This window comes from Arvicola amphibius, chromosome 12, assembly GCF_903992535.2.
Source record: "Arvicola amphibius chromosome 12, mArvAmp1.2, whole genome shotgun sequence".
Classification (NCBI taxonomy): Eukaryota; Metazoa; Chordata; class Mammalia; order Rodentia; family Cricetidae; genus Arvicola; species Arvicola amphibius.
In genome coordinates, this window is record NC_052058.2 from 20,290,586 (window position 1) to 20,362,674 (window position 72,089).

The 72,089-nt window shown below is 38.0% G+C and overlaps 4 protein-coding genes across 4 annotated transcripts; 1 reads left to right on the forward strand and 3 right to left on the reverse strand.

Moving 5' to 3' along the window:
- Window positions 1-8,081: 8,081 nt before the first annotated feature.
- LOC119799577 (olfactory receptor 6N2) lies at window positions 8,082-9,035 on the reverse strand. The gene has a single exon (XM_038309541.1). It carries the CDS (start codon window positions 9,033-9,035, stop codon window positions 8,082-8,084), a length of 954 nt encoding a protein of 317 aa, XP_038165469.1.
- Window positions 9,036-16,539: 7,504 nt separating this feature from the next.
- Window positions 16,540-17,478, reverse strand: LOC119799579 (olfactory receptor 6N1-like). The gene has a single exon (XM_038309543.1). It carries the CDS (start codon window positions 17,476-17,478, stop codon window positions 16,540-16,542), a length of 939 nt encoding a protein of 312 aa, XP_038165471.1.
- Window positions 17,479-24,708: 7,230 nt separating this feature from the next.
- LOC119827051 (olfactory receptor 6N1-like) lies at window positions 24,709-25,653 on the reverse strand. Its single transcript, XM_038348509.1, has one exon. It carries the CDS (start codon window positions 25,651-25,653, stop codon window positions 24,709-24,711), a length of 945 nt encoding a protein of 314 aa, XP_038204437.1.
- A 14,324-nt stretch (window positions 25,654-39,977) lies between these two features.
- LOC119827052 (interferon-activable protein 205-B-like) lies at window positions 39,978-53,374 on the forward strand. The gene is made up of 7 exons (XM_038348510.1): window positions 39,978-40,105; window positions 42,667-42,951; window positions 43,828-43,940; window positions 44,465-44,623; window positions 49,239-49,670; window positions 50,813-51,001; window positions 53,250-53,374. The coding sequence occupies exons 2-7, from the start codon at window positions 42,687-42,689 to the stop codon at window positions 53,262-53,264; spliced, it is 1,173 nt and encodes a 390-aa protein (XP_038204438.1). The 5' UTR covers window positions 39,978-40,105; window positions 42,667-42,686; the 3' UTR covers window positions 53,265-53,374.
- Window positions 53,375-72,089: the final 18,715 nt, after the last annotated feature.

Below are 72,089 nucleotides of genomic sequence, written 5' to 3' on the forward strand. Positions count from 1 at the left end.
TATATATATGTGTGTGTGTGTGTGTGTGTGTGGTGTGTGTGTAGTATGTGTGTTTGTATGTCTCCTGCATATAGGCATATGCACATGAGTGCAGTTTGTCCACGGAGGCAGAGGTATCAGATCCTAAGAAACAGGAGTAAGAGAGAGTAGTAGTAGTGAGCCACCTAATGTGGGTGTTGCAAACCTAACTCAGGTCCTCTGGAAGAACAGGGAGGTTTCTTAATTGCTAAGCCATCTCCTCAGCCCAACTGTAAGCCTTTTGAAATTAAAAAATAAATTCCATACTTTAGTTACTACATAGAATTCCTTGCACAATGTCTGATGTATCACAGAGGCAATAGCTGATGAAATATATGATGTCGATCTTAATGTTTGTCCGGGGTCTTTCATGAGGGTCCTCTCCTTTGGTGTAAGAACTGGAGTAAGGCTGTTAGAAAACATAGCATATTTACAAATTTGTACTTTTCTTAGTTAGGCCATATCTCACTTCTCATATTCCAAGAGCTTTCAGAATTAGTGTCTTATATTTATTCTCTACTCATTTCCTGACCTGTATCTACTGAGACATAAGTCCAAATGGTTTGCAACTTAAGAGATCAACCCCTTCAATTTCTCCATTTTACAAAGAAGGACATGGATATCAAGGAAGGGAAGATGCCTTGTATGAGCATAAATAACGACTTTTCAACAATATTAGTTTTGTGTTCTACACAATATGAACATTCCATGAACCCTAATTATTGGCGCACTTTGTATTTCTGAATGTTCTTGGTCTTTCCCTAATAACCAGCCTAGAAAGAACATGATAAAGTGTCTGCCTGACACCATTCTTTACTTAACGTTGGATAATGAGGATCCTTTAGGGCTTGGCTCTGGGGCCACAGGTGAGTCTACAGTTTGAAGAGAATTCCCCCACTCACGTCCTATTTCATTTCTTTGCAGACAACATGTGTACCCACTCATAAGTGATGTCGGTGAGTGAGTGAGCTTCTTCCTCACTTTGAGAAAAACCTGGCAGAAGCTAAATCAAAACCTTAAAATATTCCCATTTCATGATCTATATTGTTGAGTGGGCAGAGGTCTCTGGGCCTTCACAGCAGACCTCTTGAGGTCGCTAAGGTGTTCCTTTGGGAAGGGAACTGGCATCCATGAAGTTCATTACCCAGGAGTCCTTCGCCTCCTGCCAGCTTCGCTTATTGCAACAATTACCATCAGTTCAAGAAGCAAGACGTGAATCTTACTGCAGAGTTGTTTGTTAGTGTTTACCACCATAAGACTCCAAAACAAACTGGGTCCCTGCATTGCAAGACTTTAGAGAAAGAAATTACACTTCCTCATACATATAATAGAACCTTCATAAAATGTGACTGGGTGTCTTGGTCCCTGAGATGATGAAGAGACACAATCTGAGAACATAGAAACTATCAGTGCTGGCCCTAATCCTGACTATTAGTAAAACCAGAGCAGTTTTTACATCCTCTCTTCCACCAGTACATGACAGTGTTAGCTTGCCCTGAAAATATTGCTCCCCAGGATTCTGGATTTCAATCTAGCTGCAACTTCAACTATTCATGTGACACTAGCTAGCTATTTGAATGAATCATTTAATTTCAAATTTTCCCAAAGAATGTAGTTTACATATTTTATTCCTTAAAAATTAAGTATGAGAGGTATTGAGAATCCATTATATACATATATATTTAAAAAATCACATTTCCATGTAAACATATTCAATTGTTATTTATCAGCTGATATATATCTGTAAGAAGAGATGTCATTTTCCTCATGCTAAAGAAATATCTAAGTGTGATAATGAGTGTAAAAAAATTATGGACTCCGAGCTGTGTGAGATAACTTATGTAGGCTTTCAGTCTTTAATCACAACCACGTTTTCAAAGTTCTTAATATAAACTTCCCTTTTTCTATCTCCTAACATCTTACTTGAAGAATACATTCTCACATTTACTTACAAAGGTAATTTGTCTTTTGATTGTCCTAGGGATATGTTAAACTGCTGTTGTGATTTGTTGTTATGTAGTTTGATTTAAGTTTTTTGAAATTATTATATAATTAGAAAATTTCTCCTTTCCCTTTCTTGCTTCCAAACCGTTCTTCACATTCTCCACTCTCCTTCTAATCCATTGCTCTCTTTTGTTGTTATTACATGCACATATATGTATGTATATATGTATATACACATATATTCCTAAGTTATAAACTGCTTCAGATCATATTATATTACTTATATGAGTATGCTTCAGGTCTGACACTGTTTAGCACTGAACATCCAGTTGGTGAAGTTTCCCGGGGAAGACCAAATTTCTCACACCATTTTCTTCATTGACTACAGTTCTTTGTGTTGAGTTGAGGCCTCGTCAGTTTTTCTCAGTGTGCTTTGGCATGTTCACTGGTGTCATTCTTGTTTTCAGCCAATGTTTTGAGCAAATTTACATGATCATACTAATGGTTATAGCTATGCTGTTATGAGGAAACACAATCTCACAGCAAAGTACCCGATCTTTTGGCTCTACAACACCCCTACCCACTCTCTGTAATGTTCCTTGTGCCTTAGGTGTATGGTGTTTTGGGAGGTGTATCCATTGGGGACTGGCCACCACATCTCTGATTTTTATTGATTGTGGTTTTCTGTTGTGGGTGTCTTCTGTTTCAAAGAGAATTATCTTTGATGAGGAATGAAGACTATATTTATCTGTGGGTATATATACAAATGTTTATAGATTTTTGTTAGTGATTATACTGATTTAGTAAAGTAAGGGTTGTAGATTTTTCTCCAATAATCATGACTTTACCAACACTAAATAGTTAGCTATATTTCCAGTACTCCTACCCTCGCCTCAGCTTGCTCTGTGGATGCTGGGCTCAAAACTGTGGCTCTCCTAGATGTACAGCTAGCATTCTTAACTACTGAGCAGGCTCGTCTTCACTTCTCCCACCTTTGATTAAGATTTCTCATTAGAATCATCATTTTCTACGGCTAGAATACCCTTAACTGACCTCGATCGTTATCACTCATCTAAGTGGCACTCTATTTGCACTTCTCTTGATAATTTTTTCAAAACTATAATTTTCTTTTGTGTTTCGAACAAGCCAGGCTCAAGGGATCATTTTTACTTTTCAAAATCACTACGTCATCATCTTTATTATAATTGTTATTATGTGTGCTATGTGTGTTCACACGCTACAGGACATACATGAACTTTAGAGGAATAACTCATGAAATTTATTCTTCACTTTTATCTTCACATGGGTTCTGAGAATCAAACTCATGTTACTAGAGATGCATAGTAATTACTTTCTGAGACATCCTGCTGGCCCCAATCCATCTAGAGAAAGACTTGATTTCATTCTCAAGTTTTTGGCTTTTATAAAAAAACTGACTTATTTCTGGGTATAAGTGGCACATGCCTTAATCTAAGCACTCACGAGACAATGGTCGGTGTATTTCTTTGTTCAAGGCCACCCTAGGCTACACAGTGACTTCCATAACAGTCAAGGCTACATAGAGAATTATATAGCCTTGTCTAAAACATGGAAAATAAACACTCATTTATTGACTATTGTTCCATGTGGCCCTGAAATTTCTTAAAAGATTTAAGTTAATCTTAATGTATTTTGTCATACATCATAATTAAATTCTAGAATGTCTCTAGATTCTTTTCAAGTGCCTAAGAAAGTTACAGACTGTCAAAATCATATGTTGTTTCATGTCAACATCTGTAGGTCCTCATCATCTTTCCTTACCCACCCACTAGGCTTACAGCTGTAAGTAGTTCCTTGGTCCTTCTTGGGTATGCATATGTGCTCTCTATACTTAATTTTTCCTCTAAGAGGACCTGAAAGTTATTGGCTTGAAGTGTCTTAGTCTTTGTGGAGAAGACAGTGTCTAAATTTAGATACTTGACATCTAGCTAACACAGCTGGGATAACTGCATTTTATATTGGCTAATTATTTACTGATTTTTTTTACTTCCCTTATTTATATGCAATAACAATATGAATGTGCATTTTTGAGCAGTCAAAAGTAGATGCAATAGAAAATCCTAGTGAAAGTAACAACTCAATTCTACACTCAATAAAATACATAAAAACATTTTTAAAATGATGTGCTTCTCCTTTTTAGTTAATTTTGTTATTTAGCTCTGAATTGTTAATTCATTGTCCATTCTACTAAATTATTCATTTTTCTTTTTCTTATTTTAAATTTATTTTTTATGTGTGTAGAAGTTTTACCTGTATATATATCTGTGCACCCCTAGATTAGATGAGAAAACAAGATTCAACTATCTCTTATCACCAAAAAATACAGATAATGACATTGAAAATGAGAGTCACGGGATAAAGATTAACTTACAAAATAAATGGAAACTATAAAAAAAAGTTGGTATAGCAATTCCATTATCAGATAAAGTAAACTCTTCCCTAAACTTCCTCAGAAGAGATAAAGAAGGGAGGAAAGTCACCAAATAATTTAATAACTGTAAGTATGTATATATTCAATGCTGGGGCTCCCAATTTTATATAAAATATACTAAAGGGCACCAAGTGTCAGATATGTTTAGATGCATTAATAGTAGATAAGTGTAATATCCATCTCTCATCGTTAGCCCCACCCACAAAAAATCAAGCAAGAAACTTCATAGTGAAATTTTATGGACAGATTGATTGGATTTAAGGGATATCTATAGAATATTTAGCACAGTGGGTAGGAAGACACATTCTTTTAAGTGGTACTTGGATACTACTTAAGACCAATCACATTATAATTCACAAAGTAAGTCATAAGAAATTCAAAAAAAGAGAGGAAGAATTTCTTGCATCATCATATCATAAAGAAATAAACTAGAAATCTATAGAGACAGAAATTGTATGAACTATTGGAGACGGAGCAAAGAACTTTTGAAGGAATATTGATCAATTGAAGATATCAGTGAGGAAATAGTGTTATAAATACAGTAGATGGTAAAATATAGTGAATATTAGGACAGAAATTGATGAAATAATGGACACAAAAAACAGTACATAAAAAAGAAACAGGCTGGGCATACCACTAGAAAAACTATAAAAGGGAGAGAAAATGCAAAGTAACAAAATTACAATGGAAAAGCAACTGTTTCACAAACCAAAGAAAATTGGGACAATGCTTAGAATATATCCCCAACCCTGTTAAAACCTATAAAGAACTGATAAATGCAATAAAACATATATGTCTTACTAAAACTAAATCAAGACATCATAACAACTCATATATACCCATAGTGAGTAGCATGGTTGAAGAAGTAAGTAAAAGGCCCTCTACAAGAAAGACCAGGGCTAAATACACTGTTCAATTTCTCCAGTTAAATGTGATACCAACACTTCACAATGACCCCACATTTGTGAAAGGGAAGGGACTCTACCAAACTCATTCTACAAAGTCCAATATCAGAACTAGATAAGGACAAATAAAACTATAATTAAAAGAGAAACCTACTGTACAAAAATTATCAATGAAACACTTCCAAAACAAATTTGAAACACATTAATAAAATCAAGAACCACCACCGCCTTGCAGGTTTCATCCCAAAGATGCACGATTGGTTCAACATATGGAAATCCATAAAAGCAATACACTATAGAAATATATTTAAGAACATAAATCTTAGTCTTAGGAATGTTGATTAACTTCCCTAATTGCATATAAGCAAATATACCTACCACATAGAAATGTTTCACATATTTTTGAAGGAAAAATAATTAATGAAAATCAGTCACACACATGAACTCACAGCAGTTGTGATAGCATATACAAAAGCCATGTAAACTTAGGCCAGCAGGGATGGGGAGGTGGGCATTGATTCCAACAGTAGTAAAGGCTATTAGCAATTGATAAGCTACTGAGAGAGGGAAAGCCAGTTTCTGTAACAATTTAGCTCCTGTTCAACCATACTCCAGTGAAGACTACTCATTTAAGAATATATGGTCAGTAGAAACTGGACTTGATAAGTATATAAAAAAACCAAATAAAACACGAAGCTGGGTGGTAGGGAAGGGGGGTTGGATCTGAGAGGAGTTGGAGGAAGGACGAGAATATGATCAATACATACACTATAAAAATTTCCAAGAACTAATAAAAAATATCAAAGGGAAGATCAGGCTGAGTATTCCCAAAGGCTTTCCCAAGACATTATCATATTGATGAAATGACATTGAATGTACTGATTGATTTGGTGGAGGGGTAGGTGTGTATGCAGCCATAGAGTACCTGTGGAGGTCAGAGGACAACTTTATGGAGTCAGTACTCTCTTTGCACCATGGTTCTATGGCTCGAACCCAGTTCATCAGTTTGCATCACAAGTGCTTATTCTCAATGGAATAATCTCACCAGCCCTGAAAGTGTTATTTGAACCAACACAATTAGGAGGAATGAGTCACACAAGTGTTGGGGGAAGTGTTTAAGGTTCTGAAACAAACAACAAACAAAACCCACATCATATTATATAAGAAGTGATAATACCCCTAAAGAAAGACCCCTGGATTCACTAAGGAAAAGATGAAGGGTGAGGGATCTGTATTATATTAGGGGAAAAAGCACAGAAGAATTTTGTCTAGTTTTAAAAGCTGTGGTAAGGCTTTAGATTTCACTCTATCAGTAACTAATTTTCCTAGGTTTTGGAACTACTTATATAGTTTAGGTTTAAAATATTGGATCTTTGTAATGATATATTTTACTCTGTGTGGTGTGTGTGCATGGTGTGTGTGTGTGTGTGTGTGTTATGTGTTGCTTATATGGATATTTGTGGACCATATGCATTCCTGGTGCCACCAGAGGTTTAGAGGAGGGGATTGAGACTGAAGTACAGAAAGTTGTGAGTCATCCGGATTCTAGAAATAAAACACACAACCTTTATAAAAAATAATCAATGCTTTTAATTGCTGAGCCATCTCTGAAGCCCTTAAAATATTATGATTTCATATGGAAGCATATGCAGCTCATATGTGAGAGGTGCTAATTCATACCAGGATAGCACACTAAAAATAATCAGAAAACAGGTTCAAAATGTATTTTGAGGAAATACTAGCATGAATTAATTATGAACTGAAAATAGAGTGGAGGAAAATGAAGCAAATATAATAATGCAAATTTACAGAGATGTAAAGGCATCTAATTCCCAAGGTCAAGAGAGTGAAAATTTCACTTTGGATATCAAAAAGTAAATTCCTGAAATATAGTCCACATAGGATTGTGAGCTATGTCGTACAGAATCTAGAACTCAAAGGAGATTATTCCAGTCATAGATGCAGAAAACTTATACTATCATAATATTGCTAAGAATCATATTTAAAGCAATGGGAATAACTAAGAATCTAGATACACAGTACTATAAAATAAAGATACCAAAAGAGACTTACTTGAGAAATGAGAAATCTAGAATCTATTGATATCATGGAAGTCAAGACAAACATTTTTTAAGGGAAAAACTGGTCATGTATGTTAGGATGTAAGAATGAGGAATAAGATAGGCCCCACTAGATTCAGCTTCATTAATATCTTTGGCAAAATTTTCCTTTAGAATCTGGAACTAAGCCACAGGGGAAGATGGGGTTGAAACTAAATGAAAGGTGAAAACGAGATAAGTGTGTGGATTACTTAGTCGGAAAGGGGGAGAAAAAAATTGACCTCCTACAATGGTCAGAAATGTGTGGCAAGAGAAGGTACTTGTTTAAAACCATGAATTGGATACTGAATGTTCTTAATGCCGAAACACTGATCAAGTTAAAATAGGAAGGGTACAGATACAGAAAATGAAAGAAGGGAAGGAAGAAGGAAGAAAGAAAATAAAGAAGAAAGAAAAGAAAGAATAGTAAAGAAAGAAGAAAAGAAAGAAGGGAGGGAGGTAGGGAGGGAGGGTGGAGGGAGAGGATGGAGGAAGTGGAAGGAAGCAAGCATTGTAAAAAAATAAAAGGAAGATGGATTCCTGAGCCTTTGTAACAAGGAAGCAATATTGATTAAGATCAGCTCAAAATGTACATAATACTTCTAGAGGTGAACATTGAAGTAAGGAGTGGACCTTGGTAGAAAGTCAATGATGAGTTGGAATAGCTTTCTCTCCCTTCTTGAAGATGGTCCTCTTGACAGCCTGAATGAGTTCCTTGTTTCGAAGACTATAGATAATAGGATTGGCCAGAGGTGTTAACACAGAATAGACGACAGCCAGAGTCCGATCAAGAGTTAGTGAATAGCTCTTCTTTAGCCGAACATACATGAAGATGATGCTCCCAAAGAATATGAGGACCACAATGAGATGTGAGGCACAAGTGGAAAAGGCTTTCCTTCTTCCTGCTGCTGTTTTTATCTTCAGCACAGCACCAATGATTCTCCCATAAGAAGTCACGATAAAAAGGAAGGTGATGAGGATGATGAAGGCATTGACAGCAAAATCCACCAGAACATTGGTGGATGTGTCCTTGCAGGCCAGGCTCAGAAGAGGTGGAAAATCGCAGAAGATGTGTGGGACTTCATTGTAGTTACAGAAGGGGAGTTGAGAGACCAGGATGACCTCAGAAATAGGACACAGGAAACCACAAGTCCAGCAGCCAGCAGCCATCTTGACACAGAGTGCTGTGGTCATTATTGAAGGGTAGTGGAGGGGCCGGCAGATGGCCAAGTATCGGTCATAGGCCATGGCTGTGAGAAGGTAGCATTCAGAGGCCCCAAGGGAGTGGAAGAAATAGGTCTGAAGGAGGCATCCTGCAAAAGAAATGGTCTTCCTCTCACTGAGAAGATTAGCTAGCATCTTGGGGATGGTGGTGGCTGTATACCACAACTCTAAGAAAGAGAGAACACTGACAAAGTGGTACATGGGTTTGTGAAGGGCTGCATCCAGTCGGATGACTAGGAAGATGAGCATATTACCACCAATGGTGAACAGGTATGCCAACAATAGCAAGACAAAAAGCCAGCCCCTGATGTGTCCCACATTGGGGAAGCCAAGGAGCACAAACTCAGACAGGCTAGAGAAGTTGTGTTGATCCATGGGAAGCTGAAGAGGACAAGGAATGGTTGAAAAGCTGAGTTAGAAGATTTGCCAGTCTATCCTGACGACTTATTTATTTTTTGCCCTCATAAATTTAAAGGAAGCATTTTACTTACTGTCATTAATAATACTATTAAAACTAAATAAAATAACTAGCTCTGGTTTTGAATATACTCAGTGAGAAAGGTACTATTGTCATAACTATTTTACACAAGGGAAACGTGAGGAAGAATAGGTTGTGACACCATGCTATTACATTTGACACCATTTCATAGAAAGAAAATTTCAATTTCTGTACTCAATATTGCTCATCTCTAAGCCATGCAGTTTTCCCAAAGCATTCTATACTTTCTCCCAGGTCATAATTAGACTTTCCCTCAGCCCCGACCAAAATGATGAGGTAGTATATGATATTGGTGTAGCAAATTTTTTTCTTGTCCTCCAACTGAAATCTATAAATATTCCTCAAACAAGAATGTCTCCGGACCAAGGAATACAAAACGCAACAAGGTGCAATCTCTGACCTCAGAGCTCGCAGTCACATCGCCACAGGGAGGTATGCCCATCAGTCTTCTCAACACAACCTGTGGCATATAAAACACTATGGAGTGGCAGGAAGGGTGCTCATTTGACAGACAAGGATTACGGAAAGAAAATTCTCAGAAAAAAAGGCATTGAAGCCAACTTCTCAAAGCAGAGTAAGAATCAATGGCAGAGGGAAAGAAGCACTATAGATAAATACTTTCTTCTGGGCTGCAAGAAACCCAGGAAAAGCGCTGTAAAACTCACTCAGCCACCTAGGACTCTACCTCAAAAGATCCAAGATGCCACAAAAGAATAATTAGAAAGAGTGGTACAGTCACGTGTAGACAGACTGCCAGCACAGCTGAAGTGTTGTTCTTACAACAAGAACCTCAGCGGTGCATGAGCGGAGGTGTCTGTGGATGCCCCTGACATGAAAACAAGAGAGATGAGCAGCACATTTAGTGACGGAATGCAGGTGTAAAATTAGGAAGGATAAGTAGCAATGAATAAAACCCTGGTATTTTCAGAAAGCTAACCAAAATATGTAGGAATAGATGGATAACTTAAGTGAAATGCACGGGACATTTTCATTGTTCTCAAGCATAATATGAACAATATTAAAAAAAGAAAGGAAAGGAAAAACAGCAAAGAAAAGAAGGAAAATAGAAAGGGGAAGATGGGAAGAGAGGAGCAATCAATATGTTACTTTATTTGTCTAAAAATGGCAGCAGCCTCAGTCACTGTGTCCACCAGAGCTCATAGTCATTTCAAATGGCTATCTAATTCCAACCATCATATTACAAATTACCAACTTTTTTGTCTTTTTCAGCTTAACCTTTAAAATAACGGTTGTTACATTAAGGGTATTAAATAAAAATTATTTAGAGAAGCTAATTACTATTAGCACCAGATACCTTCCCTTTGATTTGTACCACTCACTCTAACCCAATTGCCCCCCAGCCCTAATGCCCTCCTATAGAGATAAACTTACAGAGTTGCTGTTTGAAAATACAAAATTCATGCAAAGCAATTTCTGCTTAAAAGATTCCTCTTAAATCTGTCATAAACTATGCATTCACCTCCCCAATTACAAGAGATGAATGTCAAAAGAGTATTTTATGCTTTATTGCTTTATGGGTAACGTTGCCCCTCTTGACCACTAGTTTCTGGTTTAATTCTCATTCTTTTTCCCCTTTTGTGACCTATCTCTTGTATCATTCATAATCAGGTCAAATGTTAGCTCATTAATGGAGTCTTTTTTTTTACTTTCCTAGAAAATGTTCTTTATTCCTTCTATACATCATATTATTCAGAGTAGTTAATTAACATAGAGTTGCTACCTTATAATAAGTTTATCTTTTCTACAAATTGGGGATATCTTTGAGAGAAAGTACACACTCTGCTAATTAAGGAATATACCCCCTATGAAAGATGGAAATGACAAGCACAGAGTTCAGGTTTCTTATATGCTACTTCCCCCTATACCCACGTTGAAGTTACACCTTTCCACCTGCACACAGAATTCCTATCCTGTCTGCATCTTAAGATCAATATATTCCAATTAATTTCCCCTGATCTGTCTACACTCCTGCCTTTTTATACCTCCAGCCCAAATAAATAAAAGAAATATGTCTAATTATCTGCTGTCTAAAGAACTGTTTGCTAGATAGTGTTCCTTCTTTCTACAAATGACCTTGTCTAAAGCTAGCTGTATGTTAATGTCAAAGAAGGTCTGGTAAGCATGAGGTGCTTTTCAGAATCACCCTGAAGACTTCTGATCCTTAAATTCTTCCCCTAAAGATGCTTAATACCTTCACTAAAAACACTGGGTAAGGCTCTCTTTAGGTACTTTCCAAGAACACCTGAGAAAAGTAAGACTTCTTTAGATGTTAGCTCAGAACTTCCAGAAACCTGTTCTTTATGCCATCTGCGCTGTAGCTTGCCTGCATCATCATCATCCACTCCATAGAGTACACAGTCGTGAATCTCTCACTGGACTGGGAAGGATAGAAGCCAAGCTGACCTTTAATGCCCTTTGTAGATCTGATTCTGTAAGGTTTGCAGAGCTGGATTTTTTAAGACAGTTGTATAGGTTATCTCTCCATTGGATCCTACTCCCTGGATCTTAAAACAGTATCTGCTCTTAAATCCATTATTCCCACCTGTTCAATCCCTGATCCTTACTGCTAGTTAAGCCCCAGTTAACTAACCACCACTGTACCTCGCCTGTTTCTGCCTTGTCTGGCTCTGTATGTGCAATAAATGAAGGCTGTATTGAGCAACACTTTCTCCTCCTTCATGAGTCTTTGCCCTACAACCACAGTCCCTCGAGTCAAAGAAACAAGTTTTAGGTCACTTGGGGCCCAAGGAAGCCTGAAGCCGCTTGTTCCAGAGGCAAGTGAGAATAAGACTCATTTGGGCTTCTTGGGGGACTTGTGGAAACAGTGTTCACTCCTGAGAGGGAGTTTCAGTTAATTCATCTGTCTCATTCGCTCCCTCGCTACCCTTTTTCTACTGACTCCTTGACAAAGAGAAAGTCTACTATTTCCTGGTATTTCTTTTTCTTTGAGAAGCCTCACTGATAACAGCTACCACTTTTGCAATAAAAAATGGATATGGATTTTTAATGTTTTTCCAATTAAAAATCTACTTTCTGAACTTTAGCTGGTTATTAGATAGTTCCCTAAGCCCAGGGCATGCATAAGCTAATACAATCTTCACAGTCACTCTGTAAATAATAATAATAATACTTATTAGTCCAATTTATTTTTAAGGAAACTAAAACAGAGTATCCAAAACTGTGCCTTGAGTTACACACATACCTGCCTCAGCATTGTAAAGAAAGCACAAAGGGCTTGTGATAAACGTGTCTGGAAAATTGCCTTCTGAAGTTTGGCGGCAGTCAATAGAATGTAATCAAAGTCACAAAACCACAGAATGATACCTGTCTTTAGCCCCATGCTTAAGAATCCATTACCTAGCTGTCCTTAGATAGTTGTTTATTTATTTTGATTATATATTTTATTTAGTATAAATGTGTTGTAAGAATTATATGATATAGAATAACAAAAGTAACTAAACTTACCTGAAGATAGTAGCCTAATTTTGTTTTGTTTTTCTCATTTTGTATTAGTTCTTTGAAATTTTTTTACAATGCTTTGATCACATTCCCATTCTCCACTCTTCCCAGATACATTCTCTGCTATCTACACACCCAATTACCCAACTTTTTATCATTTAAAAAGTATCAAATGCAGTAAGTACTACATGTACTCCTGGATTTGTGGCCTTCCACCGGAGTGTGGTCAACCCACCAAGGGACTGCGTTCTTTAAGCAAACTGACTCTCCCAGTTCCAGGAGTAATCAACTGCCAATAGTTCCTTATCCAGGGGTGGGAGTGCATGATCCCTCTCCATGCTGGGGTAGAATTTGAGCTGGCTTGAGCATGCTGACACAGGTGCTCTGATTTGATATTTACAACTGCCTTGCTGTGTCCGGAAACACTAGATATAGCCATTGTGTACATATGTGTGTGCAGATGGGTGGGAGGAGCCAAACAGGCTTTTTCTTAATCCTTAGATTCTGCAATATTTAATGCTTTGTCTGACAGTAGGCAGATATTCAGCAATCGTTAGTCAAATGTACATCTAGGTTAGGCCAGATATCCTAGTAGTAAATTCTAGAGAATTGTGCATTTCTTAATACTTCCTGTCTCTAAAAATTCATTCAATAATGACTTTCAAACTTCATTGTGATGCTTTGGTATGTACGTTACCTAGTACTCTGTCTGGCATGCAGACACCCAATATATTTAATAAATGTTTTAAAAGACCTTTGTACCTTATATACATTTGTTTGGAGGGTTCATTTATTAGTGGTTTTAGTATGTATAGTGTTTTCTTTTGACAACAAAATGTAAAACCACATCTTACCTCCACTAAAGTTCATCTTGTGAGTATTGGTCAGTTTTCTAAAGTCTTTCATTTATTTTGAGGTTTAGATTCTGTCAACTCTCCTCTTGGGCATTTCACTAATTTTATAGTTATTACAAATCTAATAAGTATATTATTTGCCTTTTCATCTATCTTGCTGCAAAAATTGCAGATGTGCCTGTGATTCCATATTGACCATTGTAACAGAGTCCTAGTTCCTTCTTTTCAAGGTCACAAATTAGGCATTCTTTAGGGAAAAGTATCCATCCTTTACTTCACTTTAATTCCATTTGTTGAAGTCTGTTTTTTTTTCCATTGTATACAGTATATTTCCGTGGGACTGGGATCAAGAGAACAGAAGAAAACAAAAGGCCAGAAAGCATGGAAATAATTAAGCAGAGCTGGGAAAGGCCTGGTAAAAGTATTGATGGATTCCATGTCAGGCCTCAGAATCACCAGTGGGCAGATGCCATGCCAGATGCCAGTGCATCAGTATGCAATAACTCATTGATTTTGTTCTAGGATACAGATTGTTCTGAAATTATAACTTAATTCATACAGTTTTTCCCAGTCTGTACTTTTACAATAGCATATACTTTTACTAAGGGACAGGTAATTATTTTTCTTTAAGAGCCAGATAGTAAATACTTTTGAGTTGTCAGTTTTCCAGGCTCTATAAGAAGTACTCAGCCTTGTCTTTGTAACACAAATGTAACCCATTTCTAGTATGGGAAAATATGCCTGAGACTCTACTCTAGTAGAAACATGCCTGCAGAAACAGATTCCAGATCTTATTTGGCCCAAAAAGTGTATGTGAATTTGGCAATCCATAGATGCATGCAAAACTTATGTTTATGAACAAGCAACAGAAACCCCACCCTCCATCCTCCCACTTCCCATCTACCACCCACCCACCCATCCACACAAGCGTGCGCGCGCGCACACACACCCACACACACCTACCCACCCACCCACACACACACACCTTTATACGATTTTATTTTAAGTAACGTTTACTATATTCTAGTGTTTTGAGAATGACATCACTTGGAATCATCCCTGAGAAAACATCTCTGTCTTTCCCAGAAAGTAAGCATGCAACCACAGCATCCCAGATGCACAGAAAAAAAATATTTATTCTCATACAAGCTTTCTATTATTTGGATTGGCATACTTTTAAAATTTTTATTTTTAGTGACTTCTATTGCTATATCCTGACACATAAAATATATACACGGTGTACTTTCTATGAGTGGATTTGGCAGAGACAACTTCATAAAACCTGAAGAGGGCAGAAATCAAGGAACAAATGTCATTTAAGCCTCCTGAAAATGGAATAAAAAATTAAAACATACCATCTCTTTAGAAGGGATGAAAAACTAACTGAAAATAATGTTAAATGGATTATTACTTTTCCAGAAATGTTTGTTGCATTTTTATGGATAAAAATATATAAACTATATATTTTCTGAAATCTTCTCAGTAGACAGTTGTGAGTGCTAGCCAAATTGAAACAAATCTGTTAGATAAATGAGATCAATATTACCCATGCTTGTCAGTCTTTCTTAAATATAACACTCAGGTATTTTTGTTATGTCATGGACAAAAGAAGTCAGAATACTACTGCTAGAAATTTTACGATCCACATACAATGTAAAAATCCACAAGTACCATGAGTTGTTCATAAGCCAGGCAAATTGGAAAATCAATGGTAGGCCACATTCACCATTGATTAGAGGGTTGCATTCTGGGGAAGATGGGCCCGTAAAAGTCTATGGCTCACAGAAATCCATGTTTCTTTGTGATTCTCAGGACCATAGATGTTTGTAGAGAAGAAAGATTAAGAAGAAGGAGAAGGAGAAGGAGAAGGAGAAGGAGAAGGAGAAGAGAGAAAGAATATGAAGTTGTGTTAGTATGGAGGTGGGGAGAATAAGGGAGGAACTGAGAAACAGGAGAATAAAATCAAAGTACATTGCATAAAAAATCAAATAAAAAAGGTAAAAACACATTAAAGATACATAAAGTTTGGAAGGAGAAGTTGTAGTGGGGGACAGGGAGGAACTGAATAAGAGAGTGGGAGGCTGGGCGGTGGTGGCGCACGCCTTTAATCCCAGCACTTGGGAGGCAGAGGCAGGCGGATCTCTGAGTTCGAGGCCAGCCTGGTCTACAAGAGCTAGTTCCAGGACAGGCTCTAGAAACTACAGGGAAACCCTGTCTCGAAAAACCCAAAAAAAAAAAAAAAAAAAGAGAGAGAGAGAGTGGGAGATCGTTGTCTTTAAGACACATTACATGTGTGTTTGAAATTATAAAACAATAAAATAAAATAAACCTGTAAGGGGCTTGAAAATAGGAAGGCAAAAGTGCCCTGACTTTTCTCTTTGCAGCTTTCCATGGTTCACAGGCTAGTTTCTCACAAAGGAGGATGCGCACACGATGTTTGCTGGTTTCCAATTTAAAGTGTAGACCATGGCATTCTAACTTAGTCCTCCAGCCACCGAGGCACCTTTGTTTCCCATCTCGTTCTCTTCAAACTAGGGGAAGCCTCTACTCCTTCTTTCAACATGCTTGATCACAGTGTTGCTCAAGAACATTAAGTTCCAAATACCTGGGTTTTCTGTATCATAGCTCACTATTCACCATCTCAACATTTGCCCAGTGTGCCCTTCCAATCTTCCTGTAACTAATCTCAATATCTTCTGAATCTTTTTCCAAAATCCAGTCTGAACTGCAACCCCATAAGCAGCCTAGGTTCTAGAAATTAACACATTTCAATTTTTTTTCTGCCCCCCCCCCAAAACCCCTGAACTTTATTTACTTATTTTGCTGTGTTTATTTCCTCAAATATGTGTCCTCTTCCACTCCCATATTAGTAGATTCAGGGATTATATTTCTTCTCCAACAGGTTTTCGATTTGTCCTCATCCAGGACTACCTTCATTGACTATTTCAATATTATTATTGAAACATCTAGTTTATGATTGACATTAAAAAACAGTTAAATCTTGCAATTTTCCAGTGGGTTGATTATAAATATGTAGAATCTAGAGTCAATTCACCAAAGCCTTAATCCTCTGTTTAACCCTCTTAACAGCTTCCTTCACTTCCTTATTGCGAAGGGTATAAATAATAGGGTTGAGGAAAGGGGTGAGAAACGTGTAGACCAGGGCAATAAGCTTGCCTCTACCCTCGGCTCGGATCTCTGGTGGCCCTACATAGACAACAAAGGCAGAGCCGAAGAACAGAGTCACTACAGTTATATGGGAGGAGCAGGTGGAGAAGGCTTTGGCACGACTGGCGGCTGAAGGCAGCTTCAGCACAGCTTTAACAATACCCCCATAGAGTCCCAAGATGAGGACAAGATTGCATGTATTGATCATACCGATCACAGTAATATAAACCCGAGCATGCCAGCTTGTGTCCACACATGCCAACTGCATGACTGGTGCGAGGTCGCAAAAGTAATGGGCTACCTCTTTCAAGCAGTAGGGTAACGTGGCAGTGAGACCAGCAGGCACCAGGGCAGCTGAGAAGCCAGCCACCCATGTACCCACAACTAGCCTTAGCTGTACCTGTCTGCTCATGAGTGCATGGTAGTGAAGCGGGCGACAGATAGCCAGGTAGCGGTCCAGAGCCATGACACCTAACAGGTAGCACTCAGTCATGCCCAAGGAATGGAACACATACAGCTGGACAAAGCATGCAGTCAATGGGATGGGTGAAGGTCCATGGAGCAGGGAATGTAGCAAGGTGGGCACTGTGGTGCTGACATACCAGAGTTCCAGGAAGGAGAGGACACTGATAAAGAAGTACATGGGAGTGGACAGCCCCGAATCTGCTTGAACAAGGACAATGATGAACAAGTTCCCTGCAAGTGTGAGGAGATAGATGCACAGGGTCCCAAAGATTGCAAGATGTTGCAGGATACCAGTGGGAGTAAAACCAGCAAGGATGAAGGTGTGGGTCCAGGTGTGGTTAACATGATCCATGATTCCTGAGAATGAGAGATAGAAGCACCAAATGAGGAGCTTTAGGCTTTTTACTCTTGAAATCAAAGATGAGATGGCACAAGCAAAGAAACAGCACAGTCACCCAATCCATTCCCTCTAGTTTATAAAAAAGGAATCAATACTAGAAGTCAGGAGTGGTTTGCTCAACATCTGTTCCTTTATCCTTGAACCACCAATTGTAGACTATGAGAGAAGAGCCTTGGGTCTAGAATTTTCTCCTTTCTGCGTGAACAAAACAAGACAAAAAATAAAAACTAAACAAGAGGTAGGAAAATTCTTTCTCGTCCACCTACCATTCCTAGGGAAATGTTCCCATGATGTTATGAAATAATGTCCCGTACTATATACTGACTCCAATGACCAGAGTGCAGTAGGAAAAGAAACTTGCTTTTTCAAAGAGCTAAGTCTCACTGGGGGAGTCTCTTGGAACTCATCAAAGTTCTCATCAAAGACTGAAAGAGGAAAAGATTGATTAAAAAAAGCTATCTTGGGAGAATTTCTTAAAGCTTACATATTTGGCACAACATGAATAATCAAGAAGACTCCTGGATTTTTTTTTTTCTGGTTGGATCCTAACGGGAGACAAATTTCAGGATTCTGTAGGAGATAGAGAGAAAGGAGACAGTATTAAGCAGGCCTCGGGGAGGTGCATCAAGGGCACCTTCTTCAGGGATTGTATTTGTAATTTGCTTTACTAACAACTCAGAGTGAACCTTGGGCCAGACCACGGCTTCCTCCTTGTTTGAACTTCTTTAAGTGAAGAAGTTTAAGTTAGAGGTTCATGAAGCTCCTTAAAGTTATTATTCTGTGATTCTCTAGTCATTGACTGATGTGTGTTGGGTTAGCATGGATGTCCCTACATTAATGTCCCTCGAGTGGCACTCCCATACTCCCAGGGAAATTATTTGGAAAAGGTCAATGCTGCTCCCTACTTCTCCTCTTCAGCCACTCTTACCTCTTCTGTGCCACCTCCAACCATCACCTAGCTGATCTGGCTACAGTAGAACTAGTCTTATCCTTCTTGATATCATCTCTATGCCAAGACAGTTCAATCCTTATAGACCACGCTCCTGGAAATGCAGGTCTCCCACAGACTCCTTAATGAATGTTCCCTGGGGCTGTGATGACTACCTCTCAGTATGGATCCCCTGGGCCAACAAGTTAGGCTCAGAAAAGTGAGTCAAATGAGACATGTTTCTCAAACAACTTAGTTCTGCAAGCTTCTGAGATCAAATCCCATGGATATTGCCTGTTTTGCAATGACCACATTACATGTCATTAAAGAAACAACCCAACTCTCACAACCTCATCCATACATGGAGAATAACAATTTGGGGAGCCTGGAAAAGAATTGCCTTTTGAAAAGCTATTGGACAGGAGATTTGTCATTATTCACCATTTGCCTTACAATCTAGCAACCTAACCCATATGGGTACCATTTCTTTTATGCTGAACATCTCCATCTTCATCCCTCCTACCATTACCCGACACCAGAGTGACCACAATTAGTTCATTGTTCTAACCACTGCTTACCAACTATTGAAAATACTATTCCCAGTTTTAATTTACTGTTAAAATTATTGATTTTTTTTGTATTGTGAACACATATGTCTATTTTATGTACACAGGCACGCAGGTGTCCACAAAGGCCAGAAGAGGGCACCAGACCCTCTGGTGCTGGAGTTACAGGCAGTTATGAGTTAAGAAATGGATGCTGGGACTTAAACTCAGGTCCTCTGTATGAGCAACAAGCCTTCTTTACTGTGAGCAACCCCTCTGGCTCTCTGAAAATGCTATCCTAAATAAAGTATTTCAAATACCCAGCAGCAGGTTTGCTGAAAGTACTCAACCCAGTCCACCACCATTTACCCTGGACACAGTAATGAGACAAGCTTGGGTTTTCATAAAATGTTTCTACTCTCATTTTCTTCAAAATTCCTTTTATCAGTACCCGAACTTTGACCTCAGCTGAGTACTGTCTCCAAGTGTGTACTCAGATTCAGAGTCCAGATAAATTCAAGATAATTGCATTTACCCATTGAGTGTGAGTGTAAAACATTTGACTTTTGTAATTGATATAAAGGTATTTACTTTTTTTTTCATTTCAGAGCAAGAGATAAGTGCAAAGTAGTTGTTAAATTAATCTTAAGAGAAGGAAATAATCAACTATATTAAGAAACAAATAGCTCATAAAGGGACAATATCTCCGTGACTTGAGGCAACAGCAGGATGTCCACAAGGACTTTTGATAAGGCTCCATCCCTCCTCCTAAATAAAATGTCTAGATGAAAGCCATTGAATAGAACTCCTAAAATTGTCATAGGGATGCTACAGTGTATCACTCCATAGTTGATAATGGGGCTACTCAGGGTAGCAAGGTAAATCCTCCGAATTTCTCCTTACCTTCACATCACATTTGTCCTTCTGCATTCCCATATTTGTCATCCAATCTTCCAATCTTTGCAAAGAACTGCACATCATTTCTACATTTGATGTGATATCTCCATTTATATGTCTGAAAGCATGGTATTCACTGAGTAGACTATACACTCCATAACAACTACCTGAGCATAGAGGTCAAATACCTGAGCATAGAGGTAAGAGATGCTATCTAGCATCAAGTGGAAGAGGAATGTATACCATAAGTTGCAATCAGGAACAAAGAATGGCTTTTTAAAATCATTATGTAAAAATTTTATGTGAGATAGGACATAATAAGTACAAAACTCACCAGCTCATTAGTAAATTTTCCAATAATACTACATGCCTATGAGAAATTAGAAGTGAATAAATGAATGACTCATAAGGTTAGGGACATTTAAGAAGAGTGAGAAGAATCGCTAAGAGCCAGAGTTGGTGGATGTGTACAAGCAAACTGTTTCCTGGACATAGTAGCGCAGATACACATATGAACACACAGCACTTATGACATCATGCATAAGACTTGTATAAGATCAAGCCGGACCAAATCCCAGCATGGAGAGGAGAGGTGAATACCAAGTCCTACTCTTAGCTGAGGCTATTTGCAACTGATAGCTTTGGGAGGGGGGAAAGGACAGTTTTCTTTAAGAGCATGGCCCCTCAGAGCCACCAAGATGCAGTGGAAGGCCACATACCCAAGGATATATGGGCAGCACAAACAGAACTTGAAGGGTTTAAATTTTTTTTTGTTTTTTTGTTTTTCAAGACAGGGTTTCTCTGCAGCTTTTTTAGATCCTGTCCTGGAACTAGCTCTTGTAGACCAGGCTGGCCTCGAACTCACAGAGATCCGCCTGCCTCTGCCTCCCGAGTGCTGGGATTAAAGGTGTGCGCCACCACCGCCCGGCAGGGGTTTAAATTTTTTAACAAAATGTAATAAAGATGAGGCAAGGTTGAGTTGTGTAGGGAAGTAGAGTAGAACTGGGAGGGTGTGGGGGAGGGGTGAGTGAAACCAAAGTCCATTGTCGGAAACTTGCAAGCAGCTAAGGAAGATGAGGAAACGTCACGAGTTTACGTGATTGTAAGTTTCTGTTCCTCTAAAAATTTATCATGCTGTATTTATAAATAATACATCATTTTAAAATTGCACCCAAAAGGTTACAAAAATACTGTCAGATGCAGCTAAAATGTGCCTGATAAATAGGAAAATGTGGTCATAGGTCATTCTGAAAAATAACTGGGCAGGCTTGCATTCAGTGAACAGGGTTCTTACTAACTTCACCTTTCTTTGCTACCTAATGTACTAAAGTTAAGACAAAGTACAAATACCCTACATGAGGAATGCTGGTCTTACTGCAAGCGTACTGCGATTGGTGTGTTCACTTTTCGTCCCGACCTTTTCATCCTGTCTGTTCAACGAGAGTCATTATTCAGATTGGCAAGGTGGCTACGAGCTGGCATGGATATTTAGCTCCTTACATCGCATTAGGCACTTGTAAAATGGGATGCTGTTTGTTGTACAAAATGAAATATACAACCACTTCCTGCCAGAGACAGCCTGAGAGATTCCAGTTCCCTGAGGTATTGTCTGGCCACTCAAAGGGCATGTCAAGGGTGAAGATCCAGTGACATTACACACTAAGTATATAAATGCTGTTTGCATATTCCCAAAAGCACTGTGTGATGATAGCCTCGACTTGTGTTATAAAGAGAAAGGCCCAAGACGGTTAGGAGATAACAATTGCACAGCAAAAAGCAAAGGTAGCTTAGAGTTTCATGAATGGATTTCTGAAAGGCATTTTCTCCTGATAGAGTTAAAGGAGAGTAATATAAAAAGGAGAGTAATATAATGCTTGCCACAGTTATTTGACTTTTTTAAAAGACTTTATTTGTTCACATACTCATTTATTCTTCTTAAATATGAATGAATAAAAATCCATGGTATGGCATCCCTTGCTTTCCTCAGTTGTGATATGACAAGTTCTAGCTCCACAGCTGATATGTAAGCATCCTATCCTACCATAGAGCATGAACCTCATAGAAATGGAAGCCCATAGACTTAACTAGAGTGATGCAAGTCACTCCCCGGACAAACAGCTCCCAGAAGTTCTTTAGTGCTAACAACACAGAAAACAATTCTTTTGAAATCACCATCAGTAGCCTATGTGAAGTTAGAGGCATAAGGAGACAAAGGATGGGGGTCTCAAATAATAGTGAAAGAACGGAGTGCTGTGCCCAGCACTGAAGAGCATAGGGTTAATGATTGTGTTTGAATCCTCCAGTTAAACAAGGAGAACATGAGACACAGCTCAGGAGGAGATGCTTCATAGGGATGCCTCAACTAGGCTGCATAATACCCCCACAAAGGAGAGGTAAGTGTACAGATCAGCAGTCACTGGATGTGGGAAATGTGGGACTATAACATTTATATAGTTTCTAAGATTCCTATTACTGCACATTTTACAGATTGAGAAACTTGAGACAGAGATTTTGAATATGTTGCCTAAACTCACAAAGCAAGTGGATGTGAGATTAACATCTGAACCAATGCAGGGAATCTTAACCTCTTTTCTATTTAACACTGTGAGGTAACAAGGTCAATTTGAACATTTATTATTCATTGGAATTTTAGAATATTCTGTTATAGGCATTTTAAGACAAAGGGAAACCAGAAAGCAAATATTTTTCCCCAATAAGTAGAAAAAAAGCTGTGGGAAATTGACCAATAAATTTCCTTTCTTCGGGATATTCTGAATATTCTCTGCTGGGTCTGGATCATGATGCTTTCCAAAGTGCTGCAATCCTAGAATCGAAACTCCCTCAGCTGGAAGGAATGTGAGCAGCTATCCCTGCCAGCCACTCAGATTTCACACAGAGATGAGACTGAGGTGACTCTGCCAAGGTCGACTAGACATCTGGATGACAGCTTGTTGAGTCCGGCTCTTGATGGCAATTCCAGAAATCCTTCTGACTTAGTTGTGCCAATAGTGAAACAATCATCCTTAGTCGGTGGGATGAGAGGAAGGCTAATAGTGTATCTTAGGCTAGGCATGATTGCACAGCAGTGTGAGTTTAAGGCCTGCCTGGTGTGTACAGTGAATCCCCAGCTAAGCTGGGATACAGGTTCAACTCAACTCATACACACACACACACACACACACACACACACACCTGTGTGTATATGGACATAATAATCACTGATCCTGATGTGGAGAGTATTATAAAGTCATTGCTTTTAGTTTTGTAGTGGGACATATGTAAGAATGAGAAAGATGAGACATATTCACACAGTCCCCAGTCTCTGCCAAGGCTTTAGTTCCGTCATTCTAATATCCAGACCACCCCTAAGTGGGTGGCTGGTGGCTCAGGATTCACAGATCTCTAAAGTGCAGAGGCGGAAGGGAACAGTGCTGTCAAGCTTTAAACAGAGGGTGGGGCTGACGCCACAGCTTTGTGCGGTGTTTGCCTTTCTGTTGTTTACTGGCACGCCTTTCCTGTGACATCTGTCATCTTTTTTTCTGCTCCTCCTATAAAGACGACTTCAAATTCACTCTAAGAAAATATTTATGGCACTGAAAAAGAGTTCAGACAACATGCTCAACTCTGCTGCTCTTGAGCCAAAGGGAACTAGGTGAGCAGTTCTAGTCTTCAGCCACTCCCTGGAAGTTAAATCCCACTGAGGTGGCTCTGGGACCGTGACTCAAGATTACTGGACTCAAGCAGTGGAGCTCCCTGCTCCGCATGAATCACCACACATGCTGTCATTGAACTGTTTCCGTCACCCTTGTTTTCTCCCTTTTAAACTCTGTTGGGATCACCTGTCTTATAAACAAGCTGCTGCAGGCCTTAGTTGGCCTTATTTCCCTGTTGTCATGCCTGCTGACTTCACCCACTATCCTGGAGAGACTTGTGAATTCTGAGTCGTCAGCCGCACACTTTGGGGTTGTCTGGATATGAGAATGACAGAACCAAAGCTAGGCACTGGGTGAACGAGTTTCACTTTTTTCGCTCTTTTATCTTGTTCCAATACAAAAAATCAAAGTCATAAATTCAATTAAAGTAGTTCCTCTATGACAGAGACCCACACTGGAGCAATGGACTGAGCTCCCAAGGTCCAGATGAAGAGCAGAAGGAGGGAAAACATGAGCAAGGAAGTAAGGACCGCAAGGGGTACGTCCACCCACTGAGACCGTGAGACTGTTTTAATGGGAGCTCACCAAGGCCAGCTGGACTGGGACTGAACAGAATGGGATCAAACTAGACTCTCTGAATGTGGCTGACAATGAGGGCTGACTGAGAAGCCAATGATAACAGCACTGGGTTTTGATTCTACTGCATGTACTGGCTTTTTGGGAGCCTAGTCTGTTTGGATGCACACCTTCCTAGACCTGGATGAAGGGGGGAGGGCCTTAGACTTCCCACAGGACAGGGCATCCTGACTTCTCTTAGGATTGGAGAGGGAGTGAGAGTGGGGGGAGGGGGAGGTAAATGGGAGGAGGGGAGAAGGTGGAAATTTTTAATAAATAAGTAAAATAAAAAATAGTTCCTCTATGCAAGTTTTTAATCCACCGTAGCATTTCTTCACCATCAGATCAGAAAGGATTAAGATAAAACTCCTTTCCCTTGACCTGTTCCATCTCTGATAGGTCAAGAAAGAGTGGGTCTGTGCAGCATAGTGAGTGCTAAACTGAGTGGTAATCTTATTGGCATTGATTCTGATTCTGCAAAATGATTAACGAACCAGTTGATTCTTACGTTTGCCCAGGATGTGGGTAACGCCGAAAGAGATAATTAGGCTTCTCTCAACAAAGCCCTGATCTTGTCACTGACCCTTTTCACGGCCTCCTTCACTTCCTTGTTGCGAAGGGAATAGATGATGGGGTTGAGGAATGGAGTCAGAAGGGCATACACTAAGGCGATAAGCTTGTCGGTGCCCTCGGGTCTGTTCTGAGGCGAGCCCACGTACACAGTAAAAGCAGAAGCATAAAACAGCGCCACGACTGTCATGTGGGACGAACAAGTAGAGAAGGCTTTGGCCCGGCTGGCGGCTGAAGGCAGCTTCAGCACAGCTTTCACAATACCCCCGTAGAGTCCCAAGATGAGGACAAAATTGCATCCAGTGGCCACACCAATAACTGCCCCGTGAACCTGAGCGTGCCGGCTTGTGTCCATACATGCTAACCGCATTAGTGGTGCCAAGTCACAAAAGTAATGGGCTACCTCTTTCAAACAGTAAGGTAAAGTGGCAGTGAGACTGGCAGGCACCAGGGCAGCTGAGAAGCCAGCCACCCAAGTGGCACCTGCTAGCCACAGCTGCACCTGTCTGCTCATGAGTGCATGGTAGTGGAGCGGGCGACAGATGGCCAGGTAGCGGTCCAGAGCCATGACACCTAACAGGTAGCACTCAGTCATGCCCAAGGAGTGGAACACATACAACTGGACAAAGCATGCAGTCGATGGGATGGGTGAAGGTCCATGGAGCAGGGAATGTAGCAAGGTGGGCACTGTGGTGCTGACATACCAGAGTTCCAGGAAGGAGAGGACACTGATAAAGAAGTACATGGGAGTGGACAGCCCCGAATCTGCTTGAACAAGGACAATGATGAACAAGTTCCCTGCAAGTGTGAGGAGATAGATACACAGGGTCCCCATGAAGGTAAGAGGTCGCAGAGTGCCAGTCGGAGTGAAACCAGCAAGGATGAAGGTGTGGGTCCAGGTGTGGTTAGCACAGTCCATGATTCCAAGGAGTAGGGGGAGTTAAGCTGCAAGACGAACTCCTTCAGCATCCTCCATCTCTTCATGCAATATTCCTAGAGCCAGGCACAGCAACGGTGAGCACACGACTGAGCTTGAACATTGTCTCATTAAATCCCTTATGTTTTCATACTGAAACAGCACCTCCCCTTCCCTACCTCCTGTCCAAGGCAAAATGATTGGCTGAATGACCCAACATCAGTAGGTGGCTGGGCTTGGACTAGAAATGACAACTCCTGACCCTGTTTAATCTTTGTGTATGTTCTAGTATGGAACTCTTGAGAGTCCAGCAACTCAATTCTCCCTAGCCCATTACCAAAAAAAAGGGGAGAAGGAGCTTTTCTATTGTAATCTTTCTTATGAGCTTTATCTTTTCTGAGGACTCTGTGCAGCTAGTTTACAATGATAAAATAACCAGAGGTATTGTGCTGTTGTCAGGGATTGCCACCTAAAGGTTGTGACCTCTCTCAGGAAATCTTATGCTTCATCGACTGTTTTGGGAGGGATGGGTTAGGTGATCTGGGCATGAAAATGGGGTTGACACTCCAAAAGTGCTCCCTAAAATATCAGGTCCATGCTGTGTAATGATTATTCATTCAACACTCATACTGAAGCTTTTAAAACTGGGTCTTCCTGAGAGACAGGTAACTGGAATTATCGAAGAAGAAAAGTGTGAGTCAGAATCCCCAGGCAGAGAAGAAACTGCATCAGCCAGAGACTGACTGTGTCCCCTTGCTCTGACACACCCAGCTGTCTGGGAATTTTTCACTTAACTAACTTCCTCTTCCCTAAAAGGAAGAATAGAAACACTTGGCAGTTCGTTCCTGAAACTCATCTGAGTTTTGTTTTCCCAATGTTATTGGAAAATGATTGTGAGTTTTGTGGGCATCAAGTCTAATTTTGCTTGAGTTTTCTTGCCACCCACTGAGAGGATCAAAGCTCTTGCCTAATTCTCTTCTGATAATCACATACCCACTTTACCACCTTCACCCGTTACCTGAGCCCTTGATGGTTTTAGAAACTGTAGCCTCCTCCTCAGAGCAATTTCTGTTGCTATCTACTTATATCCAGTGCTCCTAGAAAGTTAATTTTCCCAGAGGCTCCTTGTGGGGTGTTCCCTGGAACTGTCAGTGTCATGAGCTCTTAGTGAAAGTCCCTCTGGGGCAACGAGTTGGGCAGAGAGAAGTGAAACATGCCAGTTCTATTTCTCAGATAATTACTCTTCATCTTGCATCTAGGACTGATGCCTTCATCAGTAAATTCATATTCCAGTAAGCAACAGTCAAAATGAAGGCTGTGGGAAATGGTTTCAAAGGAAGAGATAAATAGTTGTGTAAAATAATGTTAAAGTGATTTTAATTTTTTAATCTAACTATCCCTTTTATTGGCATATTTGTTCATAATATTGTTTCCTAAGGAAAATAATATGAACCAAAGTTCAAAGTGATATCATCTGCAGCTAAACCACTGTGACAAGAAGTACTCATTTATCAAATGGACCACTTTCAATTTTCCATACTTTATGCTAGGGTAAAGGTAGTATAGAGAATGGTATTTCTTTTCTCAAGAAGTTTAATTTGTAGTGTGAGAAATAAACTTTAAATAGAAACTGAAAAAAAACAGACAAAGAATATGAAACATGTGAAAAGATATTAGCCAACTCAAAATAAGGTGTGTTCAATCTGGAGCAATATTCTGGTATTCTTCTCATGTTTTTACTTTGACAAAGACCTAGAAGTTCACAGACATACTTGATTTGAAAGATGTTCTTCATATATTAGGTATAAGAATATAATATAACATACATTGAATTAACTGTTAACAATACTTATGTAAACTTCATACTTATTTTCATTAAACCAGATTATCCTATTTTTAGGATTTCATCTTGTATTTTCCTTTAGTCTTATTTATAATTGTAAAGGCCAGAAGCAATTCAAGAGATCCACTATAGGTGACTGGTTAAATAAAACAACCAGACGAGACAAAGGAGTTTTTTTGTTTGTTTGTTTTATCAAAATGAGAATGCCCTTCCTGAAATGATATATAAATTTCCAGGATGTATAGAAATAATTACATTAATTTGCTTTCAGTAAAGAAAACACTGAAGAGTTCTAAGAAACACTATTAAATTTTTATGAGTACGGTGTATGTAAAAGCTCAGAGAGGGAGAAACTCAGTTTGGGAGAAACACTCATATTACCTTCTCTGGATTACTTGATTATTAAAAATAAAATAGGCATATTATTTACTGCTATGATTGTGCTCACAGTAGTGTGATAGCAATCAGCGATGAGTGTCCTTTTCCCTGAGTTGTGAGATGTCTACTGAAAACTCCATACTAAGACAGCAAGTTCTTCATGCTCATCAGTGAGCATAGACCTTAGTGCTGAATTAATCTGATCCAAGAGATGCTCAGCACATCTTTTGGGTATCAGCAAGGAGTGATGCTTGGGGGGTATTTTGTTGTCTTCACAAATACTTTTCAACAAAGACAGATTGAGATAACTGTAATTAGGAAGACAAAAGGTAAAGAGAAAAAAGTTATGGTACCTACTTTGCGTAGGTAAGAAGAATGACAAGAGCCCCCAGGGTTTCACTAAATACCTTGGTCCAACTTGAATCACTACTAGTTTGACTACCATTTACATGATAAATGCGAGATATAGGTAAATTAGGCAAGAATCCCCTTTATGGAATTTATATGTAAAAAATTTAAAGTAGTGTCTTTCTCATATATATATATATATATATATATATATATATATATATATATATACCAATGTGCTTCCCATGTATAAAATACTTTAACACAAGAATTCTCTCTGCATCTGCTTCTATCAGTTACTCGATGAAAATTCTATGATGATAATTGGGTTAGTCACCAATTTGATTACAGGAGAAGGCCAGTTAGGCACCTTTTGTGCTATTGCTAGGTGTCTTAGCTGGGGTCATCCTTGTGGATTCCTGAGAATTTCCCTAGCTCAAGGTTTCTAAGCACTGGGTTGAGCTCCTGGAGTCCAGTTGAAGAGTGGGAGGAGGGACTATATGAAGAGAGAGGGCGTCAAGGTCATGATGGGGAAAATCACAGAGATAACTGATCCGAGCTGGTGGGAGCTCACGGACTGACTGGACTGACAGCTGGGGAGGGAACCTGCATGGGACTAAACAGAGCCCTCTGAATGTGAAAGACAGTTATTTGACTTGATCTGTTTGTGGGGCCCCTGACAGTGGGACCTGGATTTATCTTTGATGCATGAACTGGCTTCTAATGGAGCCCATTCCCTGTGGTAAGATACCTTGCTTGGCCTTGATGCAGGGGGGAGAGTTTTGGTCCTGCCTCAACTTGGTATGCCAGACTTTTTTGACTGCCCAAAAGAGGCCTTACCACTCGGAAAGGAGGGGGTGGGAAGTGAGGGAGTGAGGAAAGGAGCGGGTGACAAGTGGGGCAGTGAGGAAAGTGGGAGAACGGGGGGGGGAGGGGAACTGTGGTTGGCATATAAAATGAAAAATATTTAAATAAAATAAAAGGACAAAAAAAAACAAAGAATTCTCTCAGCTTACCTATTATCTGTGTTTCACAAGTGAGAAAGACAAGTGAAAAATTCAAAGACATTAGGGGGAAATATTAAAGATAATGACTGGATTATGGAAAGTGATGTTAAAATCCCATCTCTAAAGACTATCTGACCTGTGTCTGGAGGAAAGGGGATCTATTACCACCTAAAAACCCTCTTACGTGTTCAGACCATGGGCAGCCACGTTCATATTTCATTTCTTTTCATCTTTGTGGGAGTTTGAGGTCATTATTATGTTTTTAGGGTAAGGAAACATATTTCAGAAGAGGTTCATGTTTTTCCCCAGAACGTTTTAACTAATAGGAGGCAAAACCTGGCTATGTATGGACATATTTCCCTCCCCTTTGGCATATTAAGAAGTTGACCATCTGACTGGGCCTGTATCAGGTCATCTCTTCTTAAAAGAGGGTTGAGCCAGAAAGAGATCTCAGAGGCAGAGTGCTTGCCTAGCGCATTTAATGTCCCACATTCAAAACAGTGTTGCAATCATATAACCAAACTTTCTAAAAATAGGGAGACTCTGAAAAGTCGTCCACGCCCAGCAGTGTTTTGCAGTGACGGAATGAAGCCAAGGATGTTGCAATAGAGCAGCAGAGGTTGCCAAATTCATCTAAGTGAATTTTCTTTGTGGGAAGTTCAGAACTACTTCTTCATTTGCCTTAAATCATTGGCACTAACTTTTAAAAAGAATGTGTAAAGGAGTGTAAAATCAGAGAGGGGGCTGAAGAGGTGGGTCAGCAGGTAACAGCATCGGCTGGTGAGCCTGAAAACCTGAATCCAATCTCCAAAACCCACATGGTGAAAGGACAGAGCCAACTCCTATAAGTTGTTCTTAGATTTCTACATGTGCTCAGAAACACATGCAGAAACAGCGTGCACTTCCACATATGCACATATGCATGCATTTCACATACACACACCAAAATAAACAAACAAACAACAAAAAAAACCCAGTGGGTATCTACTTGGTATGATGCAGAAATTCAAACCTCTTTTTAATCAAATATAAAGTGTATTCAAGACTCACAGGGCAGTCTCTCTTTGCCACATTCTGTCTGTCTAAGAAGCTGTGCATCTTTTAGACATTCATATTCCCTGATTGGCCTTCAGTTCCATCATCAGAAAAGAGAGAGCAAAAATGAGTCATCTCAGAGAAGAAAATGGTGGGGACACCAGGTGAGCATAGAGAAGGCCAGAGTTGTTAAGTTCCAGCCTCTACTTCCTATTCCCATATTTTTTACCTTATATTGATAATTTTTATATGCCACCTTCATATGAGGTTTGCTCATTTCTCTTTTTGAAAGCAGAAAAGTTAGTGTTTTCTGGGGTATTTTGTTTTATCTTTATGTAAGACTGATGGGTTCACATCTTGCTAGGGCTGTGCAGCAATGACCGAACCAGTCTGAAGGAAAGTGGGACACATGCCTACCTGGGATAGATAATGGGATGGATGCATTTGGAAAAGAAATGCAATCCATTATCATCATGGAAACAGGAAGACAAAGACCTCAGGCATGTGGACTCAGGCCTAGATAATGGCGTTGACTGAAACCTCAGATAGTAGTGATGGGCAGAGGATGAATAGATTGATTTACTCTGGTAGCCTCCAAATCCAGTATCTTAAGTGCCATGCTTAAACCATAAATATGCTTTTCACTATGGAATACTTTTAATTACTGAACAAATCTCCTGTCTTCCCTATATTATTCATGCAAGATGTCCTTTTCTCCACTCTCAGAACTAGGCCATTAACACAAGAGGCATCATTTTTCTCTCTAACTTTATAACCTTATATTTTGGGGGTCTTCCTAAGGCTCTGTGTGCTGGTGAATACAGCCACTCTAGCGAACACTGTATAAATGATATTGCTCCTGCTACTACACAGTTGACGGTTATAAATATATATGTTCTGGTTAAATTCCTGGTGACTGGTTAAATGGATTTAAAGAATGAAGAGATACAAATAGCACTTCATCTAACTGTAGTTGAAAGCCCTGTTCCTACACTCGGTGTCTATTACAGGTTAAGTAACTGGAGCCCTGGATGTCTATTTGATACATGAGGAACGAGGTTGTACATGTATCATGACCTGTCTTCCCTCAGTGAACTGTCACTCAAATAAGTGTTCGGTGGACAACAAAAAAGCTACACCAATGTTCAGGGACTATAGAAATTCTAGACATAGAGAGAAGAGACCAGAATGCACCAGCCTTTCTGCACAAAGGCGCAACAGCATGCAATGGTCCTGGAAATGTTTATAAATGGGCGTTCAAAGTAAGTATTCAATATTCCTTTTTTTTCAGTAGGTCTTAGGCAGTTGCCTTGACCATTCCTATCTTTAGACACACCAACCATTTGTTTTCATATTGTGTTTTCAAGACAAGGAGCTGACTATGGATGTAACACATCCCGTTGGAGCATATATCTCACAGGGAAGCAAGAGAGGCAGACCTGAAGCAGCTTCAGAAATCCTCCCACAAACTTTTCTCCAGAGCAACTCAGGGGAACAGAGTGAAACACCTAACAAGTTTCCTAATGAGAAAACAAACGAGTTGCTTAATTGAGCTGGGGAAGCCAGAAGCCAGAGCAAGGGGAATGGCTCCCAGGTGGAAGTCAATGCCCAATTAATGACCGGGGGCCTCAACTTCCGTAATTATCAGCATTTTCTCTTCGGAGATCACCAGCGCAGGAGTGTCATAGTAGGAAGCTTTGGGGAGGTCCTCGTTGTCTCCTTTTACTTCCTTCAATTAGCCCTAATTAGGATCATGGGAACACAGACCAAGATGTCAAAGTTGCTACTTTAGTTTAGGACTTTGTTGGAGTCCCTTCTGCAAATATTTTCCCTAAATAATACATTTGTTTCTTGTATCTACCATAGGCAATATGTTGATTTAGAGTGACATCCGGGCAGGCCTAGGTGTGAATCCAAACTTTGCCACTAGCTAACTCCAGTATATTGTGAGCCACAGACCTTCCCTGGCCTCAATCTTTTATTAAAACATGAAAGTGATTTCACTCTGTGACTTTTATGGTGTTTTGAACTGTTTTTCTAAACTCTGATAAATGATATCGAGTGCAAAGTAAGTATGATGAAAATAATCCTAGCTTAATATCAGGGTACTAGCAACAAAGGAGTGAAATCAAGTTCAAAAATAGATTGACTCTTGATTACACACACTGTGGTGGGAGGAGGTATACCATGTGAATCAAGCCAATTAAGCTAATTTTGCGTTCTCTTCTGATCTTTTAGAACATGTTATAAGCTGCCTATCTTATGAAAACAAAGCTCACATCCTTTGATAACAGAAAAGGTTCCAATCATTACCTATCTTTACACTCCTACTTGTCTGTACATGTATGACTCTCGGGTGCTACTAGAAAGTAAAATCCACAAGTGAATATATCACAAAATATTGCATCAAAACCCCTACACATTCATTCTAATCCCATACTTCATAATTTTTTAAAAAATATACACAATTCCCTTAATTTTGGGGGGCCTCATTTGCAACTGAAAGTAGCGGCCACATGGAAAACCAATGGGAAGAGTCTGTAAAATAATTTAAGTGAACATACAATAATCTGCTGCAGAAATGGAGCCTAAACTTTGCTGACATCTATTATTTTAGCAGCATAAATGAATCTAATTCCAAACACAAGAAATGATTTCTGAATATTAAAAGTATTGGGTTAGAGATGAGTTCAATAAATGACTGAAAGCCTAGAGGTCTTCAGGTCTGTATATTTATCATGGTCTTTAGAAGACATTAAACTATGAAAGAAGCAAGATCTCTGATATGTCAAAAATACTTATGACTTGTGACATGATCTAGACCCATCTGTAATCAGAGATCCATATCTCTTCAGGTATATGGACTGCAGTTTGGCCAGGGTCAATAGACTAGAATTTGCTAATGCCTTTCCTGGAAGGAAACCCTGCCTGAGGCTGTGACATTTTGGCTAATACAATCCTGCCATGATGCGTTATAGGGAGGGATTATAGCATGGGAAATTACTTCTTAAAGTTTGAGATGGAAAATAAGCTCAATTATTGTTAAGGCCCCGTCTTCTTCACTGTGGCATTTCTCACACTACTTAAATACTTAAACACACAGGTTTTATGTCACACAAAAAAGCTCTTTTATAAGTTTTACTACAAAAAATGAGTTAGCCTTAAATTCTATAATGTTATTTTTGTTTATTTATCATTGTTGTTTTTAGGAATTTTAAGTTCATAGAAAATGGTGCCAGGATCAGACAGATGACTCAGTGAATAAAAACATTTACTCACAAACTTGACTAGCTGAATTAAATAAATAATATATTTATATTATATATGTATAATATATGAAATCAATATATAAATATCCTGATTCAATAAAGTAGCACAAGAGTTACCATCTAACCTCCACATAAATGGCAGAACATGCATGTACCTGTACACACACACACACACACACACACACACACACACGAGAGAGAGAGAGTGAGAGATGATAGATTAGATAGATGATAGATAGATAGATAGATAGATAGATAGATAGATAGATAGATAGATACATAGATACATAGATACATAGATACATAGATACATAGATATAATTTAAAATGAAAAATGGTGCCCAAATTAAAGTTTCCATATATCCTTTGCCCAACACGTATACCATCTCCCTGACTGTCACCATTTCCCGCAAAAGTGAGACATTTGCTACACCCAACAAATATGTGTTTAATACTGATATGTCTTCACCAGTTCAACACATAATTTGCATCAGAGTTTTCTCTTCCTTTTGTACATTCTGTGGTTTGGCACAAATGTCTAATACACATGTCTACCATTAGAGTATTGTATGGAACACTTTTATTGACCTGTTCTTTAACTTTTCCTCTACTTCCTCCAAGTACATGTAACCCTTGATGTTTTGTGTCTATACATTTACCTTTCTACATTATCAATTAGAACTAGACCTGGAGAAAGAATCTCTCATTATAACCCAGCAAAAGGCTCAAGTCTACCAGCAAACACAACCCTTCATTTGCATGGTGAAATTATTAGAGCTATAATTGGAGGAAGGGCAGTTTCTCATTTGTATTAAAACACTGTGCCTTGATTGGTGCAGATAGCCATAGAGTTGTTTGATGATGTGCCTTGATCACTCAGAAGAGATGGAGATGAACGTTTTATACTCACAACAGGAATAATTCATCAGGATGAAGTCTCAATCCAGAATATCTATGCCCCTAATATAAAAGCACCCACTTATGTAAAAGAAACAATTCTAGCACTTAAGGCAGTCATCAAACCACACACACTAATAGTAGGAGACTTCAACACACCTCTCTCACCAATGGACAGGTCAATCAGACAGAAACCTAACAGAGAATTAAAAGACTTAATGGAGGTAATGAAACAAATGGACTTAAGACATCTATAGATCATTCCACCCAAATAGGAAAGACTATACCTTCTTCTCTGCAGCTCATGGAACCTTCTCGAAAAATGACCACATACTCGGTAACAAAGCAAACTTCCACAGATACAAAAAAATATTAGTAACCACCTGTGTCTTGTCGGATCACCGTGGATTAAAGCTAGAATTCAACAACAATGCTACCCCCAGAAAGCCTACAAACTCATGGAAACTGAACAGTCAACTACTGAATCACTCCTGGGTCAAGGAAGAAATAAAGAAAGAAATTAAAGTCTTCCTTGAATTTAATGAAAATAAAGACACAACATACTCAAACCTATGGGACACTATGAAAGCAGTGCTAAGAGGAGAAAGTTCATAGCCCTAAGTGCCCACTTAAAGAAAACAGAGAAAGCACTCATTGGAGACTTAACAGCTCACCTGAAAGCTCTAGAAAAGAAGAAGCAGACTCATCCAGGAGGAGTAGAAGACTGGAAATAATCAAACTGAGGGCTGAAATTAACAAAATAGAAACACAGAAAACAATCCAAAGAATCAATGAAACAAAAAGCTGGTTCTTGGAGAAAATCAACAAGATTGACAAACCCCTATCCAAATTAATCCAACGGCAGAGAGAGAACATGCAAATTAATAAGTTCAGAAATGAAAAGGGGGACATAACCACAGACACAGAGGAAATTCAGAGAATCATTAGATCTTACTACAAAAGCCTGTATGCCACAAAATTGGAAAATGTAAAAGAAATGGACATTTTTTTTGATAAGTACCATATACCAAAGTTGAACCAAGATCAGGTGAACAATCTAAATAGACCTGTTAGTCGCAAAGAATTAGAAACTGTTATCAAAAATCTCCCTACCAAAAAAAGCCCAGGACCAGATGGTTTCAATGCAGAATTCTAAGAGAACTTCCAAGAAGAGCTGATACCTATACTCCTTAATGTATTTCACAATATAGAAACAGAAGAGTCATAGCCAAATTCCTTTTATGAAGCCACAGTTACCCTGATACTAAAACCACACAAAGACTCAACCAAAAATGAGAATTACAGGCCAATTTCACTCATGAACATTGACGCAAAAATTCTCAATAAAATACTGGCAAACCGAATCCAAGAACACATTAGAAAAATTATCCATTATGATCAAGTAGGCTTCATCCCAGAAATGGAGGGCTGGTTCAACATACAAAAATCTTTCAATGTAATCCATCATATAATAAACTGAAAGAAAAAAACATATGATTATTTCATTAGATGCTGAAAAAGCATTTGACAAAATTTAACACCCTTTTATGATAAAGGTCTTGGAGAGGTTAGGGATACAAGGTTCATACCTAAATATAATAAAAGCTATTTACTGCAAGCTGACAGCTAACATCAAATTAAATAGAGAGAAACTCAAAGCCATTCCACTAAAATCAGGAACATGACAAGGCTATCCACTCTCTCCATTTCTCTTCAATATAATGCTTGAAGTTCTTGCAATAGCAATAAGACAGCATAAGGAGATCAAGGGGATTCGAATTGGAAAGGAAGAACTTAAACTTTCATTATTTGCAGATGATATGATAGTGTACATGAGCAACCCCAAAAACTCCACCAAAGAACTCCTACAGCTGATAAACTCCTTTAGTAATGTGGCCAGATACAAGATCAACTCCAAAATATCAGTTGCCCTCCTATACACAAAGGATAAAGAAGCAGAGAGGGAGATCAGAGAAGCATCACCTTTCACGATAGCCACAAATAGCATAAATTATCTTGGGGTAACTCTAACCAAGGAAGTGAAAGATCTATTTGACAAGAACTTTAAATCTTTGAAGAAAAAAATTGAAGAGGATACCAGAAAATGGAAGGATCTCCCTTGCTCTTGGATTGGGAGGATCAACATAGTAAAAATGGCAATTCTACCAAAAGCAATCTATAGATTCAATGCAATCCCCATCAAGGTCCTATCAAAATTCTTCACAGATCTTGAGAGAACAATAATCAACTTTATATGGAAAAACAAAACAAAAAAAAACCCCAGGATAGCCAAAACAATTTTATACAATAAAGGAACCTCTGGGGGCATTACCATCCCTGACTTCAAACTCTATTACAGTGCTACAGTATTGAAAACAGCTTGGTATTGGCATAAAAACAGAGAAGTCGACCTATGGAATCGAATAGAAGACCTGGATATTAACCCACAAACCTATGAACACCTGATTTTTGATAAAGGGGCTAAAAGTACACAATGGAAGAAAGAGGGCATCTTCAACAAATGGTGCTGGCATAACTGGATGTCAACCTGTAGAAGAATGAAAATAGATCCATATCTATCACCATGCACAAAAATCAGGTCCAAATGGATTAAAGACCTCAATATCAATCTGAGCACACTGAACCTGAGAGAAGAGAAAGTGGGAAGTACTCTAGAACACATGGGTACAAGAGACCACTTCCTATGTATAACCCCAGCAGCACAGACATTAAGGGCAACATTGAATAAATGGGACCTCCTAAAATTGAGAAGCTTCTGTAAAGCAAAGGGCACTGTCATTAAGACAAAAAGGCTACCTACTGACTGGGAGAAGATCTTCACCAACTCAGCAACAAAGGTCTGATCTCCAAAATATATAAAGAACTCAAGAAACTAGACTTTAAAATGCTAATTAACCCAATTAAAAAATGGGGCACTGAACTGAACAGAGAATTCTCAACAGAAGAAGTTCAAATGGCCAAAAGACACTTAAGGTCATGCTCAACCTCCTTAGCGATCAGGGAAATGCAAATCAAAACAACTTTGAGATACCATCTTACACCTGTCAGAATGGCTAAAATAAAAAAAAAAAAAAACACTAATGATAGCCTTTGCTGGAAAGGAATTGGAGTAAGGGGTACACTCATCCACTGCCGGTGGGAATGTAAACTTGTGCAACCGCTTTGGAAATCAGTGTGGTGGTTTCTCAGGAAATTCAGAATCAACCTACCCCAGGATCCAGCAAGACCACTCTTGGGAATATACCCAAGAGATGCCCTATCATACTACAAAAGCATTAGTTCAACTATGTTCATAGCAGCGTTATTTTAATAGCCAGAACCTGGAAACAACCTAGATGTCCTTCAGTGGAAGAATGGATACAGAAAGTGTGGAATATATATACACATTAGAGTACTACTCAGCAATAAAAATACAACGACATCTTGAACTTTGTATGCAAATGGATGGAAATAGAAAACACTATTCTGAGTGAGGTAACCCAGACCCAAAAAGATGAATTTGGTATGTACTCACTCATAAGTGGAATCTAGACATAAATAATGGTCAGTGAGCCTATAATTCCTGATCCTAGAGAAGCTAAATAAGAAGGTGAACCCAAAGAAAAACTTATAGTTATTCTCCTGGATATTGGAAATAGACTAGAATGGCAGGCAAAAATTGGGATCTTGGGGATGGGGTGACGGTAAGGGGTGATGGGGAGATGTGGAGAGAAAAGTGAGGAGGGGATGATGGGGAGACCCTGGGGGAATGGGATGGTTGGGATGGAGGAAGGGTGGATAGGGGTGCAGGGAAGAAGATATCTTAATTAAGGGAGCCATTTTAGGGTTAGCAAGAGACTTAACTCTAGAGGGGTTCCCAGGTATCAATGGAGATGTCCCCAGCTAGTTTCTTGGGCAGCTGAGGAGAGGGAGCCTGAAATGGCCCTTTCCTATAGCCATACTGATGGATATCTTGCATATAACCATAGAAGCTTCATCTGGAGATGGATGGAGATAGAGACAGAGACCCACATTGGAGCACAGGACTGAGCTCCCAAGGCCAAAATGAGGAGCTGAAGGAGGGAGAACATGAGCAAGGAAATCAGGACCCCGAGGAGTGCGCCCATCCACTGAGACTGTGGGGCTCGTCTAATGGGAGCTCACCAATGCCAGCTAGACGGGGACTGAAAAAGCATGGGATCAAACTGGACTCTCTGAACATGGTGGACAATGAGGGCTGACTGAGAAGCCAAGAACAATGGCACTGGGTTTTGATCCTACCACATGTACTGGCTTTGGGGGAGCCTAGTCTGTTTAGATACACACCTTCCTGGACCTGGATGGAGCGGGAAGGACCTTGGACTTCAGCAGGGCAGGGAACCCTGACTACTCCTTGGACTGGAGGCGGGGAGGGGAGTGAAGGGGGAGGGAAACGGGAGGTGGGAAGGAGGCAGAAATTTTTAATAATAATAATAATAAATAAAATTAAAAAAAGAAATAATTTCCCTTTGGAAGTATGTGGAAAAGTCACTCTTGGTTTAATCTGTGCTATTGCAACATAAAGCTCAATTAGAGGCTTCTCATAAATGGCTTTTTCTTGGCTTTTGTTTTTCACTGATAGAGTGAGATGAGCTGGTAACACTAACAAAGATTAGAAGACTGTGATGAAGGTAGAGTGGCGGAGGTGACAGTTTTAGTGACAGGGGTGGTTGTGGTTAAAGAGCAGCTGGGGATTCCAGAGATCTTCTGGGGCTGAAATAAGAAGTCAGAGGTAGAGACCATGAGGGCTGCATTAATAGCTGAGGATGTGACACTGGTGACTCTATCAACCAGATGCATCCCAGACAGCTGTCAATCCTTAAATGCCAACAATCCCAGCATCCTAGCCAAAGAGCTGTGACACTAGCCACGCTCAAGGCCCCAGGATCATAAAGGCACTGCATGTGTGCTGCCATATTTTACCTACTACTTCCGGAAGCTGTTGATGACAAAAGCTTCCAAGTTCAAGGCTGGAAGTTGGTGGTTAAAGCCCAGATTAACAAGCCTCCCCCATCTGAAACCTCAGGACCACAGATCTTCGGCTTCTGAAGAGTTTGGAGTTTGTAAGACCCTGAGTATATTAGACTATGTCCCAGGCCTTGAGTCCTCTACTACAATGAAAAACTCTGTCTCAACTCTTCATGATTCCTACCCAGGTAGAGCAAACGGACCTTGGCCAGCTAGTTTTACCACCCTGAAATTGGTGCCTAGTGACTAGTGTACAACTGTATGCTACAAAAGTCACAAGGTTACGACTTTTGTGAGCTAGTGAGTTTCATAAGAAAAGAATATGAACATAACTAAGCTTTGTTTTTTTTTTATGATAACCACAGTGGTTATGAGAAGTAAGAAGTCAGGTTTCACCAACCAGGGAAATTGAAAGCTATGGGCAACACTGGGAGGAGACCTGACTATTTCAGCACCCCTCTCCCCAGGGAAACAGCACAGTGAGTGACATCTAGTGCTGCTCAAGATATGAAGTGACTTTAACAATGTCGCAGACCCTGGTGTCTTGACTTGTATCCTACTCTTTAGCTTTTGATTTACTCGTTCATCTATCTACTCAAACCAAACAAGCTCACTTCTTGCCTTGTTAAAGGTCTCAGGATCTGAACATCGCTGCAGAAACTTCCAGGGAGGTGAGTCTGTTTCCTAAATATATGATCAGATATCTCTGTGAAAAATAGAAGAACATAGGAAAGAAATCAGAGATTTCTACTTGCCATCTAAGTGCTAAATCTTATACATTTTTTATTTTTAAATGATTTATTATTTTTTCTAACTTACACTCCTATATATGGCCCATTGTAAAATCAATACACATATGTAATATCTAGTAATATAGTCTGTGAAACAGGCATTTCCATGCCTTCAACAATCAACTATTGTATGTATTGGAAATCACACATTTTATTTTCTAACTGTGCTGAACTATGTTATACACTGTTCTGTCTAATAATTGCCCTGTTGTGCTAAATAAGAACAAGAGTTGAGTTGTACTCTGTGTTGTGATGTTGAATTTATTTTTTAATTTCTTTCTGTCCCTCCTGCCTCTAAATCTTCCCCATCTCTAGAAAGCCATGATTCCACTTCATTCTTCTATAGTTTATTTCTGTTAATATCTGAGACAGGTGGTATTTATCTTCCTGTATCTGTACTTAACAAGGTTATCTTATTTTCTATTCATGTTGCTTCAAATGACAGAAGTTCATTGCTTCTAAGGCTAATGAATCCTTGGTGTGTGTGTGGCGGGGGGGTCATGTTTGGAAGTGCAGGAATATACATATCACAGCATTCATGTAGAGATCATGAGGTATCTTTGGGGAGTTGCTTCTTGCCTTCTATGTTGTTTTGAGTAAGCCTTTCTTATTTTTCTGTTGCTATGCTCTGCATTCCAGAATAGCTGATCCACAAATTTCCAGGCAATTCTCCTATCTCCACCTTCTCTGTCACCATACGGGGGCTAGGATTACAGACATACACTACTGCATCTTATTTCTACAGGTTCCAGGGATCTAACGCCAGGCCACAGTGGGCACTTTTTTACCAACTAAGCCATCTCCATTGCCCATTAAATGTATATTTACCATGTGCTTTTGTGTTTGGTTTTTTGTTTTCATTTTTCAAACAGTCTCATAATTGGGGACTCCCTTGAACCCCTGATCCTTTCTCCACCTCTCCAGCACTGCGGTTATAGGCATGTACCATGGTGTCCAGCTGTTTGTTTTCTTAATTTACTCATCCACCCAAAAAGCATTTGCAGCTATTCTGCATTGCAGGTGTAGTAAATAATAATGTAATAAATATAAAAGTGCAATTACCTTTTCTATACAACTTTTTCATCTCCTTTGGTTATCTATTCATTTAATAGAAGAAATGAAATACACTGGTTATGCTTTTTGTGTTTAAGGGATTGCTATATTATTTTTTGTGATGGTTATACTAAATTATGTAACTTCAAGCCAAGTATTAGAGTTGCTGCTTCTCTGAATCCTAATCAGAATTTATTTTTTATCTGTGTAATGATAAACATTCTAACTGGGTGAAATGATAGGTCACTATAGCTTCTATTTAACTTTTCTGATAATTAGAAAAATTGCTTTATGTCTAAAAGCCACTTATGAGTGAATACATATCATATTTGTCTTTCTGGGTCGGGGCTATCTCACTCAATATGGTGTTCTCTAGATCCATCAATTTGCCTGCAAATTACAAGATGCCATTACTTTTTTCTTCAGTGTAGTACTCCATTGTGTAAATGTACCACATTTTCTTTATTCATTTTTCAGTTGAGGGGCATTTAGGTTGTTTCCAGATTCTGGCTATGACAAACAATGCTGCTATGAGCATAGTTGCGCACATGTCCTTGTGGTAAAATTGAGCAACCTTTGGGTATATACTTGGTCTTGAGGTAGGTTCTTTCCAGAGAAATCGCCATACTGATTTTGAAAGCAGCTGTACCAGTTTGCACTCCCACCAGCAATGCAGAAGTGTTCCCTTTTCTCCACATCCTCTCCAATATAAGCTGTCATCAGTGTTTTTGATCTTGGCCATTCTTACAGGTGTAAGATGAAATCTCAGAGTTGTTTTAATTTGCACTTCTCTGATGTTTAAGAATGTTGACCATTTCCTTAACTGTCTTTCAGCCATTTTAGATTTGTCTGCTGAGCACTCTCTGTTTAGGTTTGTAGCCCATTTTTATTGGATTATTTGCTCTTTTGATGATAAATTTCTTGAGTTCTTTGTATATTTTGGAGATCAGCCCCCATGTGTTGTTTCTATTGGGTATTATTGTCACAGTCACTAGAAAAGTAACCAGTATACCCACAGTAAGTCTGAGGAGTCAGGATCTGACAAACAAACAAGGGAAAGGTTCGGGCACTTAAGGTGAAGAGAAGAGACGATGCAAACCAAATACTCCTAAGTTCTGCCACAGTGGCGTTCCTCCAGAATCTTTCCATCTCAGCTAGCCTTGACCCATAACCATCTTCTTTAATAGGAAAGACTGATTTGAAGTTTTTCCTAATACAGCAATTCTTACCCAATATTCCATGTAACATAAATGGCTGTTGTACTATTGTTTTTCACGAACACACATGTATACAATATTTTCACATAGTTCATTCATTCGTATAGACATTCCTTTCTTAGGAAATTTCTGAACACATATACAACAGTGCATGCCAATTTTCTCTTACAGTTTCACCAACAACTTTCAAGATGGTGAATGAATACAAGAGAATTGTTCTGCTGAAAGGATTAGCGAACATCAGTAGTGATCAGTTTGACAGCTTTAAGTCATTAATGTCCAGTGATTTAAATCTGGAGAAAAACATGCAAGAGAAATATACCAAGGTTCAGATTGCTGACTTGATGGAAGATAAAATCCCAAATGATGCAGGATTGGGCAATCTGATCGACTTTTGTGAAAACATACAAACTCTTAAAGGACTTGCTGAAACCCTTAAGGAAGAGAAATCAAAAGGTAACATGTAACATAGAACCCCCTGTCCCTAATACCGTATTGCTATCTCTGCTCCCTTCATTAAATTACCCACGTAGCTTTCATATACCCAATTTATACTTCAGTGATCACAGCTACATTGGTGTTTTGTGTTGAACTGAGGATGTCCCCTTTCCAGTAGATGCTATGACTTAAGGAGTCTATTTGGTGTGTGTCCTAACACAAAAATAGAATTTCTTCAAAGATTGGGCTTGCAGGTGTAACATAGATATTAGAAAATTATGGTTTAAAACCTAAGTATATTCACTAACCAATAGTGTCACCTATTTTATTAAGAATATTAGCATAATTATCCTCTCTATTGACAAGGATAAGATAATACTTTAATCAACTATCACTTTAAGAAGGTATAAATCACCACTGTCATTCATACAATTATTGAGTTAGGTAATAAGATTTTAGAAAGATAAAATCCACTACTTTTCTATCTTATTCCATAAGTGTGTACCAGATTTTTTTTCACTGATTTTTATGATCTGAGTGTACTATACACAAAACATAACCAACAAATCATGATGAAAATTTGTATTTTTAAGAGAATGGCAGGAGAATGAGAATGAGAAAAGCTTGGCTGATGTAATGAGGTTCAAGGACAGGAAGGTTTTCTCCCATTATAGGGAACAAGTAAGGAAAATATCAAGTAGTAGAGACTGTGTCTAAGACTGTGCCTTTAGTGGTGTAATCCTACAGTAACCTAATGGAATAAACATTGATATGAATGCAATAAAAATGTATTCACATGGCATGAAAACTGCATGGTTCCTAGATCCTCTATTTTGGTTCAAGTGGACTCTTTTGTTCATGCATTTGTTGTGATGAAAATTATACCTTTCCCAGTAAGAGGAAAAACACCACTGAGAAATAAGAATCAAGAAGCAAGTTCTGCTACAAAAACATCAACTGCAAGCAATACTTCAGCATCAGATGGAGGGGAAACTTCTGCAGCTCAGGTGAGCTTGAGGTACAGCAGCAGATTGACAGGTAAAAATTAGGTTGCAGCAGAGCCGCTTGTCCATACTCTGTCCATCAGCCACTGACTGCTTTTGTAGTTTATCGACTGCTTTTGTAGTTTATCTTGAAGCTTTACTGAAACTCATGGATAAATGATCATGTGGCATTAAAATGTGTTAACTCCTACAAGAGATGTGGTATACTTGACAGTCAAGTAGAATAATGGCTGTTTCATGTTTATACAAGGCCTAGTTTTCAATTTCAAATTTAAATTCAATTATGTCCTACCATAGAGGTAATGTGAGAAAAACTGTGTATATAACCCTTTCCTCTCCCTTTATATAATGAAATTACTTATGCACACATTTTGTGAATATTCACAATCATATTCTAAACCTGGCCAGACGGTAGGGTGTCACTCCAAGTTTCCAACATAATCAGGCATAATAAACCCAATAACGAAGACACACTTTGGTCACTTTGATACTGAAACTCATTAACGTTGCCATGGATACACTTTCAGAAAAGAAAAAGTATGAATAATGAAAAAACTGCTGTGAAAAAGGCCAAGGGGTCTGCGAGGCCAAATCACCCTCCATGTTCTACAGAAAACACAGCCAGATGCCAGTCCTCAGTATTCCAGACCTCATCTTTGGCTTCATCCAACACTTCTTTGGATAAGGTACAAGTTTTATGCCTCCCTTTCATTTTCTTGATCTAAATATCAGAATCAGATCTTCAAGTTTTGACCATGTTCCACACTTATCACTGAGATTTAATTAGTTAGACACACACAGTGTTTGGATACAATGGAAAAGATCACCGTACAAAGGCAGAAACATAAACACAGGTGATACAATTACAGAATTTGATGCATCATAACTTTTGGCTGCCAAGAAAACATTTAATAAATTTGGCATTTCTGACAATGAGAAGTGTCCTGCCTTGCACTGATCATAGATAGGAAGAAAGAGATGAATAGTCAGTAGCCATGGGCTCCATTTCTATAAGACGGAACCCATACCTGACTCAGCTGAAGCAGTCAAGAATCTGAGAAACCTACTACTATTATTCTGCTTAAGAAACATAGCAATAACATGACTCATAGTGACAAATTGTCATATCTATAGATTAGTGCTTCATTCAGGTCTCATCAGAGAAGCTTCTTCTTGTCAAAGATGGGAATTTACAGAGACTCACAACTGGCCAATGTGAGATAGTGAGAGACTTTACAGTATCCATCCCTCAATGGGGAGTCTGCATCAAATCCCTCAGGGATCTATGTGGAAGAGAAAGATGAAAGATTATAAGAGTCAAAAATAGTACATGACTCCAAGGAAACAGTGTTTGTCCTTTTGGACAAACAGGAGTGATGCACATATGAGCTCTGACACTGTAGTGGCACACATTAAAAAAGCACAGGTTCAAGCTGCCTGGGGTCCCAGAACAGGGAGAAGGGAAGGGGCATAAGTCCCATCCTTAACCAAGAAGCAATTTTCAGTAGATAACAACTACCAAAAGGTTTCTTCAATGGAGACTATCAACCACAGTCTGAATGAGGGTGGTACACTAACACCAAAAGAGGATCACATGGTTTTATGGTGTGGTGGATTGGTTTTTTATTTTGTTTTTTGGGGGAAATGTTTTTCTGGCTTTTTATGTTTTTATTTATCTACATTTTGAGAGTGAGAGGAAGACATGAAGTTAAATGGAGGGATTTGGGAGTGTTGGGCTAGGGGAATCCTAATCAATATATATTGTATGGAAAATTTTTAAATAAAAATAATAGAAAAATACTGAGAAGGAAGAAAAGAAATGTAGTGAGGGAAATTAGAGAATTTTTGTAAATCTAAAAAAATAGAATACTATCCAGAACCTGGGAGTGAAAGAAAGACAGCTGCAATCTATTATCTCATTTTGACTTTTTCCAGGTCAGGCTACTTTCAAATTGGACTTGTCAAGTATTTCTGCAGTAATACATTAAAAATGGGATGATTAGCCAGGCAGTGGTGGCACATGCCTTTAATCCCAGCATTCAGGAAGCAGAGGCAGGTGGATCTCTGTTGCAAGTAGAGGCCGCTTGTTTTTCCCGCTGCCTGGCAAGCTTAGCCCTGAAATAACCACACAGAAACTGTATTAATTAAATCACTGCTTGGCCCATTAGCTCTAGTTTCTTATTGGCTAATTATTACTTCTTAATTTCATCATTTTCTATTAATATCTGTATCGCCACGTGACAGTGGCTTACCAGGTAAAATTCCCAGTGTCTGTCTCTGGCAGATCCATGGCATATCTCTGACTCTGCTTTCTTCCTCCCAGAATTCAGATCTGTCTTCTTTGCCTACCTACGTTCTGGCCTATCAGGCCAAGGCAGTTTCTTTATTCATTAGCCAATATAAGCAACACACAGAGGGGACTTCCACATCAGATCTCTATGAGGTCGAGGCCAGCCTGGCCTACAAGAGCTAGTTCCAGGAGAGATAGGGTTGTTACACAAGGAAACCCTGTCTCAAAAAACCGAAATTAAAAAAAGAGAAAGAAAGAAAAGAAAAGAGTAATTGAGGCCTCTTACTTTTTCTGAGTACTCATTGAAGGAAAATCATAGCAATGTCAGCACCCATCTCTGGAGTCTCCCTTCCCTCTCTCTAGCTCTCCTTCTGTGTGCCCATCTCTTTATCACTTGATGAAATATAACCAGACAGTTCAGCAAAAACAGAAGCAATTCTACTCACCTCAAACCTTACCATTCTAATAATTTAGAGATAAATAAATCTTTTATATTTTTCATTGATTGTTATAATTATGTGGAAAATTTTTCTAGAGTAACATCTTACAAGAGTTATTACTTCACTATTTTTTCCAATTTGACATATCAGGATTACCTTTCCAACTTTCTAAGTTACAAGCCTATAACATGCAATGGCTATATCGGTATTTATGTTGCATTTTAAAATAATTCATTGTAGATTGTTTATCCACTACTACAAACTCAGTTCCACTTTCAATTGGAATATTGTGAATGGAGACTGTGTTTGGTTTCCTGGCTGCCCAGACTCTAATAGTCACACAGGAACTACATTAATTACAACACAGTTTGGCCAATAGCTTAGGCATATTTTTAGCTAGTTGTTACATCTTAAATTAACCCATTTCTATCAATCTGTGTATCACCATGAGTGTGTGGTCTACTGGTAAGGTTCTGGCATCCTTCTCCTTTGGCAGCTACATGGCATCTGCCTGACTCTGCCTACTCTATCTATCTATCTATCTATCTATCTATCTATCTATCTATCTATCTACCTACCTACCTACCTCTCTCTCTCTCTCTCTCTATATATATATATATATATATATATATATGTTCAAACATATATATATATATATATGTTTACTCTGCTAAGTCATTAGCCAAAATAGCTTTATTCATCAATCAATAAAAGCAACTCATATACAGAAGGATATCCCACATCAGAAAATATCCTTGAAATGTGTGCATTAATGGTGTAGGAGGTCCTTCTTTCTATGTGTTGCTTGTATTGGTTAATGAATAAAGAAACTGCATTGGCCTGATAGGGGAAGAACTCAGGTAGGCTGAGAAGACAGAACTGAATTCTGGGAGGAAGAAAGAAAAGGGGAGAGACATCATGGAGCCGCCAGAATCAGGCATGCCAAATCTTTCCTGGTAAACCACTGCCACATGGCAATATATAGATTAATAGAAATGGGCTAAATCAAGGTGTAAGAGTTAGCCAATAAAATGTTAGAGCTAGTAGGCCAAGCAGTGATTTAATGAACACAGTATCTGTGTGATTATTTCAAGGTTAATCTAGCTGGGTGGCTGGGATGAACAAGTGGCCCTGTCTCTTCTACACATTAATAATCATTTTGTGAGCCACAATCAGAGAGTCCAGTTTGATCACATGCTCATTCAGTCCCAGTCCAGCTGGATTTGGTGAGCTCCCATTAGAACAAGCACACTAACTCAGTGAGTGGACCAACCCCTCATGGTCCTGAATTCCTTGCTTGTCTTCTCCCTCCTTCTGCCCTTCAACTGGACCTTGGGAGCTCAGTCCATTGCTCTGATGAGGGTCTCTGTCTCTATCTCCATCCATCACCAGACAAAGATTCTATAGTGATATTCGAGATAATCATCAGTGTGATAGTAGGGCAAGGACAGTTCAGGAACCCTCTCCTCTGCCAACCAAGGACCTAGCTGGGGACATCCCTGTGGACACCTGGGATCCCCCCTAGAGCCAAGTCTCTTGCCAACCCTAAAATGGTTCCCTTAATGTAGATATCTTCTTCCCTGCTCCTATATCCGCCCTTCCTCCATCTCTACCCTCCCACTCCCCCAAGCTCTCGCTAGTCTTTCCCTTCTCCCTTCCCTCTCCCTCTCTCCCCTTCCCCAACCTTATGCCCACCCTTACCTCCACCCCATACTCCATTTTGTGTTTTCCATAGTATCTCACTAATTTATTTTATGCATAGCATATAACTTTCTGTTAATTTCAATCTAGTCTTTCCTACTTGGTTATTTACCCATCACTATCACTAACTATTTTTTTGCTAATATTTTGTTTTATTTTTAGAACAACCTTATTTTACATACCAATCCCAGTTTCCTTTTCCTCCTATCCTTCCGCTATCTCCACCATCTATCCACACCACCCCCAACAGCTCCTCAGAGAGGCCTCTCACAAAGAATTAACAAAATCTGACACATCACTTGAAAGAGGAACAAGGCCCCTTTATCTATGCTAAGCAAGGTACCCCTCCATAGGGAATGGGCTCCAAAGAGCCAGTTCATACACTAGGGATAAATAGTGGTTCCACTGCTAATGGCCCCACAAACTGCCCAAGCCACACAAGTGTCACCCACATTCAAAGAACCTAGTTCAGTCTTATGCAGGTTCTGCAGCTGTCAGTCTAGAGTCAGTAAGTTACCACTTGCTTGGGTCAGCAGTTTCTCTGAGTTTCTCCATCATGGTCTTGGCTCCTTTGCTCATAATACTGCTTTGCCAGGAGTTCAGCCCAGTGCTGTGTTCATGCTGAACATCGTGTTTCATGTTGGAAATAGTCCTCTGAGTTTATAGCAAAAGTGTTCAAGGTTCTGTGGCTAAAGCCCAATGTTTTAATTCATTAGACTTTTGGCCAGTGAAAGAGTTCCTCTTTAGCTTTTCCATAGTTCAACCAATACATAAAAATTGATAGAACTAATGTGGAGATTGTGATTTATCTAATGTAAAGGTTAATTTTTTTTTGTGGCTAAACTTATATGTTTATATCTCCGTGTTTGTTCAACCCAGAACCAAAAGACACAGACCCAAAACCAGAGTGCTACCAGAGGTGCTGTTCACAAAAATGATGCCATGACAGTGATGGTGCTCAATGCAACAGAGCCATTTGTATATAAGTCAACAGAACCTGGAGAAAAGAGGATGTTTCATGCTACAGTGGCCACTGAAAGCGAGTATTTCCATGTGAAAGTTTTCAACATCAACCTGAAAATGAAGTTCACAAGAGAGAATGTCATCATAATCTCTAATTACCTTGAATTCAAAGGAATCCTAGAGATAAATAAAGATTCCTCTGTGCTTGAAGCTGTTCCTGTCCAAAGTATTAAAGTCCCCAAATGCCTTATCAGAAAATCAAAAGAAACTCCCAAGATTTCTGATATTCGCAAATATGCCACTGGAACACTGGTTTATGGGTTATTTACATTACACAAGGTAAGGTCTTCTTCTTCACCAACACCTGAGCTCAAATATAAGAACTTTCCAGTCCATGTGTAATTACAATATTGTTACAGAGGACTTTACCATGTCTGTGGTAACAGATGAAATTATCCCACATATTAAGAGATAATTCAACAGCCTATTTCCTATTATATTTCTTTAAAAGGTCTCTGAAAAAAATTACAAATAATCTTTACTTTCTTTGTTAAAAAATATTTACCCTCAGCCACAGTAAGCAGGAGTGGTATAGTACATAGGTCAGTACCATGCCAACAGTCTCAGATTTTTAAGCTCTATTGCAACTATACAATATTTATTCTTTTCTTTCTACACACTGTGTTTCTATTGATTGTCTGAACTAGGGTGAATATTAATTACAGCAGATATTTGGAGTAATAAATGATTGGCTAGTAACCTAAATTAAAAACTATTCAATAGAATGAATCTTTTATCTCTTCATTAGCTTTAATCATTCAATGTTGACACTTGTATCTTATTCAATTAACTACTTCTGAAGACTTTAGCAATTGAGAACTATAGTATGAAATGACATTTGGAAGGCAAGTGAACCTAGTTTTCTCATTTAGAGAAGAAAATACATGCAGACATCTCATTGATGGATCACTCAATACAGTATGAATTGGGGATATTGGCTCATTTGGACATAATACTTGAAAAGTAAGTAAATGAAGAGGGTCTAAATGAGTGAATTACAGTAATCGTACCTGTTATATAGATTTCCTATAACCTACTGGATGAAGGAACAGTGGAAGTTAATGTCACTCATTCCTTTATAACCATAAGATACAAAGATGGCTGCCTGAATTTCTATTATCTGTGATCCTGGGTGATTTAGAGGGAATGCAGGCCATTGAGGTATAGGAAGAATAGGATATCAGGAAGAACATTTATTGTTCTAACACTTCCAGGCATAAATCTTGATAAAGAAAGTAAATCATCACACTAATAAAGAAAATTCTTTGTGAAGACTTCACTGGAGACACCTGCATGCCTGTGTCTCTAACAGTTCTCATATTTTCCTGTCATTTTGTTCTGAAAAAGTCTCTTTTGAAATTACATCAATGTTTGTGAATTTGATATCTTTCAGAAAAGGAATGTCAATTTTACTTTTTCAGATAAAGGTGTGCCCAAAGAACACAGTCTATGAAATTAAGGACAGCACAGGATATATAGAAGTTTTAGGGAGTGAGCAATGCTACAACATCAGATGTAAGGAAGGAGACAAACTGCGACTCTTCTGCTTTCAAGTGAAAACAGTTGACAAACAACCGAAGCTGGTGTCTGGCAATCACAGTTTCATTAAGGTACGAAGTAGACAGGGAACAGATTTACCAAAGCAGAAATTCACACTTCTTTAGGATTCTGAACGTGAACTTTTAGTGTGTTGCATATATAATTCTATCTCTGGAGGGGAGAATTAAAATGATGTCCTTACACTCATTTCTATGGGGAAGATTTTTTTTAATTATATTGAAGAAATAATCCAAAGACTATTCTATACATGCTAAATAACAAGATGTATGAGGAAGTAAGAGTGACATGGAAATATATTTACAAGTGATCAAGAACAAGAGTTTTAAATAAGTCAGATTTGATTGAAAGCCAGCTTTAACCATTAAGAGTTGATTGATTCTGGGGAAAGCTTCACTTTAAATCTGGACTTTAAGGTAAGAAATGCCTAGATATGTATGAGTTATCACAGAGTTTAGCACATCATGAAAAGTGAGTAGGTACTGTTTTCTTAACTGGGTGAAGAAGAGAGAGAGAGAGAGAGAGAGGGAGAGAGAGAGAGAGAGAGAGAGAGAGAGAGAGAGGGAGGGAGGGAGGGAGGGAGGGAGAGAGAGAGAGAGAGAGAGAGAGAGAGAGAGAGAGAGAGAGAGATCTAAGAAATAGAAATGGCATGAAAATATTTCAATGTATGGCTCACCACTATTAATTCTTCTACATATGAAAGACAGACTCTGAGAACATGAGACTAAAGGGCTGTTTACATGGTCAAATAAATGTAGCATTGTCAGAAATTAGGAAGTAAGAACCATTCATGGTGGATAAGGTAAATATTGAAAGACTTTCTGAGTTTGAATGCTTGATAACTTTGACACATAAGTAAAAAAGAATTTTGTACCTGTCTAGAAAATTTGTGTTGCAGAGAAACTTTCCTTGGAGGTAGAAATATTATTTAGACACAACTATGTACTATTATACACTTTGTATTAAATATTTGTGTTAAATATTCAGAAACATTGCAAGTTGCTTATGAAATCTCCAGCAGTTTGAAAGTCACCATAGAGTTACAGCACTAAAACATTTAAAGGCTATTGAGAATGATTTTAGAAATAAGGCAGCTACTTTATCAAGACATCACAGAATCTATTTTATAATTATATTAGGCATGGAAAAGATAAATGGGACTTTAAGTGATGGAAATGACTAATGTTTAAGAAGATAAACCTCATTATTTTACAACCAGCTTGGTAATGGCGGTAAGAGAAAAAAGTGGGTTTAAAGAACATCCAAAAGCTATTCAGAGATAACACTAATAAGCAGAATAAATGGTGCTGGTACCAACACTAAAAACAAGAACAACAACTAGGGGTTTGAAGCATGCTCAGATTGATGATGATGTTAAACTCCCTTGAGGAAATTTACATCCATACAAATAGAGAACACATACTAAGTACTTACTTTGTGTTGGGACTTTAAGCAACAATAGAGAGATAATAATTATTTTCATTTCACAGATAATCAGTAATAATCACAGACAATGTGCATGGTGAAAATGAAATCTACCTGTGCTACCTGGCACTGAATGCAGATTCTTATACAAGGTGATTATGCAGATCACTGAAGGCAGTTATGAATCACAGGACAGTGAAGGGATAGATAACAATACTATAAATTCAGATAAACAAATTGAAAGGGCGAGATAAAATGAAAGAGATGAAACATAGATACAGAAATTTAAAGAGGAATAGGGTCAACATAGATCATTCCAGATACAAAAAATCAAAGAGCTCTCTGGAAATAACTACATTAAAAAGCTAGAGATGACTTTAGCAGAAGGTATGCTCCAGATACAACAGTCAAAATGCAAATGTTGCTACATTCTGACACAGGGATATAAACATTAATTGTTCCATCTTCAAGAATACAAGAATTCATGAGTTCCAACTATACCTGATAGCCCAGAGCAGTAGTAGTGAAGAAAATCAGAACTTTATGTAGTTTGGTTTTGTTTTTCTGCTCCAACCCATGTTTTGGAAAGGTAAACCAATACTTTTGCTTTTTTGTTATAATTCCCTGTTCCAAAAGAAAGTCATGTTGAGTGTGAAAAGCCATCTCTTCAAGAACCACATAGTTGGAAAAGAGTGGCTCAAAATAAAGCAATACAATGAAAAAGGTAAGGCAGAGAAGATCAACAGCCTTTGAGAGGGCAAAAGATCATATAAGGCCATTGAGGGCAATAGACAAGGATAGATGACTGGAGAAATATAAAGAGTGTTTTAGTTCAATGAATAGAATCTTATTGTATCTCTCACTGTCTCTTTCAAGGCTATCAAGGCTTGAAAAAAACCACAGAAGATGGAGAAGAAGTGGCTACCTACAAGATCAATTCAGTGCTTTTAACAGTGGACAGCTTTTAAAATAGAGACACCAAGCAACGGGAACTAAGCAACAGCTTCAGCAGTACATCCAAGCATTTAAATGTCTTGCTATCTGATTTGTGATTATGTATTTTCATTTGCAAATTTTCTCATTGTTCTCTTTTTCTAAGAAAATAATACTTGAATTTAATTTCTCTAGTGTGAAATAATAAATTTCTTTTTAAAGGGACATTGTTACAAAATGTTGTATGTAGTTCATTCAATTCATGGGTTAACTGCTAGATACTGGTACATTTGTACTCCGTGGGACACATAGGATGGAATACACAGAATTTTGTCAACATTGAATTCAATATTCTGATTAGAACTTCCAGAGTGTAGAATCTATTAGGATTCTCTCTCATTCTGTGGGCTGTTTCTTCTCTCCATTGACTGTTCTCTTTACTGTACACAAACTTGAAGTTTTATGAGGTCTCATTAGTCAGTTGTTGACCATATTCTTGTATGTATGAAGTCCTATAAAGAAAGTCATTCTGAACAGAACAGTGTTAACACAGGCACTAAGGATCAACAATTAATAAAAGGGACATTATGAAATTGCAAAGCTTCTGCATCGCAAAGGACACCATCCTTCAGACAAGGAAGCAGTATACAGAATGAGAAAAAAGTATTACCAACTACACATCTGATAGAGACCTAATATCCAAATATATAAGGTACCCAAATCTCCAGAAGATCAATCAAATGAGTAATTCAATTTAAACAAATAGGGTGAAAATTGGTGGTGGCACCTGCCACCTAGTACTCAGGAGGCAGAGGCAGGCAAATCGATGTGAATTTGAGGACAGACTAATTTACAAAGTGAGATCTAAACAGACAAATCTCAAAAAAGGAAAGCCAAATGACTGAAAAACATTTAAAAGAATGTTCAACTTTAGTAACCTTCGGGGAAATGCAAACCAAAACTATTTTGAAATTTTATCCTAAGCCCCACTGAACAGCTAAGATCAGTAGAATAATTGACAGCTCATGTTGGTGAGGATGTGGAGTAAGGGAAACAGCCATCCTCTGCTAGTGGAGTGCAAACAGCTTACTTCAGTCTCCTTTAAACATTTTCAATAAAATGTTTTGTTTTATTTTCCTGAGAAGTCTTTTCCAGACACAAAACCATAAGATTGCATCCTTTGCTCTCTTTAGAAAGCTTATAGTTTAGCTTTTTTCTTTTTATTCTATGACCTGGTTTTTCTTATTTTTAAGATGTGAAATGGTATTCACTTTAATATGAATATGGAATTTTTGCCGTCAAAACTATTTTTCTTAGTAAACATGCATGAATAAACCTCCTTTCTCCACTTATTTACTTCTCACTTTTGTCCCAAAGCAACTTTCTAGATTCTTTACTGCATTTTCCCAGTAGTTCCTCTGCATTTTAAGTTCAAAACTACACTTTGTCTTTACAAAGAACCCAAAATAATAAACAAAATATTATAATTTTCAATATTTTGAGATATGGAAGTCAGCATATAAACTGATACGTGTGAATTAGGACGGTATGATGAATAACCAGATCAGCTCAAGAATAACAGTTATATTTTAATGGTAAAAAAGGGGAAACATGCTACAAGAGTGGGAGGTCTGACATCTTATCTGTTCGGCTGGCACTGCAAAGAGAGAGCGTGCACCTGGTTCCACCCAGTTTTTCTACCTGGGCCCCAGGTAGCCACGCCCTAACTAGATATGATTGGTTGATAGAGTTTCCCCATCACCCTTGCCTTATAAAAATACTGCTAGAATTTTTTTAAAAAAATAATTGCTTACATTATCAACTGCAATGAACTACAATAGAGTTTTAAATTTTGATCAATTTTACCTCTTCTTACTTCCTCAGTTCCTCTGAGATCTATACCCAGCCTACTTTATTTAAGGAGTAATTTCTCTCTAATTAGTGTGTCTATAACCCTTGGTTATTGTCATACATTGGAGCATATTCTGTCTACCAGAAGTCACACACTAATAAAAATAACTCTTTCTTAAAGATTTACTTATTCATTATATATGTACAAATTATGATACATTTACACAATGGAATACTACATAGTGTTAAAAATGAGGACATTTTAAAATGGATGGATCCAGAAAAAAAAAACATATTGAGGTAACCCAGATCTAGAAAGACAAATATAATAGAAGGACTCTTTCATAAGTGACTTTTAGACATAAAACAAAGAAAGACCAGCCTACAGTCCAAAACCACAGAGAACCTAGACAACAAAAACACTAAAAAAGACATACATAAATCTACAGAGAAAGGAGAAAAAAGACAAGATCTCCTGAGTAAATTAGGATCTTGGGAGTCACAGGAGAGGGTAGATAGAAGTGTAGAGGAAAAAGGAAGAACAGGGGGAAATGTATAGCTCAATAAAACAAAATATCTCTCTCAGCTAGAGTTTATATCTTAATCTCCTTTGGCTCGGGTTACTATCTTGTCTCAATCTCCTTTCTCCATACTGGGCTTTTGTCTGACATAAATAAGTTAGACAGGTCTGGTGAATACTCTCATAAGCACTGGACATTCATATGTGCAACTTCCCTGTTATATCTGCAAAACTCTATTTCCTATACTCATCCATCTGCTTTTGCTACTATGCTCTACCAGACTGCAGGAAGCATGTAAGTACTTGTATTCACAGACAAGCACTAGGGAAACGAGGAATGTTAAACACACATGATTAGATTGTCCCTTTAAAGGAAGAGATATATAATCTGTTTTCTGCCCAGAAGACTGAAAATGAGTGTGGTTAATAGGCTGGTGACCTCCGCACTTTTCATATGGCCAGACATTACCGGCTCACCCAGACTCCTACATTTATCTCAGTAAATCTATAGCACCATCCTTCCTGAAACTTCATCATGAACATTGTTATCCTTGAGCTTGCTTTCTTAGTTAATCTTTAGAACTCATTGTTATGGAATTTGTCACTTGTACTTTATCAGATTCTAGATGTTGCCATGGCTTAATCTTTATTGTGAAACAATAAAGTTAATAATTAATAATAATTAATAAGTAAATTATCACCATAAATTTTTTTTCTAGTTTGTGCTGTGCTTAAATATGCTTGAAATAAACTACCTGATATCAGACTTTAATTTGAAACAACACAGGTCACTGAGTCTTGTTGAACCAAAATCTCCTTACATCCCCTGCATTGACAGTCTGCTGTCCATGGTATTTGGCATAAACCTGCTCTTCTATAATGATTTCTGACACGTGGGAAGAAGGTTTGCATTATAGATGTCACATTTAGGGCTGAGCACTGCACAGTATCTTATTCTCTACACCTTGACCAGTTGTGGATCTTTGTTTTGATTACCATAGTAATGAGAAGTCACTAGTAGTCACTTTAATATTATGTCACTTTGGCAGAGTAATAAATGTCAACTCTCCCTCTTATTTATGACTTGTCTAGCCCCATGTTCTTGGCCTAGATAATAATACCATGTGTGGATTCTATCTGGTGAAGTGGGACTTAAATCCAAGAAGAAAGCAGTTGGTCACTCCAATGATATTCGTGCCACTATTGTACCTCTGGACATATATTTCTAGGCTTGCCATTGTTGATGCTTGAGAGGCTAATAACTAAATAAAACTGATGTTTACTTTTGTCCTCTGATAGCATAGATGCTTGTCACCTTCTAGCACTCTGAAAGAGAACCAGTGATACTAAATCTGGTCTGAAAATGATGGAAAAATAAAAATTTTTAAAGAGAAACTCTAATAATTTTTGGAATAATTATCATACAACTCAAAAACTGATATAAAAGACTCAGAGCAAAGAGACCTAAAGAAAATGTGAAGGCTATTTAGGAAGTGCCAGTTGCACTAGTTATCAAACTAGTATAAATGAAGAACTACTATAAATACAAAGGCATCAGGTTAGTGGAACAGAGAAAAATCAACATGGATATAATAAGGAAGTAGAACATTATTACAAGAAAACATGGCATTCTATCATGAGGGAAGAATGGAGAACTATGAAAAAGTAGGGAAGGTCATGTAGAGTGAAAACACCCTGAATCATGTTCTTGCTATGGGTTCTTTTTTATTTGTTTGGTTTTTGTAGCAGGATCTGACTGCATAATACTGCCTGACCTGAAACTCATTATGTAGACCAGGCTGGCCTCAAACCCATGGAAATAAGCCTGTCTCTACCACCTGAATAGCCTGCATGGACACAGATAGGTAATACTGGATCTTTATCTTACAAAATATGTAATAAGAAACTAAAGATATAAAATAGAATTTAATATTATTACAGTTTCATAGGTATTTTCACTATATACCTTTAAAATATATTTTAATAAGGTACAATTACACCACTTCATCATTCTTTGTTCTCTCTAGCACCTCCAAGATTCTACTCATTTTTCATCTGATAGATTTTTAAGAAATGTTTTGTCATATAACATATTATGCAAGTATGTATGTGTGTATGTGTGTATGTATGTATGTATGTATGTATGTATGTATGTGGGCCTTAAGTGCAAGAAGAAGGTGTCTGGTTTCACTGATGATATTTATGCCACTATTTTACACCTGGGCAATCTTGCCATGTTTGTCATGGTTGTGATTTGCATACTGTGATGAATCCCAAGATCACCTTGTGTGTAAGTTTTCTCTGACTAAACCTTCTATTACTAATCCATGATTGTTGACTTCTTTTTGGCCTGAGATGTCTGTGAGACGGAACAATTATCCAAATATTTAACCACTCCCTAAAAGTCAAGAAAAAAATGCATTTATTAGGATGCTTTTGCTACATTTGGCAAATATATCGTCTGCACAGAGTGGATTGAGGGGCACTGGGCTGAACTACGTTGTTCAGGGACAGTGATTTGTGTGCCGCGTGCTGAAATGATTATGACATGACATGAAAACGCAATGTTAGAACAAGATGAATAAAGGTCATTCTTACCATGTGTTCTTTTTAGTTTGGTTCGGTGTTTGAGATATGATTTTATTGTATAATTCTGTAAGCCTAGGAACTCATGATATGGACCAGGCTGGTCTTGAATTCACAGAGATACACCAGTCTCTAACACCCATGTGCTGTGTTTGAAGGCATGTATCACCACACCCAACATGTTCAATATGATTTTGACCCTCTGATATCTGAGTTAGGTCATTCTCAAACCTCTCTGTGACTGCACCAATGTCCTACTCTACCTAGGCTTCCCACCCACATAGCATCTAAAGCCTACAAAAGAGAAACTTAGATAGCTGCAGGTGTCTACAGCTTACAACCACATCTTCTGAGCTTTTCTTTAATTTGCTCTTGATCCAGTAGTGTTCCGATGGCTTCAATATCCGTCTTCAACCATTTCATATGTGACCCAAGTCAGAAAGTATAAGGGTCCTACTAGTCTAAGCTTATACAAGATCTAGGGGTCCTTATGTTCAAGGCCTACAGAAACACTGAGACCTACAATGTACACTTGATGCTGCTCTTTACTGCCAATACCTGCTGCTTACTGCTGCTAAACACAAAGGAATACAAAAGCTGCTAAGATCCAGATCTTGAGAAGCATCATGTATACTCATGGTTCCCATACACTTAAATGAATGCACACAGGTATAGTAGGAGCCATTAGTTATGGTATCAACCTGCTTCCTGATAACATAGCAGCCTTCCACACCACTATTCTCTGCCTAGTGCCACTGGTTCCATGTCACATGATGATAGTAGTCCAAAAATATTATTCCAGAAACCATCTAGTGGTCCACATAGAAAAGCACAGTCGAACAAATGCTTCCAGACCCTGATGCTTCCAGAAGCTCAGAATGCTTACACACTTTTCAGGGGATGGTGCTCCTATTACATAGGCCCCTATTCTGACCTATCTGAACATAAGCAATGCAGAAATTCTCTCCACAATAATGCAGGAATGCTAAGGGAATATTTTTACTTCTGTATGCCAGAAGACAGCCATTGACAAATTGTTGTGCATTTATTTGAACTTGGGTTTGTATATGATAGTGACATCAGCCTCTGAAAATCCACAGCTTGCAACAATGAATAAACACATAAGAAAATTTATGAAAGAAAAGTGATTCCAATTAAGATTATCCTCTTTCCAGTAAATCCATTAAAATACTGGTGGTAACAGGCATCTGATGAGCTTTCTTTCTACCATCTCTTAGGATCCTTAACCTAAAAGGGAGGTGTGGATGAATGACATGTTTTTCCAATGCGATGTATAACTTTAGTGGAACATAGATTCCTAGGGATCTAAATATAAGTCTGTTACATGAAAAAATGTCCATGTCTGAACTTGTACCTGTTAAGTTTTATCAGAACAGCACCTGAGTATAGCCACATTTCTTTGTGACTATGGGAATTTCCTACTTTTCAAGTCGAAACCTGTGAATGCTAAAGGGGAGTGAGTCCTCACTGATTATTTGATAACTGCTAACTTGAGGTGACACTCAGACACACCCAAACAGCTCATACTGAGAGGAGTATTTAACCAGTGCCATATCTTAATTTTCTGGGCATTGGACATTAACACACCACCCTTCTACCTAGTTTCTGAGAGATTTACTCATTTATCTTCCTACTTAACACAGACAAGTTCTGCCTTTCTGAGGATCTAGGATCTGGACATCACTAAAGAAATTACCAGCATGGTGAGTCTTGCCCTGTTCTATAGAGAGCACGTAGCTCTGTGTAACCCACAAGAACAAAGGCTCAGTGTTGGTTCTTCCATGTGGGATAGAGGGAGCAGGGCTGGTCCCATTGGTCCTCACAGCAGTACACTCAAAACTCAAGAAGATGATGGGCATTTTTATGACTCTATCCTTGAAGCCTGAGTAGGGAAAAATTTGTTTTGACTCTTGCAGATTATAAAGTAAACTTTCTATGTTTAAGTCTAAATAAGGAGGAAAGAAGCCTAGTTATTCTGTTTGAAGAATACAGAAGATCCTGGTGATTGTGGTGAGTGACTGGATAAAAGAAAAGGAAGTGACAAGAATGAGCCTCCATGAAATAGAATTAAGTGAACAAGCGTGTTGGATTTTAGACTGTGTTGTCTAGTGTTATTACCACGTTAACAGCATGAGTGCTGAAGAACGTGTGCAAGAGAAAATTTCTCAGATTCACAAACACATGTTGTCTCGGTGATTTCATGTGCATATTTAACATCCCCCTCCACTCTCTTCTATGCCAGTTAAAACAGCAGTGCTCCACTTACTGTTAGAGTTGCTTCTTGCTGAAAAGTCATTGCTTTGGTTGCTTGGCTTATTTCTGTTTAGTTTTTTTTTTTTTTTCTGGTGCTAATATGTAAGCAACTAAAGAGAGATTTAAATAGAAATTCATTTCTATTGATTATTTTTAAAGTATTTATATAGTCTTGGTAAACCCCAGTATAAGACCTTGGTACACTTGAATTTAGTATCTTTTTGTCATTGTTGGGCTATTTTTTTTTTGCCTTTTTGTTTGTTTGTTTTTTGTTTTTCAAAAAAGGGTTTCTCTGTGTAACAGCCCTGACTGTCCTAGAACTAGCTCTTGTAGACCATGCTGGCCTCAAACTCACAAAGATCTGCCTGTCTGTGCCTCCCAAGTCCTGGGATTAAAGGCATGTACCACCACCGCCAAGTCAAACTTAACATTATAAATGTTGATTTGAGAACTCTGCCCATATTAGAACAATATTGCTAAGTTTATCAGTTAAGTAGACCAAATTTCTAAGTATTTTCAGATATTTTCACCTTGTAGTAAGTGCCAAATACTGCTTAATCTACTATAAAATTCGGAGAAAGGCATTTTTTCCCCAAATTCACAGGTATGTGTACTCTCTCACAGACATGGAATGTATATGATGTATATACATGGATAAATGCATGTGCATGTGGAACAAAACATTCCATGATACTATTTATAGAGCCTTGAAGAAAACTACTGTAAGAAAATATGGTACAATTTTACTATAAGATAAATTCATTATTAAAGCTACTATCCCTTTCTAGGTACAGAAAACATATTTTGTTATTCAACAGTAGTTTGTAATGTTAAGTTATTTAAAGATACACACAAACACATATATACACACATATATAATTATTTTCTTCATGTATTATACAGAGCAATTTGTTTTTAATTTTTCCACCATTGAGGAATGTTTTGTTACAATATTTATGCACTTGACTTAACTAAAATTTGACTGTTGTCACTTGACTAGCTGTGTCATTCATAAACAAGCTAAGAGAGAACATTTTTCTTTTTTTTCTTCTTTTTTGAGAACATTTTTCTTGACTCTGTTGGTCTCACTTCACTTTAATATATCTATCCTACATTTTAAGAAAATAAAAGCTGCTTATCCTTAAGTCCTTTTTCATGTTTCCCTCAACCATGCTGCAATATGTTCTTTTCTTCTCTCTGTCATCAGGGATTTCAATATTTTAGTAAATAATATTTTAATTAACTCATTAAAAGTTAAACTCTCCTAGGCTACAGAGAAACCCTGTCGTGAAAAACCAAAAAGAATTTAATACAATATATTTTATAATTTTAACAATTTTTCCGTTATTTCTACCCCTTAACTGCTCTCATTTCCCCCACAAGCCTTTTCAAATTCATAATTTATTTAATTATTAATGCATAAAAGCATATATTTATGTACATGCATGTATGTGTGCATTGTTTGTATGTGTATGTGATTAGAGCTGACAATTTGGGATCTGATAATTGTTAGAAGCTTTGGTTCAACACTGGAGAAGATTGTTTCTACCTTTCTTTTATTTTGTTTTTTGTTTGTTTTCTTTTTCTTCAAGACAGGGTTTCTGTCTGTAACAAACATAGTTGTCTTGGAACTCACTTTGTAGACAAGTTTTGCCTCGAACTCAGAGAGATCTGATTGCCTCTGACTCCTAAGTACTGAGATTAAAGGTGTGAGTCACCACTGCCCACCTCCATTCTGCCTTTTGTAATAACACTCTTAATTCATGTAGCGCTTCATTTGGGGGGAGGGTGTGTGAGTTTCCTCCCTCCAGGCTGTAATGTGAACCGATGTTGCCATTATGAATATTTTTTAGAAAGTCATGTGATTAAATTTTCATGATATGCCCATGTGTCATATAGAGAAGACACTGTCTTGCACCGAACAACGTGGCTCTTACATTCTTTCTTCCATTGTTTTCCCTGAGCCTGGGTACAGAGATTGTATTTGAGATGCAACGATTAGGGATGAACACTCCACAGTGTTGTCCTCTTGATCTTTATCAGTTATGGATTTAAGCAATGCTTTCATCTACTATTTATTTCAGCTACTGCAAAAAATAGCTTCTTTGAAGAAGGATGAGAGCTGCACTTATCTCTAGGATTCAGAACGGGTATTTAGAATGAAATACAGTTGGCAGTTGTACTGGTCTAAGAAAATGACAATAGTTGTTTTTCATCTAGGGACCATGAGCTCACCATCCAGTAGCTGGCTAGGTTTTCAGTACCAGATATGATTTCCCTCCTAATGAGAGGGCCTTACGTCCAATTGGACAATTGTTGGTTACTCCCCAAATACAAGTGCTACTATTGCCACATTAGGAATATGTTCCTGTGCTGGTCATTGTTGTACATATGTAACTAAGAAGGAGTTTTAATTACTTTTCTTTTGTGGCAGCTAGCATATTAACTTCAGATGGATTGAGAGCTAGTCCACGAACTCTTCAAATGTTGTACTCCAGATATCTAGATTCCATCACAAAACCACAAATGTGAACAACCAGGAGAATATAGCTCTTCCTGAACACAGTAATCCCAGTGTAATCACAGGCACCAAGAAAAGCAATTTAAATGAAGCATGAGGCAAAAACTTTAAAAAGCAATTTGAAATATGTCTGAGGCTATGAAAATACTCTTCATAAAGACTGTGAAAATATAAACAGTTGAATGAAATAATGAAAACAATTCAAGACCCAAAAGTAGAATTTAGCAAAGATATTGAATCACTAAGAAAACCGAAACATAAATAAAACTGGAAATAAAATACTCAGGAAGTCTACAAAAGCCTCAGATGTAAGTCTCACAAACAAATTAAAAGATATGAAAGGAAGAATTTCAGAATTTAAAGACAAAGAAGAAAAAAATTGAATACCTTATCTTAGTCAAGGAAAATGTTAAATACAAAACCAAATACAATTAAGAGTTGTACAACACAGAGCAATGTGGTGTGTGTGTGTGTGTGTGTGTGTGTGTGTGTGTGCGCGCATGCATGCATGCATGCATGTGTGTGTGCCTGTGCATGTGTGTGCGTGCATATGTGTGTGTGTGTATGCATTTGTGTGCATGTGCGCGCATGTGTGTGTGTGTGTTTAGATGATGAAGCTAGAAAAAAGAACATGAGAATAAGGCATAAGTCTTAAGAGAAGGGAGAAATGGTAAGGGTGGAGGAATACACATGACAAGAAAGCAGAGCAGGGATGATCTTGGAGAGAAGACAGGAAACCTGAAAAAATGGGTGGGAGGGCACAAAGGAGACTTCATGGCAGAGAATAATGAGAGTAAAGTATGTAAAACATATTTACAGACTGGGGCTCATCATCTTTGTTAGGATAGCTGAAAGACAGATGCTGAAGGTATCTGTGGATGTGAATGTGTTATCATTTCAGGGAAAATTAGAGAGCAAAAACCTGTGAAAAGTTGGGAGGACCTTGGACTTAGCATAGAGTGGGGAACCCTGATGGCTCCTTGGCCTTGAGAGGGAGGGAGGGGAGGTATGGGTGTAGGGAAGGGGAGGGAAGGGGGAGAAGGAGGGGAGTGAAGGGGGAGGAGGAGCGGAGGGAGGGGGGAGGAGGAGGGAAGGAGATGGAAATTTTTAAATATAAAAAAAAAAATTAACCATGAGAAAAAAAAAGAAAAAAAAAAAAGAACTAAAGAGGAAAAGTTCCTGAATTCTTTGTGACTTTGAAAATAACTATCGAGGTTTAAAGGAGAACAATCTTTTTTTTTTTCCTTTGTAAACAGAAGAAGTCACGCAAAACATCTGCTGCTACAGAAGAAGACACACTACCTGAGACGATGTCCCAGCTTAACATAGCATCACCTTCCAGCACACATCCTGCTGATGATCAACATCAGACTGCTCCCAGCCATTCCCTAGACCTTGCTGAGAGTCCCCCTACTTCTGCTTCAGGCCCCGCTGTGAGTCAACCCCAGATTTTTTTCTGGAATCCACCAAACTCTCCTAGCCATTCCTCATCAAGTGTTATGATTTCCTGTTTCCTTTATGATATATTCATGACATAATTACAGGGCTTATAACCTTGAAAGAAGTTCTTTAACTTCCCATAAATTTGTTTATTTCATGTGTTTGTTCATTTATTGAGTGTAAGTTTTGAGATACTGCCTGCAATTTACATAAATCTACTCTTCTACTGCATCGTGTCATTACAGCAGAACACTGTATGTGGTATTTCAGAGGAGCCACCATTTGGACCACAAGGTCCTTAGGCACATCTAATTATTTGTGTTCATAAATAATAATAGTAATGTAATTAGAAACATTCATAGGTCTGGAAAAGACACAATCTTATTTAATAATAATTTTTCTTTGAATGACCCCAGTTTTATAAAACAATTTTCTAAGAGGCTTTGAATTTAGAAGACTGGTTCCTTGCTTGATCATAAGCACGCAAAGCAGTCATCAATACTGAACATCACAGTTATATTGAAATGATTCCATGGCAACTTACCATTACTTTTAAGACAAAATTTAGAATAAAGTTTTATACTTTGTATAAATTTATAAAAAGTGTATTGAAGATAATAGATATTGCTCTTGCAGAAATTTTATTTAAGCTGAGTTATGATCCCTATAAACATTTTAACTTAAATGGGTATTGACGTGAGTCCTAACTGGGCTTTGTGCATGATAGCCCAGCAAGCTTCCAGTTCACAGGTACCTCCAAATATTGACTGTTATCTAGGCATTTTTGTGATTGGTGTCATAAATTTTTTCTCAGCTCTGTGGGACCCCCTCTAATTTAAATTGCTCTCCTGAAATTCAGAAATAGTGCAAGAAATTCAGTTGTGGCAGTTCACAACTGTAACCCTTGCATTAAGGGGAAAAAGACAAGTGAGCGTCTGTGGGTTGTAGACAAGCCTAGTCTACATTGTAAGTTCCAAGATAAATAATGAGATCCTGGCTCAAAAAGAAAGGATGGGAGGTAGGAAGGAAGGAAGGAAGGAAGGAAGGAAGGAAGGAAGGAAGGAAGGAAGGAAGGAAAAAAGGAAGGAAGGAAGGAGGGAAGGAAGGAAGGAAGGAAAAAAGGAAGGAAGGAAGGAAGGAGGAAGAAAGGAAGGAAATAAAGGATTTATTATCTACTACCACAACTTAAGTTTCACTTTAAACTATATACTGGAAATTGTGTTCATTATTAATTATTTGGTGGTCTTCATAATAGCCCACTAAATTATTTTATACGTATCCTAAACCTTTCTTATTAATTTTAATGTAGTCATTGCTGCTTGCTTACTTATATACACATCACTACCACTAAATATATCGCTTTTTTATTTTTTTGTTATACTAATTGGTTATACTGATGGAAAAATCAGATCCAAGTGAATGCCAATCACTAATACTGTGACATGATGCTTGGATTGTTTTCATTCCCTTGGGTCTGTGAAGACAACATTATCTTCTTGTATGCAGATGTCTAAGCTTATAGCTTTTCCTTACTTTGAATATTCTGTATTACAGTTAGGCAATCTTCTCTTCATTGAAACACTCTGTATTACTGTGTGATCTCAGAATACTGTGCAGAAAAGAGATTGGTGGCCTATCAATAGAGTTCTGTATTATAAACCCCTGATATTGAGGAAAAAATCTCTAAACATTAAGGACATGACTCTAACCAAAGGACCTCTACCTGAGCCTATTTAAAAGAGGTGGCTGTGAGCCAGCTCATGTTGTTTTTGATCATTTAATAGGAGCAGGTTGGTATCTCCAGAGGAGACATACTTTGATTTGTACCCACATAATAACCTAAGAAACTCCAGTTGTGTGTTTTATATTTACTATTCTCTAATCCAACAATATTTAATTTCCCCATTTTATATTCTTCTGTCATAAGAGAAAAGGATATATTTGAATTAATGATAACTTCACTTAAGTACTTCAGACAATTGCTTGCAACAGCTTGTGCTGTGTTCATGCTGAATGTCCTGTCTCTTGTTAGAAAGATTCCTCTGCTTTTCAGGGAGAGTGTTCAAACCTCTGTGGCTGAAGCCTGTTACTTTAACTCATTGGTCTTTTGTCCAGTGAAAGAATTTCTCTTTACCTTATCTATAGTTCTACAGATACATACAAACGTTTAGGACCAATATTTATCTTAATGAAGGTTAATTTTTAATTGTTGCTAAACTTACAAGTTTATATCCCTGTGTTTGCTTACCTCAGAACCAAAAGACACAAACCCCAAGCCAGAGCGCTACCAGAGAAGCCGTTGGCCAAAATGAGGCCATGACCGTGAAGGTGCTGGATGTATCAAAGCCATTTGAGTATAAGTCAACAGAAAAAGAAGTAAAGATGATGTTTTATGCTAAAGTGGCCACTGTGAATGAGTATTTCAACGTGAAAGTTCTCAACATGAACCTGATACAGAAGTTCGAAAAAGATAATGTCATCAAAATCACCAATTATGACAAGGTCAAAGGACACCTAGAGATACAAGAAAATTCCCCTGTGACTGAAGCTGATCCCGACGAAATGATTGAAGTTCCCAAGCAGCTTATCACAATAGCAAAGAAAACTCCCATGATTTCTGATATTAACAAGATTGTATGCAGAGCACCATTTTATGGGTCATTTACATTAAACAGGGTAATACTTAAAACGTGTTTTTTTAAATTTTTCTTTCATAACACCTGTAATCAAATATGATAACTTTCCAGTCACAGTTTAATGATAATGTTGTAGCACAAGATTCTTGACTATAGGTGGAAGGTGAAATAATCCTACATATGAGAGAATAAGAGTAGGTGACTTTTTCGTACTCCTTAGGATGTCACTTAAAGAGCAGCAGAAAATGGCTTACCAAGAAACTTTATTTTGCTAGTTAAAATTCAATGAGAAGGAATGGTGCAAGTCACAGGTCACGGTCATGCCAACAATCTCAAATTTTTTTCATTATACTACAACTATACAATGCTCGGTATTTTTTTCGATACATCCTGTTTCTACAGATTCACTGAAAAGGGGTAAATGTTGGTTGTGACATATATTTGAAGTATAAATGGATGAGTAACATCCTCACAATTTCAAAACCATTCAATAGAATGAATTTATTCTCTCTACAGATAGAAGGTTTAGTCATTTAATGTTGACTCATATCTTACTCAGTTAGCTAATTATTTCTGAAGACCTTAGGAACAAAGAACTATTTATGAAACAGTCTTTAGAGAGTAAGTAAATCTAGTTTTCTCCTTTACAAATGAAAATATATAGCGATATCTCATTGGTGCATCAATCCCCAAATTGCAAGTTTTGAGTGTTTTTTAAAAAATGACAAGCTTGGTGAACTCAACAAATGTTTTATAAACTTGCCATTCTTTAGTCCATCTTCTTTTAAAAGCTCTTTTTATATTTTAAAGCCGTTACTTTATAGCACACTCCTTAGCAACAATGCTTATGAACACAATACAGTGACTGTGAAAGTCAATACAGTATGACTTGGGGACTTTGACTTTCTTGGACATGATACTGTAAAAAGGTAAAAAAAAATGTATAAAGTCAATATGAGTGAACTACTGGAATCTTACCTGTTCCGGAAATTCCCTATAATCTATTGAATGAATGAATAGTAGAAGAAAATGTCTGCTCATCCTTTTATAAGAAGAGGATATAAAGATGGTTGGCTGAAGCTTTGATTCCTGAGATTGATCAAGGTGGTTTTTGAAGAATCCAGACTGTTGAGGAATAAAGAGTAGTGGAAAATAGGAAGAACATTTATTGTCATAACACTTCTAGGCAGAAATCTTCTAGATAAAAAAGTAAATCATTGTAATAATAAAAGATAATTCTTTGGGAAGACTTCAACGAAGATGCCTGTATGCCCATGTCTGTAAAAGGTTCCATATTTTCCAGTGATTTTTGAAATGGAAAAGACTGTTTTGAGTGTATACCAAAATGAGATAACTTTCAGAAAAGGAATGTTAATTTTACTTTTGCAGAAAAAGGTGTACCCACTGACCACAGTCTACGAAATGAAGGACGATACAGGAACTATAGAAGTTGTAGGGAGAGGGAGATGTTCCAATGTCAGCTGTGAGAAAGGAGACAAACTAGAGTTCTTCGACTTTGAAATGACAACAGATAATGATCAAGCAAAGCTGGAGTCTGGAGATCACAGTTTCATTAAGGTAAAAGAAGAGAGGGAACAGGTTTACCAAAGCAGAAATTCACGTTTTCTTTAGGATTCCAAACATGAACATTTGAATGTGTTGCATAGATAATTCTATCTCTGGAGTGGAGAATTGAAATGATATCCTTACACTCGTTTCTATGGGAAAATTTTCAAAAATTTATATTGAAGTTATAATCCAAAGACTGTTGTATGTGTGCTAAATAACAAGATGTATGGAGAAATTAAAATGACATGGAAGTACATATGAATAGTGATCAAGAGCAAGAGTTTTGAATAAGTCACATGTGATTTGAATGGCAGCTTCAACAATAAGGAGGTGGTTGGTTCTGGGGAAAGTTTAACTCTTAATCTGTACTTTAAGGAAAGAAATGCCTATAAATTTGTGAGTTCACACAGTGTTTAGCACATCTTGAGAAGTAAGTAGATACTGTTTTCTAAATTGGGTAAATACACTAGAGAGAGAGGGGGGTCTAGGAAATAGAAATGTTATGAAAATATACCAAAGGGTGGATCATCAGTATTAATTCCAGCCTACTTGAATAAAGTCATGTTGAGAATGAGGATCCTTTTCTTCAAGGACCATATAGTTGGAAAAAGGTGGCTCAAAATAAGACAATACAATGAAGAAGATGAAGCAGAGAAGATCAACAGCCTTTGAGAGGGCCAAAGGTCATATAAGGCTATTGAGGCCAATAGACAAGAATGGGTGACTGGAGAATATGTAAACAGTGCTTTAGCTGAAATTGTTAGAATCTTATAGTATCTCTCACTGTTTCTTTCAAGGTCACCAAGGCTGGAAACAAGAAAGTATCTGCTCTCCATCCAAACCCAAATAATGAAGAAGAAAGTGATGACCCACAAAATTAATTCAGTGCTTTCAACAGTGGAGCTTTGAAAATAGAGACACCAAGCAACTGGAAACAAGCAACAGCTATAGGAGTACATCCAAGCATTTAAGCATTGATACCTGACTTGTGATTATGTATTTTCATTTATAAAATTCCATACTTTGTTTTTCTATGAAAATAACACTTGAGTTTAATTTTTTTCAGTGTAAAAGTAATAAAAATTTCTTTTGCAAAAGATGCAAACATTCAGTCAAAGTAGTCATTTACAGTATGTGGAAAGATTTTTACCTACTGTTCTTCTGATAGAGGACTAATATCCAAAATATATAAAGAACTCAAAACCTAGATAAGCAAGAAAACAAATAACCCAATTGAAATTTGGCTAAAGATCTAAGCAGAGCATTCTCAAAGAGGAAATTCAAATGGCTGTGACACACTTAAATGTTCAATATCCTTAGGTATCAGGGAATGTAAATCAAAACTATTTTAAGAATTCATCTTAAACTTGTCTGAACAGCTAAGATCAGTAAAACAGGTGGCAGCTCACGCTGGTGAGGATGTGGAGTAAGGGAACAGCCATCCATTGCTGGTGGAGTGCAAACTTGTACAACTTATTTCAGTTTCCTCTAAACACTTTAAATGCAATTCACATTTTTAGATATCTTTGTCTGGGAAGTCTTTTCCAGACTCAAAACCATAAGATTGTATCCTTTTTCTCTTTAGAAAGTAGTAGTTTAGTTCTTTCCCTTTTAGCCTATTATCTGATTTTTCCATATTTTTAAGATGTAAAATGGGATTTACTTTAAAATGAGTATGAAATTTGTCTCATTAAAGTGACAATTATTGGTAAAATATGCTTGAATAAACTCTACTTTCTCCACTTATTTGTTGCTTATTATTTTCCAAAAGCAGCTTTCTAGATTCTTTACTGTATTTGACCAGCATTTTCTCTGTATTATAATGCAAAACTACATTAGAATTGATTGTCTTTACAATGCAATTTTAATACAAAATGTTTTAGGTTTTCAATATTCTACATATAAAACTCAACATATAACATCTGACATACCTTATCTTACAAACACACAGAAAACAATTGTTAAAAATCAGTTTTTCACATAGACAATAAACTAAAATACATCAGAAATAACCTTTTAAATTTTGATCAATTTTACCTCTTCCTACTTCTTCAGTTTCTCTGTTACCCGTAGCTATCCCATACTCTGCTTACTTGATTTAAGGAGTAAATCAAGACAGTAAATCAAGATCAGAAAGACAAATATAATATGTACTCACTTATAAGTGACTTTTAGACATAAAACAAAGAAAAAACAGCCTACTGCCCAGAACCCCAGAGAACCTACACAACAAAAAGGACCCTAAAAAAGACATATATGGATCCATATATGAAGGAGAAAAAGACAAGATCTCCTGAGTAAATTAGGAGGCTGTGAGTCATGGGAGATGGTAGAGGGAAGAGGAGATGAAGGAAGGGTAGCAGAGAAAAATATATAGCTCAATTCAAAAAATAGGAAGGAAGGAAGGAAATAAAGGAAGAGTAGGGGGAAGAAAAGTGAAGAGTACTGTAGAGAGAGTTCATCAATCAACTGCCCCTTCCTGCCTCTTTTCCTGCTCCAGGATTCTCCTCCATATTCATTATTCTGCATGTGAAGAGCTTCTAATTCAAATTTTCAGATTGGCAAAGTCCTTGGGTACATCCAGTGACTGCCTAGATAAGGCTTTTTTGCAAAGCAATACTGATATTTTGGATAAAGTTTTGTAATTCCTGTTTTTAAAATGCTGTGGTGGGCTCATGAAGTAGCTCACAGAAAGAGCACCTGAGCCGGGCGGTAATGGCGCATGCCTTTAATCCCAGCACTCGGTAGGCAGAGGCAGGCGGATCTCTGAGTTCGAGGCCAGCCTGGTCTACAAGAGTTAGTACCAGGACAGGCTCTAGAAACTACAGGGAAACCCTGTCTCGAAAAACCAAAAAAAAAAAAAAAAAAAAGAAAGAAAAAGAAAAAAAAAGAGCACCTAATTACAGAAAATACTGCCTAGGTTCAATCCCAATATTATGAAAAATATTAATACAATCCCCTTCTCTACTGTGTAAGAGTAGTACTAGCTCGAACTATTGCCTAAATCTTTATTTCTTCCATTACCTAGGAAACTGCTATTGTTTAGATTTTCACCATTCTATCCAATGAAAATTTTCCTTTTATCATCTGTTTATTTATCATCTGTTTATTCCTGTATACACTCTATGTAGAGCCCAACAACGGAGTCCATACCTAAAGGACCTTCTGAGGAAGATGGTTACTACAAAGGTCCCAAAATAGTGGTGGCATGGAAAACAACAAAACCACTTATTTATGATATGACAAGACATAAAATGATGTTCCATGCCAGAGTGGCTACTGAGACTGAATTCTTCAGAGTAATGGTATTCGATGAAACATTCCAGAAGATGTTTTCCAAAAGGAAACCCATTGCTTTCACAGATTATTTTGGCATCAATGGATCT

Coding starts and splice junctions, on each gene's coding strand:
- LOC119799577 (XM_038309541.1), bottom strand. CDS start 9,035: ATGGATCAACACAACTTCTCTAGCCTGTCTGAGTTTGTGCTCCTTGGC.
- LOC119827052 (XM_038348510.1), top strand. CDS start 42,687: ATGGTGAATGAATACAAGAGAATTGTTCTGCTGAAAGGATTAGCGAAC. Junction 44,624..49,238: donor CCAACACTTCTTTGGATAAG/GTACAAGTTTTA, acceptor CTCCGTGTTTGT/TCAACCCAGAACCAAAAGAC. Junction 49,671..50,812: donor GGTTATTTACATTACACAAG/GTAAGGTCTTCT, acceptor TTACTTTTTCAG/ATAAAGGTGTGCCCAAAGAA.
- LOC119799579 (XM_038309543.1), bottom strand. CDS start 17,478: ATGGATCATGTTAACCACACCTGGACCCACACCTTCATCCTTGCTGGT.
- LOC119827051 (XM_038348509.1), bottom strand. CDS start 25,653: ATGGACTGTGCTAACCACACCTGGACCCACACCTTCATCCTTGCTGGT.